This window comes from Lissotriton vulgaris, chromosome 5 (genome assembly GCF_964263255.1).
Source record: "Lissotriton vulgaris chromosome 5, aLisVul1.2, whole genome shotgun sequence".
Taxonomy (NCBI): Eukaryota; Metazoa; Chordata; class Amphibia; order Caudata; family Salamandridae; genus Lissotriton; species Lissotriton vulgaris.
In genome coordinates this window covers 1,471,633,989-1,471,706,077 of record NC_141693.1, presented here as the reverse complement: position 1 = coordinate 1,471,706,077, position 72,089 = coordinate 1,471,633,989, and the positions used below count along the sequence as shown (strand labels likewise).

At 43.7% G+C, this 72,089-nt stretch overlaps 1 protein-coding gene across 1 annotated transcript; it reads right to left on the bottom strand.

Annotated features, from left to right (window-relative positions):
- Positions 1-17,268: 17,268 nt before the first annotated feature.
- LOC147712781 (Krueppel-like factor 15) lies at positions 17,269-35,720 on the bottom strand. The gene is made up of 3 exons (XM_086923436.1): positions 35,590-35,720; positions 24,779-25,861; positions 17,269-22,082 (listed from the first exon to the last, which is right to left on the bottom strand). The coding sequence occupies exons 2-3, from the start codon at positions 25,756-25,758 to the stop codon at positions 21,920-21,922; spliced, it is 1,143 nt and encodes a 380-aa protein (XP_086779562.1). The 5' UTR covers positions 25,759-25,861; positions 35,590-35,720; the 3' UTR covers positions 17,269-21,919.
- Positions 35,721-72,089: the final 36,369 nt, after the last annotated feature.

The window sequence follows — 72,089 nt, the reverse complement described above, 5'->3', positions numbered from 1 at the left end:
TACATGTTAAAGTAGGGTATGCCTCCACTAGAATGGGGAAAGTGGAGTGGGAGGTGGTGGATGGAGGGGGTAAAAAAAAATCTGACCAGCGGAAATAAGGCAAAGGGGCACACAGTAAACACTCTCAAACACCATAGATACATACATCGGATTGATGAAGGCGAATCGACAGATGACTGACACATTGGAAAGGCGTAGACCACTGGCACTTCTAACCTGGAACATCAGAGGGCTGCACAACCCACAGAAAATAGTAAAGTGATAGCGTACTTAGACAGACACAAAATAGACGTGGCATGCCTGCAAGAGACACACCTGACCAAACTTAGAGAAAAATAGTTAGGGTCCAAGTGGGCCACATTTAAACTGATATCATCTTACTCTTCATACGCTAGGGGTGTATTGTTATGGGTGAAACGCAATACGCCCTTCCAGCTCATTAAGTCTGTGCGGGACGACCAAGGGCGATTTGTGATATTGAAATGCCGGGGGAACAGTATTAACAATTGTAAATGTGTATGGTCCGAATACTGATGACCCCTCTTTTTATGAACATCTGGATGCAACTACTCGACCTTCATCCTGGGACTATACTCTGGGGAGGGGACGTCAACACTTGTCTAGACCCTACATTGGATAGATCTACTGGGACCGATAGATATGGTAAACAATCGGCTAAAGTTTTAAGGGAGGGAATGGCAGACTGGGATATAGTGAACATATGGAGACACAGACACCCAGATAGGAGGGAAAGCACATGTTTCTCATCAACACACCTCACATGGCCCAGACTTGACTTCTGGCTGGTATCACAAGATGCGTGCACATGGACTACGGATGTCGTACACTTGCCTAAAACATTGTCTGACCATGCTCCGGTTCGTATTCAACTGGATATCCCGACGCACACTCCACGACAATTTACATGGAGACTGAGACAGACGGCGCTGCAGGACCAAGTATTTAGAGCGGATTTGCGCCAGGCTATCGTAGACTTCTTTTAACACAATGCCGGATCAGTACAGAGTACAAGGACACTCTGGGAGGCTTTTAAAGTCACAATAAGGGAACATTGCATTAGTAAACATGCAGGCATACTAAAAGACATACAGGGTCAACTGGAAAGAATTGAGGCTGACATCACTAGACTGGGATGCGAATTTGAAGAAACAAATGATGTCATACTACTGGCTGAAATTAGAACACAAATAGACAAATATAACAAATTCGCAGACAATGAGGTAAAATATAGATCGTGTAAATTCACCGCGAGGAACTACGAAGAGGGAGGGAGACCTGGCAGAGCGCTGTCATATAAACTCAGACCCACTCATACCACGGCATACATTACGCAGGTTCAGGATGAAAGGCACACAATGGTCTCCGACACCCCAACTATACTGGAATGCTTTACCAAGTATTACGCTCAGTTATATACTTCTCAGACGTCCTCCACATCAGACATAAGAGACTATCTTGATGACGTAGCTCTGGCATGGTTATCAGACACTCACTGACAATACTTTTGTCTACCTATATCTAAAGACGAAATAGACGCTTTTAACTCCCTTCCTAATAACAAAGCGCCAGGGCTAGATGGATTTGCCGGAGAATTCTACAAGGAATTCCATGATTTATTGATCCCACACTTCGCTGAAATGCTTCAATAGACCTTTGAGGACGGCGCACTTCAGCCCTCCCTAAGCGAGGTACTCCTGATAGCACTCCTAAAACTGGGCAAGGACCCCACGGAGTGGGAATCATACAGACCCCTATCCCTGATAAATATTGATGCTAAGATATTAGCCAAAATCATAGCGAACAGAATACAACCGCTCCTGTGTAACATGGTGCTACCGGACCAAGCAGGCTTTATGCCGACACAATCCACCACCCATAATATCCGTACCATCTTTGCACTCTACCACCAAATAGACCCAGATACACCAGCAGCTGCGGCCCTGTTAGATGCCGCCAAGGCTTTTGATTCGATAGAGTGGGACTTCATGTTCATCACTCTCCGCAAGATGTGATTTCCTGATCCCTTTTTGAAATGGATATCCGTACTATACACAGAGCCCAAAGCACGAGTCAGGATAAACGGTTTCACATCCAACCCCATAGAGGTTACACGGGGCACCAGACAGGGCTGTCCACTGTCACCAATGCTCTTTGCACTAATCCTGGAGCCACTTGCATGCAAAATTCACCAGAAACACTCTGAATCAGCCTTACAATTTGACCTTGGGCCCATTGGGGTAGCATTATATGCCTATGATATGGTCATCAACACCACACACCCGGATAGGACCCTAAATCCGCTCAGTAGAGAATATATTAGGTATGAACAAATTGCTGGTCTCCGAATAAATTGGGATAAATCTGTTGTGATACCTCTCACTGCAGATACACAGGAACCTGACCTGGAGTACCCTTTGAAATGGCACACAGACCCAGTTAAATACCTAGGGGTCTGGATCCACAGAGACCCAGAACTGTTCATCAGAGAAAACTATGGCAGGGCAATGGAGAGACTAGAAGAACAAATAGACAAATGGATAAAGATGCCCTTCTCAATGGCGGATAGAATACCCCTACAGAAAATGATAATCCTGTCTAGGTTCCTATATTTGTTCTGGAATATACCAATATGGCTAAACAAGGCTTTCTTTGTTAAACTACATGCCCTCCTACAGAAACTGACATGGGCAGGCAGACAAGCCAGGACCAGCTGGAAAGTTCTTTCTCAACCATACCATCTAGGTGATTTTGGGGCGCCGGATTTCCACTTATACTTTTTATGCACACTACTGGACGAAACCCCACATGTATATACCCCACGTTGCAGTAGAAAAAGATAGCCTTTCTACCACGCCACTGACTACACTCATAGCAGACCCAGTGAGATACACACCAAGAGACAAAATAAACTCAGCCAAATACACCTCACAAGTGTGGTCTAAGCTGGCACAAAGGGCACACAAGTTGCTTATATACCCACGCGCCCTGCCCACAGAGAGGCACCCCAGGCTCACCTTAACACAAGAAAAGAAAATGTACACACTACTGGTGGAGATGGGGCTAACTTCTATGGGACAAATATTTCCACATAACACATTCCTCAAATGGACGGATCCTTCACTATGTGCACATCAACACGCCCTAAATAAATTCGCATATTTCAGAATATGCACGGCAATCAGGTCACTTTACTCCACCTTCCCAGAAGAACCGACACAAATGAATACATTACAAATATTGCAAACGGCCCCCACCCAGAAAAACCTGGTTACGCGTTTATATAATGCAGCCCAAGACGAACAAGCTGAGAAACTAACCGCTGCCCAGGGCAGATGGGAAGTAGCACTGGGACAGCCTATAGACGAACCAGACTGGCACTACAGCTGCACACAACTCACGCTCCTCACGTCAAACTGCTACTTACGCATTATACACTTCAAATTCTTTCATCAAAAATAATACACGCCGGCAAAACTACACAAACTCGGCTAAGAGAGACGGATTTTTGCCAGCGATGCAATGCACAGGGGGGCGGACTTCCTACATGTATCGTGGTCCTGCCCACAATAACTCTGGTATGTATTTTAGGTATCAGATCATTCTAAGCGCCGGAAATTTCTAGCTGTAGCATTATTGCTTGCAAAACGGTGAATAGCGATGAGGTGGGGTAGCAAGAGACCTCCCAGATTCAAAGATTGGATCGTGCACATGACATATTGCAAGGAAACACTAGAGACCTATGCAGAAGACATTCCACAGGCCTCGCAACCCAGAGACTTCTGGGAACCACTTGTCCAATATTTACTTGCGGTCCCGGGACCAGACAACACAAACTGATTAATAATACCGTTGTAGCACCTACATCAATAAGTTAAAACGAAGTACACGTGAACTAGACGACAGGTGAAGTGTGCAGTGAGGGGGCTGGGAAGACTATAGAATTACGGGTGGAATCGACCATTGTCTGCTGGAGCTAGAAATATAAAAAAATGTATCGCAATGATTGTATCAACAACTGTCACATGCTGCTAAATGTTTGGAAATGTAATGTCTTATATGCCAAATGACTGCTTGTTGGAAATAATAATAAAAAAAAAAATCTAAGGGTTTGGGTAGAGTTAACTTTCCTAATATTCGAAGTTACCACTCTGCATTCACTCTAAAGCAAATCTTGACTTCTTTATCTGAGACCTCAGATCCACCTTTAACAGCATGGAGCTCGTTGGAGCAAGCTCAATATTCTCCTTTTTTCTTTATATCCACCGCCAGTATGTCCCAACCCCCGAAACGTTTCTCTTCTCCTATTTTTACTCATTTCAAAGCAATAACTACCTCTCTGCTTCACTCCCACTTACCTTCTGCTGGCCCTTTTTTACGCACTCCTGGTATCACAAATCTCTAAAGATTAACAATCAAGCTTTATTTTGGAAAGAATGGATTGACAAGGGTATTATTAAACCCAGCACTTAATGAAAGATGGGTCTTTTATTGATTTTTCTGATCTCCAAACATCTTATAATGATTCCTCTTCTCACACCCTTCATTACTCTTTGCTTAAGGAATCTCTCACCCGTCTTTCCCTTTAGGGATCTCCCACGACTGTCTCTGACCATTCTCTCTCTGCCATTGATTTCTCTACTCAATTTAAAGCTTCTACTATATATAAAATATTATCCCAATCTTCGAAAGACAGAACTAAATCTAATTTAGAACTTGTATGGGAAAAAGATATGGCCCTAGACCTCCCCCTGGACACATGGGATTCCATGTGAACATAAATCCATACTTCCTCACGCTCTGCTAGCACAACTCAGACCTTGTATTATTTTTATAATAAACTTTTTCTTACCTCTACTGACATGTACCGATTTAAGTTAATAAACTCCCCGAAGTGTTGGTCTTGTTCTAAAGACAACAGTGATTTTCTTCATATGTTTTTCCACTGCCCTGTAGTTAAATCTTTTTGGTCTCAAGTTTGGTTAAAATTGAATGATATTTTACTGACTAAAGTTCCTTTTGAGATTTCACAATGTTTTTTTGGGTAGTTACTCTTCTGTTTGGGATGCTCATAGCAATGTGGGTAAATTTATTGATTTATTTTGGGCTATTACATTTCAAATTATTACTACCCATTGGAAGGACACTTCAAAAATATATTTTCAAGCTTGGTGGAATTTACTGTGTCATCATCATAGACCTGATCACGCTTTGCTAACTTTACTGCTTTGTTGATCAAAAAAGATTTGTTATGGTTGCCTTTAAATTCCTTTCATTCTAGGTTGAATAATTGATTTTGTACATGCATTCATTACTGTGTTTTCGCTTCTGATATTATTCATTATTACCTAGACTGTTTTTTTTCTTGTATTGGACTCTACTCTTCTTCTTTTTCCTCTTCTCCCCCTCTCTCTTTAGGTCTCGTCCTATTAATCCCGCAAGGGATAATTGGACGAGAGTATAGTAGGCAATATAGGAAAGCTAAACCATCGGCTGATTTCCACGAGTGCATGTGCCCCTGCACGCGCATCCGCCTGCCTCGCATCATTGCAAGACCCGCCAGCAGCTTCACTTCAAAGGGATCCGCTCCGCCCCCTACTGCACGCGCTTTCCATCCGTCTGCCTCGTGTGTCCACATCAAAGCCATCTGTTGCTTCCCCAGGGGCTCGGCCTCACTTTTCCTCCCCCCTAATTAACATCCCTGTTCACGGCCGCAAGGCCGTGCTTCAAAGGGATCCGCTCCCCCACCCCTAAAAGCTTCTTTCGGCGATGTTCTTGTTGTAAACAGCGCTTATTTCACTTTTGACACCAGGCCCGGGAGCACGGGAGTGTTACCGTGGTGTGCATTTATACTAGATTAAGGGCAATTTTACATCAGTATAACGGCATGTTTGCACGGACAAATTGGCCCCAAAATGTTACTTCTCGATCAGTCTAAGTGTTGCAGCATTTACCTGACCTCAGTGTAACAGAGTGCAGTGCATCACTCCGCACGTGATCTGTTCAAGCTTTACTCAACAGGTAACAGCGTACGCGTGAATGCATCACTATGTTCCGACAGGTTGAGTGCGTGTGTGAATGCTGTACTTGGACACATAGCAGTGAACGGATGTGCGCTTCTCTGTGTTCAGACGGGTAAAGATACATGTCTGTGACCCCCCGCCCCCTCCCCTCATACAGATCATCAATTCCTAACGGCTGCCCTATTTGTACTTCTAACTGCACCTCGGGATTGGGAGTGGCCTGTAAACTCCGTGGTTGTCTGGTTGCAAACCCATCCACCACGGCCCTGAGGTCCTGGTCGCGGTCCAGAGATGCGGGGTAGTGGCTCTTAGTGACTGCGCAGCACTGTACGTCTGAAACCAGAGCAAGAAGTGCCACATATTTCCAGCTTGGAGGCTTCCATTATTCAATAAAACACGTGGGCTCTCGGAAGCAGAACTGGGCCTTCTTGAGAGAGTCAGTGTGCACGAGACAGACCTCTATGATCTGCAATGGGGGCCGCCACCAGGCACCCCAGGACCGCTACCAGGATCCTCGGGCCGCCACCAGGATCCTCGGTCCACCAACCTGCAGGGACCTTGGGGCCACTACCAGGCACATCGGGCCGCTAACCTGCAGCTCAGGCCACCACCGGGCACCTCGGGCCGCTAACCTGCAGCTCGGGCCGCCACCTTGGGGCTGCTAACCTGCAGCTTGGGCCGCCACTTTGGGGCCGCTGACCTGCAGCTCGGGCTGCCACCAGGCACCCGGGCAGCTAACCTGCCGCTCGGGCAGCCACCAGGCACCCCGGTCTGCTAACCTCCAGCTTGGGCCACCACCTCGGCCGCTAACCTACAGCTAAGGCCGCCACCAGGCACCTCGGGCAGCTACCCTGCAGCTCGGCCCGCCACCAGGCACCACCAGGCACCCCGGGGTAGCCAACCTGCAGGCACCCCAGGGCAGGCACCTCGGGTCGAAGTGCGCATGTGAATCACTGTACTCGGACAGATAGCAGTGCACGGATGTGCACATCGCCGTGTTCGGACGGGTTAAGATGGTTTGAGTTGTACTAGGGTGACTTGCTGGAAAACCAGCCTCACTCTTCAAAAATATTTTTTTCTCAATTTACTTCAGTGGGATCACCCTCCTAAACATCTGGTCTCGCTCTCGTTCCTGAGACACCTGGTTGACATGTATGTATTCACCCCATGCTCTCCTGTCTTGAGGCATCATAACGCCGCATTCACCTTACACTCCCCTGATTTGAGGTGTCACACCACCTCATTCACTTCGCACTCTCTTTCTGATGTGTTTTAAAGCCGTATTCACTTCACAATATACTGTCTTGTAGTGTAACCGGACCTTATTCACCCTAGCCCCACATATCCCGAGTTGTCAAAAAGCTTCATTCACCTCACTCTTCCCTGAAGTGACACCACGTCGCTCACTCCACCCTACGATGACTGGGAAAGGGACTCCCTTGCAGTCATAGATCGGTGATGTACTCTCTGACACTCCACCCCTCCACGGAGTCACGGGGTGGGGTTTGAGGACTTCTCCATTCTGAACACGCCCGGCCATAACAGACAATGTGCGCAAACCTACTGGTTGAAATAAACAGTGACTGCAAGGCCCACAGCCCACTGATGGACTGTACCAATGAGGACCACAATGAGGACAGCATAACGCGGGCGAAGTAGTGAGAAATTATAGACTGGGCTTTCTGCCTCAAGCGACCACAAGTGGCTAACATGTATACAAACGGTGTTTGTTGTAGGGGATATAGAGCGTCAATTGCGGGCACATGAGCGCCCCTTTTATGTTACTGATCTGAATAATTGGTGCTGGGTTTAAATCCCTGTGCAACTGAATTTCCTTTAACGTACTGGCGTTGATAAAATGAGTCCCGTTTCGATAGATCATGAAGGCACTTTTAAAACACGTAAATACATCCAATTCGTTGTGCTTGTTTTACAAATAGGATATCTATCTATGACATGTATCTATCTGTCTGTCTGCCTATCTATCCTGTTAATCTTTTTCTTTCCCTCCGTCTGTCCCTGCCCTTCAGCCTTCCTGCCCATTGCCCCATCCAGAGCACATCTATCTAATCTTCCATCAATTTACCACTCTGTGTGACAACCAGTCTATTCATCTACCTATCAGTCGGCCCCTGCATCTGCCCGTCTTAGTCCATGTCCACCCAACTAACCGATAAACCAACCACCCCTCCTTCCGAATACCTGTCTATCCATCCTTCCCCCTGTCTGTGTATCAATCCTTCCAGGCCTCTGACTCTATCTCTCTCTCTCTCTCCAGGGAGGGGTATGCCAGTGGAATGTCTTAACCTCTGTTCCAGTGTACTAGACTATCACCACATGCCAAGATAGCTGAATGCCTCGCATGCCCTTGTAAAGGCAGAGTTTCACGGCAAAGGCAGCGCTTTGGTGTTTACACTGTTGGTTGCATTTACTCATTGCCCCTCCGAACAAGGGCCCCGTGTATATCTCTGTCCACAGATCTCTAACAAGGTTTCAACTATTGGCACTCAAAGGCTTCCAGCTATCCTGGCTAGGTGAAGTTAATGTTCCTCACCGGAAATGACGGCCTGCAAGCGCAACATCCTAGACAGGCGGCAACATTCCGTGGACTGCATCTGCCTGGAGGCAAAAGCGTTACCTCTCCATCACTCGCGGAATGCACGTAAATCTGCATTCTTGAGTTGACTTTACTGTTTTGAGGCCGGGCACAAGGGCTGCCCTGATGCTATCAAGGCTGATATCCCACTGCTAAGGCTGTGCAGCGCTCCCTGCCTAGTACCTTAACTATTAGAGGTATTATCTGCTCTCCATGTCCCCTCACAGAGGGTGCTGCTGCGGATCATACCTCAGGAGCAGGGCCGGCATCTCTCTTGGCATTTGTTTGTATTGAAAAAAACTTACAACGTATTCCCAAACGTGCAGTTTTTTTCGGGCGCAAGGTCGTTTTTTCCCTTGTTTTTCTGCCCTTCTGCCCCTATTAGACTCGTTTCTTGTGCATTTCTGCCCCTATTAGACTCGTTTTTTTCCCTTGGTTTTTTGCCCCTATTAGACTCGTTTTTTGTGCCCTCTGCCCTCTGTTAGACCTGGGTTTTTTTGTACCCTTCTGCCCCTGTTAGACCCGTTTTTTGTGCCCTTCTGCCCCTATTAGAGTCGTTTTTTGTGCCTTTCTGCCCCTATTAGACTCGTTTTTCCCTTGTTTTTCTGCCCTTCTGCCCTGTTAGACTCGTTTTTCCCTTGTTTTTCAGCCCTTTGTTAGACTCGCTTTTTGTGCCCTTCTGCCCCATGTTAGACTCGTTTTTCCCTTGTTTTTTGCCCTTCTGCCCTCTGTTAGACTCGTTTTTTGTGCCCTTCTGCCCTCTGTTAGACTCGTGTTTTCCCCCTTGCAACCGCAGCATCACCTTTCTGCTCCTGTTAGACTCGTTTTTGTGCCTTTCTGCCCCTATTAGACTCGTTTTTACCCTTGTTTTTCTGCCCATCTGCCCCTATTAGATCGTTTTTTCCCTTATTTTTCTACCCTTCTGCCCCTATTAGACTCGTTTTTTGTGCACTTCTGCACTCTGTTAGACTCGTTTTTCCCTTGTTTTTCTGCCCTTCTGCCCTTTGTTAGACTCTTTTTTTGTGCCATTCTGCCCCTGTTATTTTTTTTTTTTTTTTAAACCTTTATTGAAAAAATAAGGAGATACATGCGCAAGCCCACAACCATCATGGCCGGCCGCAAAGACAGTCAATAGAAACAGGAGAACCATAGGTCAGTCTACAATCAGGATATTGCAAAGTACACCAGACGTGACCGTGGGGTGCGCAAAACAGGATGTGAGGTTTTCATTTTTCAGTTTAGAAGAAGAGAGGGGGCTGCAACAACAAGGACTGCACACCTTGCATGAAGGACACAAAAGAAACAAGGGGGACGCACCCCATTCATAATCAGAGGTAGGCCATGACTACAGCAACTATACAGTCTAAGCAGCCGCCGCGGCAAGACTGGAAAATAAGCAGCATTACAGAAAGTAACATTCCCAAGCATGACCCTAGAGAGCCCATCCCCGAGAACAGGAAACGGAGGCTAGTTGAGATGACGGAAAAAGAAAAAAGGTGCGAGACCCAGAGACAGCCAACCCTATTAAAGAGGAAAGAACCCTCCCAAAGCCGGAAAAGAGCGATAGGGACCATAGAACAAAACAAACTAAAATAACAAACCCCCCCCGCACCCGCCACCCTGCACCCCTGTAATGGCTACGGCCTAACCCACTAACAGCGTGCCTGTCGCCCCGGAACTGCCCCACAGTAGGGAGAAATATAAGAAGCGGAGGAGGAGAGAAACGGACCCGTTCCCGGACACCCAGTGCCCCCCGCCGGCAATCAAAACATACGAGCACAAGGGGTCATCATTGAGCAGGATATGCACATTCGGGACTACTGCGAGCAGAGCGTAGATGGTAGCACGTATTAAACAGGATTGACTATAAAACAGGACATCCCGCCCCCCAAAGCAGGAGTACCCGCTGTAATAACCACGTTATGAAAGCAGCACTCCTTGCAACATAAGCCATAGACAAAAATAAAGAGCCAACCTATAACAGTCCCTCGGCCTCTCCCTCACATAATCGTTATATCTGCGCATAATGTGAACCAAAGCAGCAGAGCCAGATCGAATTAAACAAGTAACAAGGGACAAAATCAACCCAATGCAGCATTGGATGAGGCAACGTATCGCGAACCCCTCACAGTCCCCAGCTCAAAAGACGATGACCCGGAGGAGAGTCATTTATCCTTGTCCAGTCTTGCTGATATCGCCAGATCCAGCAACATTACCAATCTCCAGCAAGTGCGACGGGCAAGACCTGGCACTGAAACAGACCTTCCAAACTCCATGCAACGGGTTAACACAGGAGAACGTTTCAATGTCCAAACACGGCAGGAACAGCACCGGGATCTCCAGCAGCAGATAGTAGGAAAAGGGTCCATCAGTCAGATCCAGTCTAGCGCCTCCAAACTGTCCAGCGCATCCGATAGTACAATCACGGGATGTCGCGAGGCACAGTGTTTCCGACCCTGCAGCTTCAGTAGTAGGCGCCATCTTGCAGCATCTGGGCGCCGAAGACGGCGTCTCGCTATGTATTGACGGGTCAGCCGAACACATTCGCTCCACCGCGAGGACCACCTTGTCCAACTTGTCCCCCAGTAATCGGGCGCCCTGCACCAAGGTGTCATGGAGAACAACTAGGGAGGCCATCAGATTGCCAAGGTGCAGATCTGTTCCGTGTCCCCCGTGTACCATGTTTCCCTTCTCAATATTTGCACAGGTCAGAGCAGGGCCGGAGTGGAGCCTAAGCACAAGCAGCAGGGCAGCGAGCAATGTAGCTCCACCGGCAGGGCCACCGAGATCAATTAAAAGGCACCGCTGGAGTAGGTTCAGCTTAAAGGCGGCTCGCATGAAATTCGGGAGCCTCCCGCCAGCAGCGGGACGAGTAGCAAAACACTTCTCCGTGGAAGACAAATGAAAATCGTGTCGCACTGACCGTCTACACGGGGGCACAACAATAGCCTCGGTCCTCACACGTGTTCACAGTCCGCCAATATGAGCCTGCCAGAAGAACCGCCGCTACTTGCCACCTCGTTACTGACCGGTCCCTCCAGGTCACCGGCGGCCGCTATTGTTCACTCGGGGACCGGCCTCACAGTCTGGCCGAGTCCCCGGTCTCAGGGCTGTTGTGGGCCGCAAACGTCGCCGACCATATCTCGCCTCCACAAGCAGGCACGAACCTCGGGACTTCAGCCTCGGTGATCGGATGCATTCATGTCCCCGTGCACTTCGTCTTGCCGCGTTAGTTCATGCAGGATGTGGTCCCGGGAGGAGATGGTGATCGGAGCCGAGGGACTAGGCGGCCATTGCGGTCGCCGGCGTGGCTCCTCCCCCCCATTCTGCCCCTGTTAGACTCGTTTTTGTGCCCTTCTGCCCTCTGTTACTCATTTTTCCCCCTTGCAACCACTGCATCACTCAGCGCAACCCCTGCATCACTCCGCGCAACCCCTGCATCACTCCGCGCAACCCCTGCATCACTCCGCGCCATCACTGCATCAATCTCTGCAACCATTCAACAACAACTGGTTCAAATATGTTCACTCAATGTTTCAAGCTTTATTACAAATGTCACAAAAAGATGTTAATATTTCACTTCTGTTCTTGTATTTTCATCACAATAAAATACACTGAACATAATCTTCACAAACGTTATTTACAAAAGTTTAAGCTATTGCCATTATAAATTAGAATCACTTTTATTTAAGTATAAATTATTTAAAAAAATTAAAAGCCATTGTTATTTCTAATATCAATAGATCTAAGTCACGTAAATACAAAACATGTTGCATTACAAATGCTATAGGTGTCACATTTGCGAAAGTTATAACTATTGGCATTTTAAATGACAAAGCTATTAATTTAGCTATTTGCAAAACCAACACATAAATAAAAAAAATGTCATTTACAAGACCAATAGCTCAAACTTTCATAATGCAAGACCTATTGCATTGCAAATGCTTGTTTTCTTTTCTGTTCTTCTACTTTCTGCTTTTAATCTTCAAATGCATTTGACTGTGTATAGATTTATCAACTGAGGTGTGATTCATTTTTTTATTTTTATTGTTATGCTTACTTTTTTATTTCCTCCCCTCATCATATAACTTGTACTGATGTTTTACTTTGTTTGTCATCTAAAAAAAACGTTCTAAACTTAAAAAAGAAACTTTGTGACCAAGGTGTGTTGTCCTTTTGGAGTGTTTGGGACGACGATTTTGTTGGATATGGATATATATATATATATATATATATATATATATATATAGATATATATATATATATATAGATATATATATATATACACATACACATACACCCCTACTACTTTAAGACTGATCGCACTGTATGACACTATCCTTGCTGATTCGTAGGTATTTGATCTCATTCTGTGGATGTTTCCCATTGGAGAGATATTACCAGCAGTCTTTCTTTATCAGCATTAAAAGATGAAACTACGTTGGGCCCTACCAGCTTAAAGAAAATCAAACTACCCACAGTCACATTAAGGCTTGTCACAAGGTTATGGTCTAGCCTTGCTGATTTCAGGGTGTTTGTCTCATACTGCAGAGCCTTCCCACAGTGAAGAAATGACCTGCAGTCTGCCTTTAATGACATAGAAAATGTAAGTATACCGAATCCTGCCAACCATTAAAAAAAAAAAAATGGAACTATCCTCCAGAACTTGCTAGAAAAGTACGACCCCAGGAGCATCCCACTACAAGAAAACCCACAACTTGCTGAATAGTGACACAAGGAATTGAGAGTCTTGTCTGCTCAAACAGTCTGTGTAGACAGCACTGCGTTGTATAAATAACACATAACATCACATATCACAATACCCAGTGTTCTCTCCTCAACACAGGCCGAGGGGAACTGGATCAACTGGCTAAGCAGTCCATGAGAGTGCATGTGTTTTCCAGCTCTCTCCCTTGTATATCTTTCTCCCTCCCCCGTGCGCCATGCTGCTCTCTCACACATGTGCTTCTCCCAAGCCCACTCAATGTTTTGCTTGCCCTTGTGACCCCCCCACCCCTCAATGTTGCATACTTGTCCTTGTGTTATCTGTTTTGCTTTGTATGCCATGCAACATCAATTCACTGATTTAGCTCAGTGGTAAATGGGCATTGCATAGAATGAAGCACCATGGTTCAATACACCACATTCCTGACTCAATGCCTCTGCTCCTCACCTATCGCTTTACTTTTGTGTTCTTCTCATGGAGCTATGGGCATCTAGACTTTGTGCTTATAAACATTAAAAAAAAATATGTTAATGTCCGTTGGAATACTTACCATGGTATCTCTTTATTCATATTATACTCGAATAGTAAAAATATCAATCACATAAGTAAAAGTCTACCTGATAAATACATAAACCAGAGGAAAACTAGATACTAGACAAACATGTTTCGGAGGAAGTGGAATCTGTACTCTCTAGCCGTAAAAAAATGACATAAGTATAAAAAGGGCAATACATATTCAAAATACATTAAGTGTCCAGAACCCACCAAAGGTCTTTTTTAAGAAATGTCCATCTACTTGTGCTTGAGGGAAGTGGGCGTTTTTGCAGCTCTATCATGAGTTGATAACTAATAAAACAATACACAGGACAGCGTTTCTGCTTTATTCCAAGAATATTTATTACAAAATAAAATGACCCGCTAAAACCAGATTTACTTTATTAACAGCACATCTTTCAGGGTTATTTTGATGAACAAGATAGTATTTGTACAAATAGGTGGCACATTAAGGAATACAAGGCTTTTAAGAAATGTCCATTTTAACCGCAGTCAAATTCAAGCAAATTCCCTAAACGTTGTTTGATAAAGATAATTGTACTATAACAGCAAAATATATATCATAAATACATCTCACCCCTTATCTAGGGAAGTAATTGTAACAGAGGTAACAGCTGGAGGAGAAACTGGAAGACAAACTGGAAGACAAACTGCAGCATCTCTACTTGCCCCTAAACTACAAATGAGATAAACAACATGATCACCAGAAGTGTGGAAGAATGTAAGTAACTAGGCACAATTCACCTTTTAGGGGAAACTTCAGTCCCACTTTGTGCCTCAGCTACACTTTCAGCCACCATAAATATGCACAGTGTAAGTGATGCCAATTGCCGGCTTTGTTAGACAGAATTAACCGGCTTTGCATGTTAGAGTACGAAGACTTTAGTTATTGTAGACCTTAGGGTTGACAAGAGCAATGCTGGGAAAGGCAAGCAAAATCCCTTTGCTCTCATGTACACACTGGATTCCTTCAGTTTGTCAAGTTCCATGAAAGGAGATGCAAATGTTTTCAGAACAACTGGAACTGGAAGTATTCTTAGGGGTCTTGTAGATCCTATACAGATCTTTCTGTTTTAACTAAAGGGTAAGCACATCAGAAGACTGGGTGAAATTGTAATTATGCTGGCAAATTTAGTGTGTTCACAAATTTTGTGTTACATGAAATTCGTGAAATTTCACATTACTCAATTGTGCAGAATTTTTGCATGTGAGACACACAAAAAGAGATTTTCTGCTCAAACCAGTCTATGTCGGTATGTGACAAAACTTTAAGCGAAGTGCTTGCTCATGTGAAAATTCACACAAGAAACTGGCAAACCACATTTCACAGTTAGGGTAATTTTGTGCAATTTCGTTAACGTTTAGCAAAGTTTTGCAAAAACTCATGAAAAAATGCTGTTATGTACACCTATTTGCAAAGGATGGGCCAAATCCTTACAGCATTATATTTATAAGGAGGGCAGGAGATTATCCCTCCATAATAAATACTAGGTCCTGGCTCTTCTGGCAAATGTATCTTATTTAAACAGAAAATTTCTTTTGCTTCAGTGAAGTTTTTGTAAAAACTTGCAACCCGTTCCATCACAGACAGTTTATTGGAAAGAAATGACCCTAGGTAGGATGACGGAAAAGGGGGGAAAGCTCTACTCACAAATAATTGAATTGCAGGCCCCTCCTTTATTTAAATTGTCTAGTACAAAAGGGCAGTGGCTCTTCTCGCCTGGATGTTTTGCCTGACATTCAGAAAAACTTTCAGCCACAATTCGAGTGCAATTTGAAGTTATGGCAGGGCTACGGCCACACCCTCGATACCAAACTAAAATAAGTGTGCCTCCCTTCAGTAAAGGTTGCATAGGAATTTATGGGTAAATGACTACTATAATTTAAAGATACCTTTATTGGTTTCAATTTAATATCACATTGATTATCAGGATTCAATAAAAGAAAGGTTTTATTTTAGCACAAACTGTAATATATATGCTTACCAGTGTTCATTCTAAAGACTGTACAACACCCAGCAAGATTGTTGTAAACATATTTCTCATCAGGCTATTTTCATTTAAATGGGAGAAAAACACCAGGATTCAACAACTGTATCTAGTAGGGAGCATCCCCTAAATATCTTATTTTTTTAAGAAAAACAAATTAATGATGCTGTGTAAAGGCGCTTACAGACGCATCCTTCACCAACTTTTCAATATCCTTATTTGATAACTCCAAAACAACACATATAACAAATTAGTGTTTTATCTTAGGATACTGTCAAGTCATAAGATTCACATAAACAAAGGGAGCACTTGACCTATTAGTAAACTTAAAGATATATGGGCTGTTGTAGCAAGACCTTTACAAGGCGCAAACCCTGCAAATCACAAAAACACAGGGCATGCAACCACAAAATGGCTTTTCGGTATGTACTAAACACTTTTTCCAATTCAGTAAAAGGTTTACCAAATTGTAAATTGGGTTTAGAAATAGATAAAGAATCACAATTTAAAAGGAGAGTGTTTAGAGCGTCTCTTGCAAATTGCACTTTGATATGCAAAGAATGCAGGGTGACCCCTAGCTCTGGTGGCAAAATATTGAAAACTTACCTGCTCCTCAAAGGAGTCCCTTGGGACCTCCTTCCACTTGGTGAATGTTGAAAAAAGTTTTGGGGGAAATAGGTAGGCAGCCCCATTTTCTTTCTGGAAACTGGGGTGCATTAAAAAGAAAGCTTACTTTATAGAAATGCAATCACAGACATGGTGATCTGTTGATCCTACCAGACTCGTGTATTGTATTGGGTTCTTATATAGCGTGAACTGCCACCCTACGGGTATCCTGGCGCTTGTCAAGAGGAGTCGGGAAAATGATATAAAAACTTGCTTCACAAATTGAGAAAGTGTGCATTAAACAGATGCTGTGATGAAAAGAGTCTGAGAATTCTAATGAATAAAACAATGCACCAAGAGGATTGTTAAAGATATTGGCTTGATCAAAGAGACTTTGCTCTGCAAGTAGAGAAGTCACTGAATTTTAGAAAAGTGCCTCTCAGAAGGCAGGGATCGAAAGAACGTGTCAGGCGTGCATATGTTGGGCAAAAGGAGGATCATGGAGTTCATATGCAGAAGGGCTTCTGTAGGTGACTTGTAACCATGGATACCCACCCTCTGGGGAAAGGCCTATTCCAGCAGCATATATTGTAAAGAACTTAACAATGGCAGGGCCTTAAGTCTCAACCAACTTCAGTGCAAATAAGTAGTTGAACAGACCTATTCTAACCAAAGCAATGATATCTACAAGGAGGCCCCCTATAAACAAAACCTGGTTTGTGGCCCTTTGTAACATCCACTGGAACAAAAGTTGCCTTGGGGATGGAAAACCGAATGGCCTCATAGTTTATTCAAACCAAATACCAATATACACAACTTATATTGTCTTTAGGGTCAGTGGGGTTAAAATGTCACTTCATAGATCAAAAAGTAAATTATCTAAGTGCTAGTTTGTACAAGGGGGTTGCACAAAACCCTGTGAAGTACTCTTACAGGCAGTGGGAGATCAGCAAAATAGAAACATATACAGTAACAACGTTAACATGAATTGATCAAGCTTTTGCTTGGGACGGAGACTGCAGGAAAGCCATTGCTTGTACTGTTCTTACCTAAGGACATATGCAATTTTTTAGGAAAAGAAGTCCATCAAATCGACTGCCATCTTGTGTCACAGATGTACGACTGGTGGCCCGGAGATTACTCCAAGACTGAACTCATTGTGAAAGGGACGGAAAACAAAACCACAATCAAGAACTTTAAAAAGATCCTGTATGAGAACATAAAACCACAATTACACATTTCATTTTCTATTAAAGTGTACTTATTTAAGGCATAACTCTTCTTTAACAAAAAATAACGAAAATTATAAACGTTCTTCAGAAAAACATGGAGATGTATTGGCACGCGATTTTTCATTTACAGGTACTATTTCTTCTATGATGCTGCAATAAGCGGGTCTTCCCAATCTGGGTTTCCAGAAGGCTCGCCTATCTCAAGACATCAAGCGCATCCTAAAGGTTTCTATTTACTTTTTAGCTAAACCGCACATTGCTAAAAAAAAATGATCTGAAATTGGGGTTGGAGGTGTATAGAACATTTAGGAAAAAAACATCTCATATTTAATTAAGTGCTTAAATGTGAGTGAGCCTGTAACCAAACTGTGGGTGTAACTCATGTTCATGGAACAAGCAAAGGGCTTGAGCATAGCAATCACCTGTGTGGAGTTTACAAAGAGCCCTCACACATGCATTCAGTTATGCCCTTTATCGGAGACTGGTAACATATGGAGGCCGGAAGGGAGATCAGTCCACATGCAGATGTAATTTCTAACCTGCCAAAAAGGACGCCGTTGTTCATGCCTATTCCGGGGTGGAAGGGCTCTTCCAATGGTTTAGGGAGAAATTAACTGTCTTGCAGATGCAAGACTTGACCTCTTGCTAGAGAGATTTCTCCCAAATGTTAACGGAAAAGTTAATTCTTCAGCCACATTCAACGCTTGGCCTGTCACTAAAGCTCGAAGGTTGGTTCAATCTTGTGGTTCCAAAAGGAGGAATGGTCTCAGTGAATTTAGGTCAGCTTAGCAAAGATGCATGATCAAAGTAAGACCTCTCTGGGAAAGAATATTTGAGCATTACAGAGACCAGCTCTTTACAGGGACTACTACATAAAGTATTGTGTGTTGGAAGAGTATGAAGTGAGCAAAAAATGACTGCTGTTTGTGATAATACGGGGCATAGGCTACGTACACCACACTTTGTAGCGAAATGGCTACTCTCACATTCAGGCTGACTGTCCAACTCCATGGTAAGTGCTGTTCATCACGATGCAGTGCACGGACCCAGTCTAAATGAAGTTGCCTGTCTGAAGCACTGGGGTAGGGGAGATTGGAGGGGGGGGGGGGGGCATTTTCTCCTAATACAACCAAAACCTGAGAATAACAGCCTGATCCACAGAGTGTTTTTGGAACTTTGCCATACCCTAGGTGTGACTCGCTCACTCTTAAATTTTCAGGCATAGTACACATAAAAAGATTGCTTAATTGATCCCAAATCTTCAAAAGACCTAATTCCATTTAAGCATCGATTGAGGGGAGGGCCGTCACCAGGGGAGGACAGTCGAGCTCTCTGCCCCAGTCCCAAGCAGTCTTTTCAATCACAAACCTTGAGAAGGCCCCCACAAACGTTGTTGGCTCATGGCACCACAAAAGCTTTTGACATGCTGCAGAGTGTGAAGCCTGGAAGTCTCATATTTAATTTCTGGTAGCCATTCACCTTACAGACTGTGCTGTAAGGAAGAACACTAAACGTGGTACTCATTATCGCTCTATTGTTGTAGTGTCAAAAGAGAAGTTAGGGGTGCTATAAGGGTGGCCCCTATTATTAGTCTAAGAAACCCGTCTCACTGCAGCAGTGATACAGAGGATGGAGATTTAGCTCCAAAGCACTGTTGGGTCAGAGGCACATATAATAACAAACCAGATTTATGTGGGGGACTTGCAGTTCGGTGGGAGACACCGTTTGTTTTTATTACAAATTACATTTTTTTTCTTTCACTTAAAACTTCCTCTATTTCAATGCAGGTCGAGCGGGGAATTAAATATCACCAAATATTTTTCTGCAAATTTCCCTCTTAGGAGATTCCAAATATTATCATTTAAGTAAGGAGTGCAGTGACAATGAGGTATCATTATGAAGATAGAAACTCCCTCTGCAGCAATCTCTACTGTACGCCTACTGACGTGGAGGCAACAGCGTAGCATAGAGCCTGGGCTGCTGCCAAGCAGGGACTGCTCTTCCGGCAGCAGATCTGAACTACCGCCACGAGAAGGTTTGTTGCTTCCTGGTGCACAGTCTTCGGTGGCACGTGGAATTAGATCCGAGAGCAGAGACTTCTGCTCACCACTGCCCATCTGCCCGGAGGTGGGTAGGAGACTGCCGCAGCCACATTGTATTGCCATTTTGTGAGCTAAAGTAACATACTGAAAACAGGATGAGTGCCAAATAAAAAGTTAGCTGACCATTCAAACTCATTCCATTCATTCACAGAGCTGCACAACTGCCCGGCGCTGCCCCACGAGGGCTAGGGTGACCCCCCTTCAACACATAACAACTGGACTCCTAGTTCAAGAGTCTCAGAGTTTAAGATTATTCTCAAAACATGGTATGGATCAACGCTGGGACCCCATTTCCCAATCGATACTCTGCATGCCGTTTTAATAAAATCTTGCATGGAGTTTTAGAATAGTAAGTCAATTTGTTGCTTGTGCTTTGTGGTGTGACGCCACACCCTGCTCTATCTTACCTGTGTAAAACACAGAAAGCAGGGCTTGAAATGGGAGATTATGGGACTGCTTCTGCCACAGAGCGAGACTAGGCTGTGGACTCCCTGAGGAAACGAGAGTGAAAGGGCAAGTCTGATGGCCAAGAACAAGGAGGACGGAAGGATTGTGGTTATTTTTTCCAGATAGAAGTATAGCTGGTGAGAAAAAAAGACCATACTGAAAGAAATAACTAGCTTGTTTCGCTCTCCCATTAAAGCTTAGTGTCTCTGCCCATGAGTTAGTCTCCTGCCTAGACCCTGTGATGCTGTCTAAAGTTGCCCGTGGTCAGACATTAGGTTAATCCCATTAACTAGAACTTAATTAAATAAAACACAGTATCCGTCATCTTCTGGGGTATGGCAAGGTACATACATCCGCACATCGATCAAGAGGCAAAGCACACAAAGACGTTTCCATATTGGGTGCCAAATCTTTGGAAGAATCTTGGCCAGCTGTTCCATACTTGGTTTCTGCATCTACTATCCCATATCGCCTGCAAACACAAATGGACCCTGTTCTCGGGCCTGGCCTGTGCGATTTTCAAGCCCCTACAGAGGGCAACAGCTGCGCATTCCAGTAGATGAGGCTGGAAAAGGATCATGGGACATTAAGCAGAGATTCGTGGCCAGCAAGATCAGGACAGCCAGTGGGGCAACCAACAACGTCCGTTTAGGAATGAAAATAGAACAGCTGTCATGAAATGGACTTTGCAAGGCATGGCAGGGAAAGCCCGAGAACTCTTAAGTGCTGAAGGCCCTGGAAAGAAATATGGAAATATAAAATCAAGTATTCTCATAAATTGGTTTGCGAGTACCGATGCATCAACTGGCTTTGCGGGCTCCATCTTTTAAATTAAGGTGGTCACATAGAGAATAACAGAGTAATCCAAGTAAACTGTACAACTATCAAATACACACAACTGCATTTGTTGGGTCCCGCCCTCCAGTCACATAAGACAGCTGATGGAGCACTATAGGTAACTTTTTACATATGATATGGCTAAATGTGCTCTATGTTATGGAAGACTGTCAGATTCCGTACATTATATAGTGCAGAAAAGTAGGATACTGTGCCGAGATATAACAGGATAAGGAAAAAGCCTCTTGGAGGCTGGAAGCATTTATATAAACCACAGATATAGGGAAGACCCTTAATAAGCAGCGATGTCAATTACCTAGTTATGTGTATGAGCTTAAGTGCAGGTTTCCAGGCATGAACACATCCTTCTGTATAGGGAGGATTGCAGCTTTTGAACTTTCAGTAAATACCAAGATATGCAGCATTAACTAGAAAGGCCTTCTAACACTGCCTGCAATCTCAAACCAGATGCAATCCAGTATTGCACAATTGGTTAATTTTTGTTTAAAGGCGTTCAGTAAGGAAAGAAGAGAAACATTACCCAGATAGGCTCAAGTGTATCACTCCCCCACAGCTGAGAAAAGCTTGTTGCTGGATAATTTTCCACATCCACACATTTTCCAGTCCTTAAATTGAACTAGACAAATGAAAAATGGTATCAGACGTTTGAGTCTTGAACAGGGACTGAGGTAAGAGCATAAGGCAAGGGGTACCAGAGCAAAGAAAGGCCCAGGACATAAAAAGTCCAACGAAAAGGAACGCCTCCTGCGTTCAGAGCAAATGCTGGGGTTAACTGTCATGTTTGCCACCTCCACGCTGCCCCCGGTGTATCTTCATGTGTTTGGCAAGATGGTCGCTGCGGGCAAACCTCTTCTCACACACCAAGCACGGGTAGGGTTTGATGCCGGAGTGGGACCTTTTGTGGCGCGAGAGCTCATCTGAGCGGGAAAACCTAGAGGAAAAGGAAACAGGATTATCAGTCCATACAATGGCCTAAATGCATTCCGTTATAGCCGATAAAACAAAGTACTACACCGAAGTGTTAGAAAATAATTTTTTGCCATATCGACCACTTTAGTTCAGTGAGAATGACAATGGACAAATCACGTTCCAATCTATGTCCCTCAACAATACCAAAGTCTGCTCATCCTGTGCTCAATGCCACATATCAAACATGGCAACGTGCACATCGTCTACTGCGCATTGCCCATCGTTTACATTCTAAAGCTCCCATCTGGAAGAATGAAAGCATTCAAATTAATGGACAAGCACTTTCTTGGCCTGAATGGAGCTCAAGAGGAATATTAATCTTAGATCAACTTATAGTAGGTGGTGAACTGAAATCTTTTGAGATTCTCTGTGAAGAATTTGATCTTCCTTTACATCAGGCTTCGAGATATTTACAACTTCAACATTCTCTGAAGAGATGTCTTGGCCTCACCACTTGGACACTGCAAACTTCGCCGATTTTGACTTTTCTTTGCACTTGGGGCCGACATAAAGGTGTAATGTCAGGTTTATATAGATCTCTGATTAACCATTTATATTCGCAGCCACTTCTTGCTACTCTCCGTGATAAATGGCAGGAACGGCTTCATATCACCATAGATGAAGATACCTGGCCAGACATATTGGAAGCCCTGGATAAGGGCACTCGTGAAGCACGAATGAAGTTCTGTGTTTTTAAAACTTTACATGATTGGCATTTGACTCCCTTAAAGTTGCAACGAGCTGGATTATCATCGCATTCTAGGTGTTGGAGATGCTCTGAAGCTAATTGGGACCTCCTACATATAATTTTTGAATGTCCTTTTATAAAACAATTTTGGCAGCAAATAGGATCTACACTACTAGAAACTATTCCTCTTTCACTCCCTTTCACACCTGCCACTATTTTGCTACATGACTTTAGAAGTTTTCCTTCTATTTCACGACCTCAAAGTCGACTCTTACACACTGCACTTACTGCTGCTAAACTTTGTGTTTTAAGGCTGTGGCAATCACCTAGCCCTCCCTCCAAAGAGGACTGGATGGTTGCGATGATACAGACAGCATCCTATGAAAAGGTAATTTATAGGATACAAGACCAAGAACAAATATTCCAGCAGGTGTGGACCCCCTTTCTTTGCGATTCCTGAAATTCGAATTCTCTTATCTTTCCCTCCCTATATATAGCTTTTTCCCTTCTTCTTTTTCCCCTTTCCCTCCTTTTTCCTCTTCCTTAATATATTACAGGTGTATATAATTTGTCACATACTGATTTATATTTATTATATTGTTTTGTAACCTATGAAATTGCCTATCTTTGAACTCCAATAAAAAATTATGACACAAAAAAAAAAAAAGGGAATGACAATGGACAAATCACGTTCCAATCTATGTCCCTCAACAATACCAAAGTCTGCTTGCTCAAATTAGAGTAGGTTTCGCACACTCCACCAAAACCACCGGACTCGCGCAGTGCCACTTTAATGATATCTAAATAACGTACCAGGGCATATTACAATGCTATATTAAAAGGTCATAGGATCCCAGAAGTGTCTCTATCTACTGCCGCCGTGCATCAGATTCATATATATTTTGATAAATAAGAAGTACAAAATGTTTACTTTTATAGAAAATAGGGAGACTATCAGAAAAATGTGGCAGGGCTATTCAGGGAACGCAAACATTATATACGTGATTTTGGAGCTAAGCCGATTTTCATGGGCAGTATCAAACGGGAGACTTATATTACATATTTACTAATACAAATTATATTTTATATCAGTTTTTATCTGCAGAAAATGATTTAAATTCGACCTACGTATTGTTCAACAGCTTTGCATGTTGGCACCCCATTGCACAAGATTTCTTTCTGCCACAATTTGGAAAGAAATTTGGGTAAATGGGTTAAACGTTTATAGGCTCTTTTGAAATGTGTTTTGGAGTTTCAAGACACATTAATTTTAAAGCGGTGTTCAAAGAACAGACAAACTCTTAAATACAGTGGCATAGAGTGAACACATTTCCTGGGATATATATGCTATTTAAATTAACAGCTATACCAAAAAGCTATTCAAATAGTCGTTGTTCCTACTTGGCCACATTATGCTGATCACTCTGAGAAACGTATTTCAAAATATGAGTTACATTGAAGAACTCTTGTTCACATACTTGGAAAATATGAAGCAAGCATAGATGTGTATGCCTTTCCCAAAAAAGTAGTTAGGTGGAGATTTCTGTGTGCATTTTCAAATAAATGTTCCATTTTCTTTTTTTTCTAAAATATAGCTCACAGCTGTACACAATTTTGCTTTTCCCTTTACAGCAGATTAATTAAGCGAAGCTCTACAAAGAATGTTTAAAAAATATTACTTTGGTAACACTGTGAGAAAAAAAAATCGATTCTGTGCGAGTTCTCAATAATTCTAAAAATCACTGGATTAAACTGCACACCATCAAACTTTTGTCCATCAGAAAAAAAGATCAAGTATTTAACATGGCAATGTTGCCTTTCTGTGCAATTGTTCAGAATCAGCAGAAGGTTAAAATATGCCAGTTATCTCAAGATTAAAATGTTTTATAATATCGAAAAAAGAAAATAAGTAGTAAGGTCTTTCAATATTTCTCCCCGCTTCCTCTTTACCACAGACTCCCAGCACTCACCTCCAGCCACAGTCCACCCAGGTGCAGATGTAGGGCTTCTCCCCAGTGTGACGTCGGAAGTGTGCCTTCAGGTGCGAACTCTTGGTGTACATTTTGCCGCAGCCAGGGTGGCTACACTTGTGAACCCGGATGACAGATGGTGAGACCTTCTGTAGTCTCTGAAATCCAGCAGCCGTACTTAGAACGCTCCCCAAAGAAAGCGGCCGGACCGCAATAGGTAGAGGTGCAATCCGGACATACTTTTGATCCCCAGTGAGGCTCTGGGATACGTTTGGCATAACAGTTACGCTCTGGCCCTGGATGCTAATGACCAGTTGAGCAAGACGGATACCACCAATGACGCTGGGCGACATGGGCCTCCCACTGGCTACCTGAAGAGGTTGGATTTGTAGGATGACTGGTATACTGCCTGTGGAAGGGGACACAACAGCAGAGTTCCCCGATGACGGCTTAGTCTGGGCTGCATCAAGCGTGTTTCCTACGGATGAAACTGATGGTCCCTGTTCACTGGGCTTGGGGCTTGGTCTTTCCAGGTGCACCTCTGATTTGATGTCCGTCTTCAGTTCAGATTTTATCTCCAGCTTGGATCCAATGGAGTGGTTCTCACTTAGCTCGCCTTTGATCATCTCCATCTTCTCTTTAAGAAACTCTTCAATTTCCTCCAGGGTTGGGACAAAGTCTCCTAAAGGGGTGGAGCAGAAATCGGGCAACTTGAGGTGTGCCTCATACACTGTTGGGTATGACACCTTGCTGGAATCCACCGACCCAGACAACACAAAATCCACCTCAGGTGACGGGCTTTCCGACCCTTTAGAGCTAGAGCAGCTGTGCACCATGGAAACCTCTCCATCATAGTGATCTGCCAGCATAGACGGCGGCATCTTGTCTTTCTTCAAGTTGACAGGAGGCTCACCGGGGCTTACGGAGGTAGCAGGCAAATATACAGAAGGCAGAAGCTGGCTCTGTAATACTGAGACCATTTGTTGACAACTCAATGCCTTCTGCAATTCCCACTCAACTAGGAAATTATGAAAATGAAGCAAAAGGAATCCACAGTGGTGATCCTGAAGTGATGACAATACCCTGTAGGAGAGCATCAAATGAAGCACATTTATCAGTCAATTCACAAAGAAAGCAACACATCTCTTAACATTGTTTAAGGAGAAAAACAGATATTGAAGGCATACATGTCTAAAACATATTGACAATCGTACACAAAGTACACTGTATCTTACATGACTACCCAGCCAACAAGCGGACCCTCTACCCATCCTTTAGGAATTTACAAAGCATCAACACAAACTTATATAGGGAATGACCACACAGCTTATAACCAATATTTTTAAAAGGTACATCAGTTTTTCCTTTATGACATGACGAAGACTGGACCCTTTTTGTCACTATGGCTACCAAAACCCTGTGTTGAATTTGTAGCCACTCTCCAAACCAATATTTGCTTGTGTCCCTCTGGGATACAGATGTTTGCTCACTCCTCAATCCTCACATCCTCTTTACCTCTTCTATCTCTTCTTCACTTCTTCTATGTCTGCCCTCCTTAATCTCCCAGTGAATCCCGTTCGCATTGCGCATTGAGACCCTACCTAAATCCTTCTCCTTCAGCATGATATCATCATCATCCTCCTTGGTCTCCGTCCTATCCTCTCTCTTATGGCCAGCTACCCATAGTCTCTCCTACTCCTTTCTTGTTGCACCTCCCATTAATCTTATTTTGACCTGTTTGGGGGGAGGGGGGAGGTTAGAAGGGATGTCCTCGTGTGAGAGGAATGGAATGACAGCTAAAGAAAAAAAGCTCATTCATCTTCTGGTTCATCATCAGCTGTTTTACAAACTAAATGTACATTTGTGGATTAGTAAGGCTGTGAGGAAAATGCTACATCGCTTCTTTTGGTAGGCTTTTTCACCTCAGAATGCATATGTGATTTAGCTAGTAAAACAAAACATGTAGCTTGGTAGCTGATTCAGGATGCTTGTTGTGGTCACTGTCAGCACCGGTTGTTAGGGAACCTTCATAACATTGCACTCCCAAAGAATTCATATGCGCCCAAATTATTTTGTGTCACAAAATTTGAATGAGGGTTGGTCTGAAGAATAATTGCCACCCACTCTTCTATTTGTCCAGCACATCAGTGAAGGATCACAACTGGATGGAGTTCTGGGATAGCATATTAAATGCAAAGTAATGTAATTCTAATGTGAAAGCATCAGTTCCATAGATGTTAACTATTGTCGAAGATCGCCTTTAATTTTGCTGGGTAAGGCAGCTGGTGTGCTTAGACAGAACACTGTGCTTAGCACAGGATCACACATTTCTGGGTAAGAAATTAGAACCCAAATGGTGAGGTTCCATGGTTGAAAGTTGAGGCACATTTCCTCCTTTCCTCAACAAACAAGAGCAAATGACCAAGCCACATCAAATATTAAACTCAATATAGCCTGGCTATAAAAAATAAACGGAATATATGGCCAGAACGCAGCACAAGACATGAAAATAAAATGCAGAACATGGTTGCTTTATATTTGCTCATGGTTTGTGTCTCTGGGATGTGTGAATTACTTTTTCAAATGTCATAACTGAAAATTCTTACTTTCAAGGTCACCCATTTTTTTTTACCTCAAATGGATGAAAGGTTGAACTAACCTTTCTAGTATTTTAATCACACAAGCTGCAAGTTGGACATGTATCATAGCAATAAATATTTAATTAGTTCAGTTATCTTGGTGGCAGTTAGTAGCCATCGGAGGGATAGTCAACCAAATGAGAAAGACTTAATATGTTTATATTACACATCATGATACATACTACTAATTAAAGAGAGAGGGTGTGATGTGATTGTAGCAGGAATAACAAAAGTGAGAGAATATGGTTCATAAGTTTTTCATTGTCTGTGAGCCCGACTGAATCCTGAAGTTAATAAAAGATTATCTAGGTGTTTGTGCATTCTATACATTATAACTAGGGGGTGTAGGCGATGATCCAGTGCCTCCATGAAACACAAAATATTTTAGACGGAGAATTAGCATTAAATGAGAAGTTTCAAAGTTTTTCTTCTGGCAACCAGCATTTTTGTGTTTTTAAAAGAAACCCTGTCAAATAACCGCTATGCTCCAGTAAGGCGACTTTAATGGACAGCACCCCACTTGGAAAATAGTTCCAGCCCCACTGACTGTATGTTAAATGTATAGGAGATATCACTTTGATTTCCAAAACAAAGATGCCTACAATAAATAGATTCATAATTGTCCGCGACTCATGTGCACTCTTACTTGCAGCCTAAGCAGAGGCACTGGAGCTGAATGGTCACGGACTCAAAATGTTCCATCTTTTATGGTAGAATATCCAATGGACCTAAATTTGACCGTCACACTGTAGGATGCTGGCTCTCTACATAACTCACTAAAATTAAGTACACTGTGCAGAGAGCCCAGTGAGACCCTTATTGGTGTACAGAGCCTAAAAGTAGATAATACTAACGCTCTATTTGTGGTAGTGTGGGCGAGCAGTTGGGTTTATCAAGGGTAGTGCTAAGCATTTGTTGCACTGACAGAGGAAATAAATAAGACATACACTCAAGAATAAATTGGAGACCAATTTATAAAAATAACATATTTTTATGTCATTTTTCAGACAAGAACTTTGTTCTACAGTAAGTACTTTTTAAGATATCAATTTTCAAAGTTCGTAAAATTAATTACTTTTGTGCGCAATTACGCACCAATGAAGTTAATGGGAAGAAACAAGAAAATGCATATTAAAAAAATCATACGTGTGGATTTCAAGGTTCACCTTTGGGATTTAAGTAGCAAGGCCAGTCCCAATGTTGCACCAGCGAATTCTCTGAAGCGTCTAAGATTCGACCAGGAGCAAGGTGCTAAGGTCGTTGGTAGCAGGTGCTCTACTGAGAAGGGGGCCACCTGAAAACACACTGTACAAGGGGACTTAATGATAGTCTGAGGGGTCCCACTCGAGGGAGCGGGTCACAATGGCCTCAGGACCACGGGAGCACAGCTGGTTCGTCAGTACTGTGGCCAGGCGGGCAGGGTGCGGAGTAGTTAGGTCAGTTGGGCGGTGCATGTCAAGATGTCCTCACAGTCAGGAGCAGAGAGCTTGGAGAGCGCTTTCTGAACAGCTGGGCCACTCACAACATGGGTCTCAGAGGTCTCAACATCCCTTGATAGGTGCTTGCTTCCTGGGCAGTTGAAGTCCAGATTGGGCTCTTGGTCTCAGTAAATGCCGCAGAGGGTCTGATAGCCCGGGTATTGGTGTTACGTTATACTGCATTTATAGCGCGCGCGGATACTCTAGAGTGTCCCGGCGCAAAGTACTAGTAGAAGGAAGCGGAGGAGGCTAAACATACTAGGAATTAGTTAAAGAGGAGGGTTTTAAGATGTTTCTTAATCAGTTTGATATCGTGGATGTTGCGCAGTTTAGTCGGAAGGGAATTCCAGGCTTCAGCCACCTTAAAAGATAAGGAGCTGCCGCCCCTGCAAGTGAGGCGGAAGCGGGGGATGTATGTAATGTAATGTATGTATACTTGTAAAGCGCACTGTTACCCCGTTACGTGGCGTCCTGGCGCTGTATACCGCTGGGGAACGCGTCCTGGCTTTCCCTGTGAGAGGGCACCCCCAAGGTGAAGCCAGGCATCCCCGGCGCTGCTAGGGCCGTTGTGGAGATTAGGCAAGCTATTGCCCAGAGTTGCAGAGCGGGACCCATGGTTAGCGTAGGCACCTAGGCGAGAAATATCGAGTCCGCGGACATTGACCCAAGACCCTGCCGCGTCGGGAATTGAACCCTGGTCCCGGGCCGACCTCTGCTTCAGGGTCTGCCGATTCTAACCAGTGAGCCACACTTCTCCACAGAATGACTGCCAGACGGGGAACAGCGGAGCGTAAATGTCTATGTGTAACATAGAAGGTGAAGCAGCTCCTAAGGTAAAGTGGCCCCTCATCGTGTAGAGCTCTATGCGCCAAAGTAAGAACTTTAACCCCATGCATGCTATCCAGATTCCCCTCCGGTGCGGAGCCCTTATGAAAACGGGGGTGGTCATGACAGAACGGTTCCGTCATGAGCACAGCTCAACCGATGCTCATGACGGAACCGTTCCGTCATTAGCAGCGAAGGGGTTAAACTGAACCCGGAGGGCCACGGGAAGCCAATGAACGTCGTGTATATGTTGCTTCATGCTTGACCTTCCTGAGATACCGAGCAGAACCCTATATGTTTGCAGTCTTCTTAAATGGTAACCGGGGAGGCCAATGTATAAAGCATTGGCATAGTCAATACGTGACAGGATAAGAGCACCAGCCACCATTTCCTTACCTGGCCGGGACAGCAGAGGGAAAAACTTTCTGAGGGATTTCAGCGTACCAAAGCACACTCCCACCAGTTTTTTGATCTGCGTAGAAAACCGGAGGTCTTCACTGAACCAAACCCCTATGTTCTTAACAGGGTTGCAGACAGAGTTGGGCGGGGATATTCTGAAGGCCAGATCGCCACCCTGAAATGAAGGGGAAAGGATCCGTACAGGAGAACCTCTGACTTGTCTTCATTGCACTTCAGCTGCGCCAGTGCAAGCCATTCAAAAAGTTCGGAGAGACAGTCTTTCACTTTGTCCGGGGTCAGATCATTTTTCTTCCAGGTGAAGAGGAGCTGGGTATCGTCGGCGTAAGCTATGATCTTCACTCCCAGCTCCTCTGCTAGATAGATCGGGGGTAACATATATGTTAAAAAGCAGGGGACTCAAAGTAGAACCCTGCGGTACTCGAGGCGAGCAAGTAGTTTGTGATGGGCACTGTGTCAAAGGCGACAGAGAGGTCCAATAAAATCAGAGTCGCTCAGCCGCCTGCATCCAAACATTCCCTTATTGCCTCAGATATTTCAGCTAAGGCCTTCTCCATGCTATAGTATGCCCTGAATCCAGATTGAGCTGGGTGGAGGACGCCAGAAGCCTCAACAAAGGGGGACAGCTGTTGAAAAACTACTTTCTTGCATACCTTTGCCATGGCCGGCAGGAGGGATATAAGTCTACAGCTAGCAAGTGTGTTAGGGGCAAGGGAGGGCTTCTTTAAAAGCAGTAGCAGTTTAGCCTGCTTCCAATCCAGAGGGACTGTGGCAGTAAGGAGGGATACATTTATGATGGTATTCACCTCAGGGTTAATCTTCTCCGCAACTCTCAGCAAGTAGCCTGGCCTGGCATGGGTCAGTCGGAGATCCTGATTTAAGAATGGACAGTGTATCAGGCGGGTGATAGGTGAAAACCCTGTCTGGAGAGAAACTGGCTGGGCGGAGGCAGAAGTGATCGAGCTAACAAAACTAGCTTGCCTGTGCGAATTAGTACCCAGACTGTCCTGTATGGCCTGAATCTTCTCAAACGTATTAACTTCTCACACCATTCGGTGGAGGTAGGAAGGGAGGTACGTTCAGCGTAGGGCATTAGATCACTCTGGACAATAGCAAAAATGTCCTTCGAGTTGCTTTTAGACCCGGCGATGCATTCCATATAGAAGCAACTTTTTTGCCTCCCTGATAGCAGCATAGTATACCCGCTGGGCCTTCCTTAGCGCTATTTTGGCCAGGGAGCAGTAGGCCAGTCTCCAGCTGCGTTCCAATGTTTTACAGGACTGTTTTAATTCCCTAAGCTTACTAGAATACCAAGGTTTCGAAGGGGTGATTCTTGCTCGTCTGTTCCGATGGGGCGGAGTTAGAAACACAATTGCCTGGTAGATCCAATTGGTGAAACTCTCCAACACACAAGACAGATTAGTACAGGGAGTGGGACGTGTGTCCGACAATACCTTGCAAAATGCAGCTGAATCAATTCTAGGTGATGGTCTGAATTGAGGAAGTCCCTGAGATAAGGGAGAAGGCGCAATAGTCCAGGAGAACTGTATCAAGAAATGATCAGACCAGGACACTTGCAAGGGTTCGGTAATAAATAGAGGAAAATTTGATCATACTGGATCTAAAATATGCCCTCCACTATGGGACAGAGAGTTAGTCCATTGAGTGAGTTGCGCCATATCAAGCGAGTCATAGAATACCCTGGTATCATTAGCCTCTAAACAGTCCAAATGAATATTAAAATCACAGAGAATCAGGAAGTTCAAAAAGCGGAGGGCCCTAGGGACACTCACCGCATCTAGGGTTTTCAAAAAGGCTTCGGGTGGACCGGGCGGTCAGTACACCAGTGTGCCGAAGAGTGTGAAGTGTGGGGATATAGTGATACTGAAGTCTAGAGCCTCTCCATCACTGATGCCCATAGTGTCTTCACGAGTAAACATCCAAGTGTAACTGAACACTACCGCAATTCCACCACCTATTCCCTCTTTACGATCGACCCTCACTATTTTATATCCCTTGGAAATTGCTAACTCAATCGCTAGTGAGGAGAATTCACACAGCCATGTCTCGGTCACAAATAATATGTCGAGCTGCTCATCTGAGAGGAGCTCAAATATATCTGGGGCATGTTTCACAAATGAGCGGGCGTTGATTATCGCTGCCCGTATGTGTTTGCTTTTTCCCCTTGATGCGTGAAGAGTGGGGGTAAGAGATCATTTCCAATTCAATTTTAAAAAAGTGTGTCAAGCAGTAGTCTGAATTAAAATAACAATAGCAGCAGAATGTATAATTTTAAAAAGCAAGTAGCAGCACAGTATCACAATTAAAATACTTTAGGCAACTGAGGTGCCGCATGGCTTCCGCAGGTCCTGAGGTTTCCAAACTTGGTGGGGAGACAGATCTGACACTCTCCGGAGCGGGTGTATCACGTTTGGTACAGGTACTGCATCGGAGTGGCCAGAGAGAAACAAGTAGTTAAAACTGGAATTTGCGCTTTGGTGCCTGCTGGCTGCAGGGGAGTGGTACCTCCACTCCATGGGAGTTCATTGGCGATTTGTCAAAGGCGGAGGAGCACTGGGGTTCTTGGAGGCCTCACAGTGGCAGGATGAGACAGCACACCATGATTGTCGAGTCCTTAAGGCAGCAGGCATGGTTTGCCCCAATTTTCTCAGCATGGCTTCAGTCAGAAGTTCTTCTTTGTCCTTTTCTTCTCAGTGTCTGTCGAATCTGAGTTCAGGGTCCACGGATGCCACCTAAATCCTACATTTTGGGACGTTAAAGGGGGCAACTGGTAGTAGCCAATTGGCTACCTACATTTAGGGTGTCTACACCCTCTAAGTGACCACTTCCTGTGGGAAGAGGCACTACACTGATCCTCATTGGCTAATTCCCCCCTCAAACCAAGATGGAAGGAAATGAAAAATAGGGTTCACATCACCTGCCCCACCTTTAGGGTGGTGCTGGCTGAATGGAAACCAACCTCTTAATTTACCTAAATGTTCCTGCCTGTCCTCCTGCCAAATGTGGATCAGGACAGGGGGAGCTGCCTGGGTTGCATTTCGAAGGCAGCATCACCTTTGAAGCTTCCTGCCTTGGAAGGCCAACCTGTCCTGGGGAGGTGTGAAGCACCTCCGCCAGAGAAGGCTTTGTTCCTGGCCTCTGACAGTGCTCGCCCTCACCCTATGAGGTCAGAAACATGCCTGGTGGTAACAGGCTGCCTAAGGCTAGTTAGAGACCACTCCAGTGCTTGGTGGGTTTTATGGGGACCCTCTGAAGGGTTTCCTGTGTGCATTTACTAACAAATCCAACACAGACTGCAGTGAGATTTTATTAAGATGAGATGTTTGATACCAAACATCTTACAGTACAGTGAAGCCACCATGGAACTAGGAAACTCGGAATGACAAGTATCCAGCCTATGTACTCTCTATGGCTTCCCGGTGCACTTACAATATATAAGAATGGACATGATATTGTAAGGTCATATCTGCTCATGCAGATGGTTGTATGATGTTACAACGCGATCTTTTAGATCGCGGTACATCACAACGCAGGTTTTACAACGCAAGTCTTTAACACGACTTGCGCTGTAGGGTGCTGGACTTAGGAATAGTTTAAATTGCTATTCCAACACCAGCCTACGTACAGTAGGGAAGGTGTTGGAATAGTAAATCTACTATTCCTTAGTCTAGAGCGCCCTCCAGCGCAAGTCGTGGTAACAACTTGCGTTGTAAAAGACGCGTGGTAATGGCAGCGCTGTGTTTTGACCGCGTTGTCATGGATGTTCCCCATGCAGATTAATCCACACGTGAGATATAGGGCGCCCTGCCTTAGGGCTGTAAGGCGTGCAGGTGGGGTGACTTACCTATACCTCATGCAGTGTATGGCACACAAGGCTGTGTGCCATGTTGGCTCTTCGGTTTTCTCTGCACAAAGACATGTAGCCTGCAATTACAGCTTGCATGGTATTGGTAAGGGGTCTCTGGGGTGGCACAATTGGTGCTGCAACCCCAGTGGGCCCTCTTCAGTACCAATGCCCTAGGTACCAGGGGTACCATTCACCAGGGACTTAAAGGGGTGGCTGAAGTTGTGCCAATCATGGTGCAGTTTTGAGAAAGAGACTGTGGAGGACACTCTTTCTCGCATCTGTCAGCCAAGGAATGGAACGACCTCCCCCTACACCTCACTACACCATCGCTCCATCAATTCAGGAAAGAACTAAAGACCTGGATGAGCCAATGATCAAACCACCACACAGCAGCCAACATCTCCAGCTCCACAAGAGACCCTCATGGGTGATTTGCTGTGCTTTATAAATGTTTGATTGGTTGCCTGTGAGTTAATGTTGCACTGATTTTGTTCATGTTGTTAGTGTGAGGGAAGCTTGCACTGCTTGTACCTGTATTATTCCTATTTATTATGTGAGTAACAGTTGTGTTGCTTATGCTCAAACTGCACCTGTTTGTGTGTGGAAGAAATGAAAGGCAAGACAAGATAATGTTTAAAAAAATGCACAAATCTTATATTTGTGCCCCGTATATAATGTGCTGACCAATTGCTGTAGTCCTTGTGAGATAATTTTAAAGAGTAACAGACTGACTTAAGTGACTCTTATGTAGCCTGCGGCTGCGGGTCACAAATTCTAAACAGCTTCAAAACCTCAGTGGGTAAAAGTACTTACTTTATGAATCTATAGGCAGGCGGGTTTCCAGATATTTTTATCCTATTCAGAAATATCAGTGGGTTAATGTAACTAATGCAGTTATTTCTGTGTGTCGTATTTGGTCACAGTATTTAATCATAGGGTGATACATCAGTGGGCTCATTCCCCTACTGCAAACATAAATATGGTTGCCATTAGTTCCAATCAGTTGAAGTTATCCTCCTCAAAACAATGCATTGACTGGGGGACACTGAACGGTGATCAAAAAATTGCATGCTTTTCAAATTTTGGGAATGCCACGTATCTCTTTATGGACTCAATAAAAATATGTTTAACTCTTAAGTGTGAGGTTGGGCCAAATAGTGTATACGCAGCTACAGCTAAGCGGCTAACCAAACAGCTACAAGATATACCCTAAGTCTAAGCTAAGCATATTACTTCGTCATCATATACTCATTATCAGTTCCCAAACTATTTTTTTTATATACGTAGACCACTTACCCCCTCCATCTCTCCCGCTCACTCCCTCTCCTTCCGTTTTAACCCTTTGAACTGTGTACTCCGCTGACATATCTCGCCGCTTACCCTCGATGCCCACGTCACGACTTTCATTTCATTCTCTCTTGTATTGCATCCTTGCCCCTCTCCCACTTCACCACGATTAACTCTTTTATATTCCCTCGGTACCCCAGTCACTCCGTGCGTCCCTGCTACTTCATACACCCCGCCCGCTCCACATCTCTGAGCCACACAGTTACTTCGCCCCAACAACCACCATTCACTTATTACCTCTGTCAGATGCCCGGCTCTCTCAGGCCATACCCAGGCCCGGCTCCGGGACATCTCTCGGCGATCCTTCCATGCTGGCACTTCTTCTGGCTCACATGACGGGCCCCACCTCCGCCCTCTCCCACGTAGGCGGGACTCAGTGGAAGCTATGGTTGGCTGCGTTCGTGTCGGCGTGCTACTATTGGACAACAGCAGGAGGCTCGACTGGATTCCTGTTGTTTAATTGGTCGAAGTGTTGAGGGGGCTCGTCTTCTCGTGACCGAAAAACGTAATAGCGTAATTGTTGGCGCGTGGGTACGTAATGACGTGACTGTAGGAATGCTCGTGTCACTGACGCTGTGCGGAAATTGAGAATACCAATTATCAATTGAGAATCAGGAAGCGAAATATTTTTCAATAACGAAGGTTCACGAAGAGAGGGAATAAACTGAATACCTAACATGGACAGGCCCAAAGGGTAGGAGGTAAAGTCAGTCGGTAGAGTAGGCAAGTAAGTGAACTCTGGGAAAAGTTTATTTATTTATTTATTTATGCATTTTTATATAGCGCGGACTTTACCCGAAGGCGTCAGAGCGCTTCACATTAGGAACAGAAATGAAACATAATGAGAAACATTACAAAAGAACAGATTAAAAAAGCATACGTTACTTACATAAGGTAATAGTGACAATTGTGAGCAAACAAAATACATGAAGTAGTAAAAATTGTGAGCAACCAAAAATACATGAGGTAGTAAAGGTAATAGTGACAATTGTGAGCAAACAAAATACTTGAGGTAGTAAAAATTGTGAGGAACCAAAAATACATGAGGTAGTAAAGGTAATAGTGACAATTGTGAGCAAACAAAATACTTGAGGTAGTAAAAATTGTGAGCAACCAAAAATACATCATGAGGTAGTCAAAAGTGCACAAGAGGAAAAGTGACAAGTGTGCAGTTATAAGAGAAAACAGAGTATAATTTGAGGTATAATACTGCAATAAGTGCTAGACACAAGAACAAGCGTTACGTAGGCAAGGTGGCACTTGTGCAAGTATCAAAGGTAAAAACATGTGAGAGGTAGCAACCGTGTGTTACAAGGGCAAAGTGATGTGTGCATGTTACAAAAGGGCACCAAACACAAGTATATGGAGAATACTGCAAAAAGGCAGACACTCCAACCACAGGAAAACACTGGGAAGGCACTTCCATGGTCATGGAAAGTAGAAAATATCAGTAGTGGGAAGTCTTCCTCCAAATAGCAAGAGGAAGTGAATTTCTTTTGGAGGTGTCTCTGGAGGAGGAGAACTTTGAGGTCCCTTTTGAAGGCCTGGGAGGAGGCGGTGGTCCGGAGCTGAGGCGGAAACGAGTTCCAGATTCTCACTGCGTTGCCTGAAAAGGATTGGGCCATTGTTCTTTCCTTCTTGAAAGTGGGAGGTTCAAGCAGTAGATTCTCCGCATTCCTTGAAGGTCTAGAGCCTCCAGAGAGTTTCAGTTTATTCGCCAGGTAGCGGGGAGAGGAGGAGTGCAAGGCTTTGTGGGTGATACAAGCGGACTTGTAGATAGCTCTGGCCTCGAAGGGAAGCCAGCGGAGGGTGGATAACATCGGTGTGATGTGATCGTTTCTTTTGGCCCCATAAATGAAACGAGCTGCTGAATGGAAGACAGACTTAAGTGGGGACAGGTGAGATTTGGGGAGGCCAGTAAGAAGAGAATTGCAGTAGTCTAGTCTCGAGAGGACCAGCGACTGCACCAGCGTTATAAGGTCCTGCTCCGGGAAGAAGCGACGGATTCCCCAAAGAAGGCGCAGTTGGTAGCGAGCAGATTTTGCAATAGAATTGATGTGGGGAGTTAGATTGAGTTTTTTGCCTAGAATGACACCAAGGGATTTTGCGATGTCGACAATGATGGGTTTATTGTTTAGTAGATTCATCTGATCCATCCATGATTGAACCGGGGGAGGAGAGAGTGAGGAGGAGAAGAGGAGGAATTCAGTTTTGGAGGGATTCAGAATCAATTGATGAGTTGACATCAGTTTTGAATGGAGTCAAGAGTAGATCTTAAGATGGAGAGATCATGAGTGGAGGCAACCTTGAGGTAGAGTTGAGTGTCATCTGCATAGAGATGATAGTGGATCCCGGATTTGCTTAGGAGGTTTCCCAGTGGTTCTAAGTAGAGATTGAACAATGTGGGTGCAAGTATAGAGCCTTGGGGAACACCTTGACCCACCGCCACAGGAGAAGAAAGACTGTTCGCTATTTTGATCATTTGAGATCTGTCAGAGAGGAAGGATGCAAACCATTTAAGCACAGTGCCCTCCATGCCCATTCTCTGTTGAAGAATATTGAGGAGGGTGTTGTGATTAACAGTGTCGAAGGCTGCGGAAAGGTCAAGGAGAATTAGCAGACAGGACCCCCCTGAGTCGAGTATCCTCAGCGCATCATCAACCACTTGCAGTAGGGCTGTTTCAGTGCTGCAGTTTTGGATGAAGCCGGACTGACAATTGTCAAGAAGATCATTGTCCTTGATATGACGAGAGAGTTGTTTTGCTACACATTTTTCTGTGATCTTCGCAAGAAAGGGAAGGTTAGTGATGGGGCGGAAGTTGTTGAGGTCATTCGCATCAGCAGTGGGCTTTTTAAGCAGAGGGGTGACCTGCCCAGTTTTGAAGGAGACAGGAAGGGAGCCTTGCCAGAGGGAGAGGTTGATCAGAGTGGTCCAATAGGAGAGGGAATGGGTATAGAAGTCAAAGGCAATGGCACTGGGGATAGGGTCAAGAGAATGGTTGGAGGGCTTTGTTTCGCGTATGCACCTGAGAAGGGCATCTTCAGATATGGGGTCAAAGCTCTGCCAAATGGCTAAGGATTTGCGCTCCTCTGGAGGTGTAGGATGAGCAACCTGATCCATAAGTGATTTCACCTTTACATCGAAGAAAATAGCGAAATCCGCTGCTCTCTTTGTAGAATCCTCCACCTTGGAGGTTGGGGGAGAGCAGCTCGGAGTCTTGATGAGATCGAATAATTTTTTGGGTCTATTTTTGGTGGAATCAAGGAGGGTTTTGAAGTGCGTCGCTTTCTCAAGGAAGATGTGCATGTGGTATTTGGATCTTGCCGTGCGAAGCAAGGCTAAATTGTCAGTGGAAGGCAATTGCCTCCATTGCTTCTCCAGGAATCTTAGCTGCTTCCTTTCCTCAAAAAGGGATTTGTTGAACCAAGGTGCTGAGGGAGTGGGCCTTATCCTTTTGCTTTTGAGTGGAGCGACGTTATTAATTTCAGCTGCAAGAACTGTGAGGCATTGAGAGGTGAGATCGTCAACAGCTATGTTCGGGTCTAGCCTTGGAAGTGAAAGCAAAGCTGATTCACAGAGGGGACCGACATCAATGTTTTTGGCATCACAGAACCAGGAGATGGCCCTCTTGGGTTGGCCAAGAGTTATAGAGTGTGAAAGTTGAAGAGAGAATGGGATGAGGTGGTGGTCAGACCAATCTACATGAATAGGGGTAGTAGTAGAAAGCATGCCTGCTTTAGAAATAACAAGGTCCAGTATTGCGCCTTTGGAGTGTGTTGATTCAGTGCAGTGTTGGATAAGATCATTTGCAGAGAGGAAGGTGGCCAGTGAGTTCGCAGAGGAGTCTTGCGGTGCGCCCCAGTGGAGATTGAAGTCACCCACGATGGTCTGATTGTCACTTTGAGAGTATTGGTCGCTGATGAAGTCTTTGAGATCTTCTATAAACAAAGAGCTACTACTACGAGGCGGGCGGTAAATTATATGGAATCTGAGCGGTGAACGGTGTTGCAATTGAAGCTCAAGAGAAAGGCATTCAAAGGTGTGGGAGGAGCTGATAGGAGACGCCTTAAGTTGGAGGGCATTTCTGAAGATGACTGCAACACCCCCCCCCCGTGCTTTCAGTTCTGTCATTCCTAAATATGGAATAACCTGTGGGTAATAGGAGATCAAACATAGAGTGAGAGGTATCTTTGAACCAGGTATCTGTGAGGAAGAGCATGTCAAGTTTGTGAAGGGTGATGGTGTCGGAGATTTCAAGTTTGTGTTTTACTGCAGATCTGCAGTTGTGAAGCATACAGCGCAGCTCTGTCAAGACTATTTTGGTGACTGGGGCACTTGGGCTCTGAAGGATGATCGGGATATTGTACATTTGCGGGGGTGCTCGGGAGGGTTTAGGTGGACGCTTTGTTCTGACAGAGGTGATGGTCGGAATAGTGTAGACAGTGGGGTTGCTAGGGTATGCCTTGAAGAAGGGTGGCGTTCAAGGGCTTGTGTGAGTTAACGACGTTTGTAGACGAAAGGTTGAGCTTGGCTGTATTGGGGTGAGGGGGCGAGGTTCATCTCTGGGGAAGTTGGGAGGGAGTAGAGGTGCATGGAGGGGTGGAGATCTTAGAGCATAAAAGTGAAATGGCAGCTGTAAGCTGAGAGATGGAGGTGATCAGAGAGCCTAGCGTATTTTCCAGTGAGAAAGAGGCAGAGCACGGAAGGTTGGGTGGCTCGATTGAAATAAGGGGGGGTGGAATTGGTGGTGGACGGCAGGGAGAGGTGGGGGGACAGGAGGTGTGTTGGGGGTGGGGTTCACAGGTGGGGAAAGGTGGAGGTTGGGAGCGGGAGTAAGTGAATTGGGGGTTAAGGGAGAGTTGTCATTGTTGGTGTTGCAAGAGGGAGAGGAATTAAGGACAAATTTAGAGGGAGAAAGGTGCGGAACACGTCGGAAGGGAAGTAGGAGGGGGGAGGCCAGTATGGTGTCATGGGAATGTAGGAGGTTTGGGAGGAAAAGAGGTGTATTGGTTGCGGAGGTCCTGTCAGTTAGGAGAGGTAGCAGTGAGGGAACAGTCATCTGGTAGAGTGAGGGGGGTTGAGAGAAAGGGAAGTTGAGGAGGGGAAGTGGTTCTGCTGGGCCCGAGGGAGGGGGATGGAAGGGGTTACTAGGAGGGGAAAGGGGGTAGTGCGGCAGTACTGGAGGAGTAGGAGGAAGGAAAGAGATGCAGTGGGAATGTGGCAAAAACGGGGTGAATGACGAGGGGATGAAGGGGTGGAGAGGAGGGATGGAAGGAGGGCTAAGGGGAGCATAGGGAAAGTTAATTGGGGGGGAGTGTTGGAGGAGAGGTGGACTAAAGAGGGGGGTGATGGGAAGAAGTATGGGGGAGGAGAGGAGATTGGAGTATCGTGATAGTGCAGATGGGACGAGGAGAGTGTTAGCTAGTGGTAAGGCTGAAGTAATGTGGGAGGGGACATACTGTGGGGGGGAGGAATAGGAGACGAGGTAAGTTGGGGTGGGAAGGGAAGAAGGCCGACCTGCGCTTCTCGAGAGTGCAGCCAATTGGAGTGAGGTGGGGTCGGCGGAGGAGAAAGGGAGTAATGGGTGGAGCTGGAAGGAGAGTCAAGGGGAAACCCGGTTGCAGAGACGGGGAGTAAGGAGGGGAAGAGGTAGTCAAAGAGCGAGAGGCAGGAGTCTTTGCCTTGGATCATGGCAGTACCATTGTTATAGAGTGAGATAGTGAGGTAGCCATTGAAGCACCCAGAGGGGGAAATTTTTAGTTGTTTCCCATAAGGGATAGAGGAGGAGGAGGTGACGTTAAGGGAATTGTAAAAACTGTTGGACCAAGAGGGGGTGTCGCGAGTGAAGAAGATGAAATCGTTTTTGAGCCTCCCAAGACGACCGTTGTAAAATTGATCCACAAAAAGGGAGTCCGGGAAACGTTCCATAGTGTTATGCTTCAGTCGTTTTATTGTAGCTTTAGTCTGGTCGGGAGGATAAATGATTTTGTAGCAATTGGCTCCGGACTTAACTCGAGAGGTGGCCATGTTGGGAAGCTGAGGCGAAGGAGGGTGGGGGAGAGATGAGAGGGGTGTTGCTGGGAGAGCGGAAGTGAGGAGAAAAAAGAGGGCAAAAAGGGGGCGCATAATCCAGACGTTTATGCTGGAAAAACCGGGTTAATGAGCCGTCAGGCTGTAAAAAGGCCTAAACGATGCAGCTGGCTCTACTTGCTGCGCAGCTGTAAAAAGGCCTAAACGGTGCAGCTGGCACTACTTGCTGCGCAGCTGTAAAAGGCCTAAACGGTGCAGCTGGCACTATTTGCTGCGCAGCTGTAAAAGAGTTCAAAATAAATACCACACAATTAAAGAGTTAAGCGGATGGCGATTTTGATGGAGGAATGCATTACTCGCAGACGCCCGCAGGGCTGTCCGATTGCTTGAAGGAAGCACTGGCCGTGAAGAAGAAACATCTGGAAGACAGGCTGTGGACTCACTTAATACAGCTCGGTAATTAGGCGTGCAGGTGCGCGCTGCGCGCGGCGTCGAGGTCTCAAATTCCGCCATTTTCAGGTCAGGCGGCATGAGCTGGTCGTGAAACAGCCGTACTGAGCCAATATGGGGACCGTTTGAGGCTGGGTTGAGCTAAAGCAGGCAGTTTCAGGCAGTTTCAGCAGTGCTGTGCTCGGAATCGGGCGGCGCCATTTTGGAGCACCTTTCTCATAAATGTCTGTAGGTGACGCTATTTTATGACCCACAGTGAATAATGGCCCTTTAATTTCGAAAGATTGTTTTCCTATATCTTTGTAGTTTTATATAGCGCAACTCTGGCTCGAGAGCACTTCAGCGCTTTACAAGAGAACCAGACACCTTCCAGGCACGGGGAAGAGTGGTTTTCTCAGGTGCTGCCTTGGACGCTCTTTAGATCTCCTCGAGGCGCCCTGGGCCTGAGTCAATGTAAGGCCCCCTACTGCCTGCAGTGGAGAACTTGTAGGGCCCTCAATAGACAAATTTGTGCCGATTTTCAAATGGCGCCTGCCCTGTCCCGGGCGCCGCCATCTTAAGGACAGGCAGCCATGGTAAATCAGATCAGATGCAATTGTAGGGCCCCCGCCCGCCGCTATGGAACACCTCCTCACCACAGTCACAAGCGGGAGCAGCAGCCTTCCCTTCGGTCTCAGCAGCAGTGTTCTAGCGTCTCCGGAGCGGCCACCAGACTCGTCAGTCCCCCTCACTGCCTGGTGCCGGTCTCGCCGATCGCGGGCGACATCTTGCCGCTTGAACACATGCTGAGCCGGGAGGGAGGTATGCAATCTCGGCGTTCGGCCCCTTCTTGCCTCCGCCGACCACAGCAGAAGCGCTCAATAGGGGCAACGGACCTTCATGGGCGGATTGTGGCGCCGGGTCACAGGATTGGTGTCCGTGATCGGTGTTTGTGGAGGGCAGCCGCGGAGGAGCTCCGGAGCTCTCCTCTGCCTACAGCGCCCCGCCCCCACTCTCTCAGTGAATCAAAGGATGTGGAACCACAGGGAAAGCCGTACCTAAACGAAATATAACACACACTGGAAATGCCAGTAGGTCTTTCCTATGAATGAAAGTTATTGAGACCCTAGCGGGTGAGTAGCGCACTCTATAAATGTCACTGATTGATTGATTGATTGAAATGACACTCAATTAATCATAGATGCACTTTGTCACTCATCTTTCCACTCATTCATCCACCCACTGACTCATTCTTGTATTCAGTCTCTGACAAGATAAATTAAAAGAATCACAAGTAGAAAAAAAAGAACATGCTTGCAATTATGAAACTAAACATAGCTGCGGGTTGCCATCATGCAGAGATATTGAATTTGTAGGGCGCAACATTCATCCCGTAGAACATCACGGTGCTAGGAGAGCATACAGTGTGGTGTAAGGAAAAAGGGTATTTGGTTGTTGCGTCGGGTATTCTTGAGTAATGACTAATCGACTTAGTGTCTTGAAAACAGGATTGTTTTTAGCTTCTTTCTGAAAGGCAGATATTCGTCTGTCAATCGTAGGTCAAGTGGGAGGTCATTCCACTGAACAGCAGCCAATTTAGAGAAGGAGCAGTCTCTCATCCTAACTCTAGTGGTGCGTTTAATACTTGCCAGGGTCTGATGGCATGACCTCAGTTTATGTGACAGAACATGGAATGCCATTTTGTCTTGCAAAATGTGTGGGCCTTTCTTATGCAAAGTTCTGTGAGCATGGCAGAGGAGCATGAATTTGGCTCTTTGGTGCACTGGCAGCCAGTGTAGTTCCTTCGTGCTGTCAGATGCTGATCTGTATCTGCTTTTATTACAGATCAGTCTAGCGGCTGCATTTTGGACTACCTGCCGGCGATAAAAAAGCTACTCGGGTATGCCCACATAAAGTGCATTCCCGTAGTCTAGTCTGCTCAGAAAAAGTGCTTTAGTGACCATTGTCCTGCAGTTCAGCAGAATCTAAGTGAAAAGTCTGTGGAATAGTTTCAGTGTGGTAAAACTTTTTCTGCATAATGTCCGCACTTGGTCCTGCATGAGTAGGGCATTGTCGAATAGGATGCCCAAATTTTTAGCAACTCGCTTGGGTTCAGGGGGCTGTTCCCAGAGCATGGGGCCACCAACTGCTGTCCCAGATTGAGTGTGCACCCCTGAAGAGCAAAATCTCGGCTTTTCCAGCATTTAGCTTTAGGCAGTCATGTGTCATCCAAGTTGCAATTTCGGTGAGGTTGCTCTTGGTATCAGTGTCCGCATGCTTGTCATCAAGAGGGATCAATAATTGTGTGACATCAGCGTATGAGCAGAATTCAAAGCCCCATTTCCTACTGATTGGTGCTAAGGATGAGACATACGCGTTACCAAGAGTGGCGCTTAAAGAGGCTCCCTGTGGGACTCCATGTTTGATACTTTTTGGTTTTGAGGAGCAAGGACCCATTTGAATTTTTTGGGTTCTGTTTTTCAGGAAGGATGCGCACCATGGGAGGGCTTTCGAATGCAATCCTTTTTCGTGGAGAATTCGTAGTAATTTCTTATGGGATAAGGTATCAAAAGCCGCAGTAAGATCCAAAAGGATCAGTGCTACGGCTCTGCCTTGATCCACTAATGATCTGATGTTGTCGGATACAGTAAGTAATGTGGCTTCGGTGCTGTTGTTGGCTCTAAAACCAGTCTGGGAGGGATCCAGGAGGTTATTGGTTTCAAGAAAGGTGGTGAGTTGTTTATTGACCAATTTCTTCAAGACCTTCGATAGATATGGTAGCTGCGAGATAGGTCTGTAATTTGCTAGGTCGTAAATTTCTAGGCCTGTTTTTTTTAGTTGGGGTAAGACCACAGTTTCCTTCCATATGATTGGAAAGGGCGGTAGATCCAAAGATTGATTAAAGATTTTGGTGATATGGGGGCATAAGAGTGATACTAATCGAGAGAAGATGAAGTGTGGGGTTAGGATCAAGTGGCGATCCTGCCTTAACCTCAATCATAGCTTTTGCTGTCTGCTCTTCTGAGGGGTGTGCAGAGTGGCTAGATGAGCCTGAGTCAGAGTATGTGGTGTCATAGTTTCCCTGTCTATATTATCTCCCTCTGGCTGTTAAAGGATGTGTAGATTTTGGTCACTTTATCAGTGAATAAGTTGTTAAGTAGCTCACAGTTGTCTATTTTAGGTGCCATCATTTGAGACAACCTATTGGGTTTGCAGATTTGTTGAATTGCTCTGTATAGTTCTTTGGATGAACTACTGTTGTCTTCGATTCTTTTTGTATAGTAGTTTTTCTTTGCACTTTTTAGGGAACTGTGGTAGCTTTTTAGCTCAACTAGGTAGCTATGTCTGTCTTTGCTGTACTTTGACAGTCTCCATTTGTTTTCCCGGGTTCTACACTTTCTTTTCATTAGTTCGGGCTGGACTGTTCCCATGAGGCACAGGGTCAAGGCTGATTTGCATATAGCTGGTGTCTGACCTAGGGTGGTGTGGAGTGCAAAAAAACGATGGATTTAGGCCCAGATCCTTGTACTGGGGTGAATGTATGACATTGTTCTGCATTCTGTCCATCAACTGTGCTTTTTGCAATTTTCACCCCGAGTTGGCTGGGTATGCTCAGATGTGAGTCCCAGGCTCTCCACATCACTGGAGTCAAGCTATCCAGGCTGAAGAAAGCTGATAGGCAGAAACCGGTCCTTGGATGCTTGATTCCGGTCTAGGAAAGACATGGCTTGGTAGTTCGGGCTGGACTGTTCCCATGAGGCACAGGGTCAAGGCAAAAAAACGATGGATTTAGGCCCAGATCCTTGTACTGGGGTGAATGTATGACATTGTTCTGCATTCTGTCCATCAACTGTGTTTTTTGCAATTTTCACACGAGTGGGCTGGATATGCTCAGACTTGAGTCCCAGGCTCTCCACATCACTGGAGTCAAGCTATCCAGGCTGAAGAAGGCTGATAGCCAGAAACCGGTCCTTGGATGCTTGATTCCGGTCCTTGGATGCTTGATTCCAGTCTAGGAAAGACATGGCTTGGTAGTTCGGGCTGGACTGCTCCCATGAGGCACAGGGTCAAGGCTGATTTGCATATAGCCAGTGTCTGACCTTGGGTGGTGTGGAGTGCAAAAAAAACAATGGATTTAGGCCCAGATCCTTGTACTGGGGTGAATGTATGACATTGTTCTGCATTCTGTCCATCAACTGTGTTTTTTGCGAGAGAAAAACAAACACCATAAATTATGTAGTTATCTATGGCACTGTAGCGGCATTATAATGTTGTGTGCCCCTGATAGTTCACACTCAGCCACTAACCTGTTTACACATTAAAATGTTTCTACTCTTCCTTTCTGTAGGTATGCCTGTCATGCTGTCCACTGCCACAGACAAGCTTCATGCCACTGATGGGCCCGTGGTGCAAAACATACAATACTTATTGCACTTGCTAAAAGGAGGGTGTTTCACACCGGTGTTGCAGGTGTGGCTTTTTGTATGACTCTTTGTTTCTGGGTAGAGTTAATGCTTGCACATTAATGGTGGAATCCCTGTATCTGCACTGGAAATTTAACGCAACCCCATTTTCTCCATATTAAAAAACCCTCTGGGGAAAACAAACCATGAAGCTAAATCCTGTTCTATCCCAATAGAGAAAATGGTTAGAAATGAGGTAAACGACCACCGGATTAAGGCATCTCTTCATCGCTTAAAGGACCATTGACAAAACCTACCGCAAGACCACGCTCAAGAAAATCCTAGGGTATTGTCTATACTCATGGAAGCTATGCTCATGGAATATTCATGGGATCTCTGGTCAGTGGAAGGAAGCTAAAATCCAAAGTTTTTCAACTCAAAACCATATAATTTTATTGCAGGAAACATGGGCTATAGACCCATTTATGTTCAAACATCATACGGGATACTTTGAACCAGCCGTAAAACATCATAAATTTGGACGGCCCTGTGGAGGTTTAGCAACCTTTGTATCGAATGATCTAGATGCGAAACATGAGCTAATTCAAACGAACAATTCTAACCTTCTTGTATTAAAAATTCATTATAAACCCTGTAAAAATATACTTCCAAAATTTTGACTCTAGTAAACGTCTATATACCACCGAATAGGTCCACAAAGAAAGTTCTGATTAATGCCTTAAAAAACCTATTACTTGAGCAAATATTGGACGAGCCACTGGCTGATTATATTATTACAGGGGACTTCAACACCAATCTGTTAATGCCCTTGGTACGGAGTGAATTTGTCCAATCACAAAATCAGCAATGGGCAATCCCAGACCCAATAATGGCACCAAAAAACACCAGTCAACAAAATAAAATAGGGATAAAACTGGTGAACGACATGGAAGCGTTAGGCCTTAGAATACTGAACGGCAGATTCTCAACTGACTCTCCACCGGCTTGTTCATTTCACTCAAGAAACAGCTCTTCACGAATTGACTACACCTTGACGTCTCTTTCAATATTCCACCAGGTGATATCTTATTCCTTGAATAAAGTGACGGAAAGTGACCACAGCCAGCAAATCATCTATATAAACATATTATGTCCAAAATCGGATACCTTTAAGACAATCCCTGGAGAGATCTGTACTATTAATTACACAAAACTTGTATGGAAACCCGAAAATAAGGATGAGATCTTCGCAAGGGCAAAAAAGCTGGTGACAGAATCTATGGTCGAAAACAGTACAAATCCCATTGAACGATGGGAAAATTTTACACACAAAGTAGTTACTGATAATACTTTAACAACAAGTTCTCATGGAAGGAAAGGTCCATATAGGGAAAAAGGGGAAGGCGCAGTAAACTACATCTTCCTTCCATATGCTGTAAGGAAGCTCAGATGCCTTCGAAACAGGCTGAGGAGACAGCTAATGAGGTCTCCGCTTAACAAAGTTACAGCAGCTTCACTAAAGAATACCAACCGTAAATTAAAGAAAGTGATATGGAACGAAAAGAATAAAGCCAGGCAAGACCTATGGACAAAAATATTCCATGCCAGTACATTGGCAAATTCAAGGGAGTTCTGGAGAATAATTAATGGCTTATCTAGACCAAAGTATTTTGGAATTGGAACAAGCCTATCTGAAGAAAAATGGGTGACGTTTCTTAAAACTCATCTTAACCCAAATCAACTGACTCTGATGCAATCCAATGTCGACGTTTCTGTAACACAGATCTGCAAAGAAGGAGATAGTGAGATAATTATAACAAACAGTCAAGTGGCAAGCTTGATAAAAAAACAAAAGGATGGTGCCCCTGGTCCGAACGGCATTCCTTTTGCACTCTTTAAAGAAGCGCCCGACTTTTGGTCAGTACACCTTACAGATGTTTTTAAACGATGTGGTTGAGAGAGGAGACATCCCGAACTCATGGAAAGGATCACTTATAATACCCATATTTAAGAAAGGCCACTGGCAACAGTCAGAAAACTACCGTTTAATCACTCTACAGGAAACAGATGCAAAGTTGTTCGCCGGTATTCTCCTGATTAACCTAGCAGACTGGGCAGATGAAGAGCAGGTAATTCCCCCAAACCAAACAGGCTTTGTCAAAGCCCTCGGTACGACCAAACATCTTTTAATCTTAGCAATACTAATAGAGAAAGCAATACTAGCTAAATTACCCTTATATTTGTGTTTCGTGGATTTTAAATCTGCCTTTGACTGTGTGGATCGAGAATTTCTGTGGGTCAAGCTTGCAAAACAAGGAATTTCAACAAAGCTGTTAATGATGATTAAGCTCTTGCACTCTAAAACTTGGGTCAGGATGAGGACGGGTAACGGCTCAACGCTAACCAAAATAATTCCAACATCACAGTGGCTCAAACAGGGCTGTGTGTTGGCTCCCTTACTTTTTAATTTATTTTTAGCTGATCTTACTTCCGAACTAAACGCCATTAACGCCCACCCACCAAGGTTAGCTCAAACTCAGATATCCAGCTTACTATATGTGGATGATGTTATACTTATGAGTCATACAAAGGTGGGGATGCAACAACTGATTGACGGCATCTCTAAGTACTCTGAGGAAAATGGTATGCATATAAACTATGCCAAGACCAAAGTGATGCTAATTACAAAAAACGTGCGACTAAAGCACGCACATACATGGTTCCTGCAAGGAAAAAAACTGGAACAAGTAAATGACTATAAGTACCTGGGAGTAACTTACAGTGATAATGGCAAGTTCGTGACGCACAAGCAAGATATTACAAGGAAAGCGAACTCCCTTATCGGCGCATTTAGATCAATTCCGAAATCTATTGGGGATTTATCTTATCATCCCTTATTAAAATCTATTGCAGCAAAATTACTACCTACTCTGTCATATGGTAGTGAGTTGCTCAACGGGAAAGATGCAGAGATTATCAACACCTCGGTTGCAAAAACTTATAGACTTTTATTTTCTCTCCCAAAGAATGCCTCACAAACCCAAGTGAGATTGGAATTCGGTCTAAACGACCAATCTTATGCAAGAAAAGGAAACGTAATTAAAGTATGGGAATAAAAAACGATTACGACAATGATATGTCTCGTCTACTTTGGCAAGAAATAAGTCATAACTGCTCCTCAACTACCAGCCTCCTATTTAAATCAAGCAATTAATGAGTATGGTATAGCTCCTATCTGGAACTCCATGGTTAAGCAGGAGAGTTTTAAAAAGGCAGTAAATAAAATTACGGACTATCTCTCCTTGATAAAGGACAAAGATAACTTTGTTAAAAGACAGCATGCGTGGCCAATCGTAAACGGTTTTAAGAAAAAGAAGATACAAACCTATCTGGAAACATCTTAGTCGAAAAAACAAACACATTTTTCTAAATTAAAGGTTTGGTATCTTTCCAGGCTTATGCCATCTGGCACCATGGAAAAGAAAGGATGATATCTGTTTGTGTAGGCTATGTAAATCTGGTCAAGAAAACATCTTACACTTAATGTGCCTTTGCCCGAATCGGGAAGCGGAAAGAAAAAGTATTCTTAGGAAACTGTTTAATGAACGAGGAGTAAGGACTTGTAGACAGGCACTAATGGCAACCTTAGATCCAGAAGACTTATCAATTAATTCAACTTTCGTGAAATTTCTTACATTGGTTCAAAAAAAGTTGGAAGCCTGTCTTTGAATAGACTATATTCAGTGTCTAGATGATTTTACTAAATTAATAATTTTAAAGCTCAGAATATTTTATTGTCTTACGAGTAATATTTGAATATATGCATTGTGTTAGCATTTTATATTTGTATTAGTTTTAGCTGTTTTGTAAGATTTTAATTAATCAAACAAATATAAAACAAATTGAAAATTGAATTGTATCTCTGACCGCATCCCTGCTAAACTGTTTAAACCTTGGTGACCTCCAAAAAAAACTATATATTTATGCTCCACGGTGTTAGGATTAGCTGTGTCATTGCTGCATTAGAACTAAAAGAGAACAACACATTTGTGGCAATGGCCATGTTATCTGCGTCCTCCTCTCTAATCCTTCTGTCTTCAGGGATCCTTTCCTCCTGTGTGTTACTTTACTTTATTGTGCGTTACTTTTTATTGTGTGCTTCTTTCCTCTCTTTTCGGGGCTATTTTCATCCTTGATTTCCTCTTTCATTCACTGTTCTTCCAACTAACCAAGTCACAGCCATATCAATTTTGGAAGAATTCCATGGTGCTGGAGGAACCCCTCTGTGAGCAGCAGCAGATGAGCTGACCAACTCATATGTTTTTTTTCTGTTGATTATACCCGGTATCAAAATGTAAAAAGCCCACAAGCGCTGCATGGGGCAAACTGGTTGCATAAATGCAGGATAGCCCACCCTTCATAACTCTGCAGCCGTTTTAATGAAAATGTCTGAAGTAATGCCCCTGACAGTTTCTTGGCATTGGTGAAATGTTACCCACATTCAAAATCAGAGATGTTTCCTGTCAGAAACTGGAATGGGATGAAACATGTATGAGGTAATCCATCTGACAAGGTGTTGGAGGTGTTTTCTTACTTAGGGGTCCTCTTTGACGATAAGCTAAAATGGGGCCCTCTATTACAGAAAAAAAGGGGACTTGGTTAGGGTGAATTCAGCAATCTTCAATGTTGCTTCCAAACTAAGGAAGAAACCCACAGGAGCTATGCTACAAGTATATCTGGCCAAAAGCCTGCCAATAACTTCGTATGGCAGTGAAATATGGGGATATAATGTTGGAGAAACCCTTCAAGTAGCGGAAAACGACTTTTTGAAACGTTTACTATGTGTTTCACGGGGTACATCCAATTTAGCAGTCCACGTGGAGCTGGGGGTCCCTTAAGTAAACGATGCACTCTCTCTGCGACCCCTGTTTTTTTGGTTAAAATGTTGGCTGAATTTAGACCTCTCTCTTACCCACTTGATTATAAGAAATTGTATGTCTCCTGACAACTCGGCTCGTATTCCGTGGCTGAGCTATGTTGAGAAAAGCTTTGGAAGGTTAGAACGGGGGGACCTATTCACCAATCCTGAATGCATCACTAAGAGGGATGTGGAGGCAATTAAAGTAGCCTTCCTGTCAGTAAGGTATATGGAAAGGGAAGCCAAGGAGGTACAGAAACCTAGCGTGCAGACGTACATAATGCTTAAAACAACCCCAAGGGTAGAACCATACCTCATGGGGTCTTTGTCCACAAATGAGAAATTTTTATTAACTAGGTTTCGGCTGAACCTTTTTCACCTTTTGCTCGCCAGACCCAAATGTTTTACTAGAGGCAAAGAGGCAGCTCCCTGTGGCTGCAACGGGCAGTCTCTGCAGTATATGTTGCATTTTATGTTTTATGTAAACTATATGAATTTCCTTGTAAACACTATTCGGTTCCTATTTTAAAAAGAATGAATTTTAGACAGGCTCGTCCAGCACTGGTGTATCTGCAACTACTGAAGGAGGACTGCTTATTTTTTTATAGTGGGGTTTTTAAAAGCTACTGTTAATTCTAGGACCTATATGGATTTGTAAAGAGTGTTTTCCTCAGGCTTTTTTATTTATTCATTAACTTTTATTGCTGTTGTGGTTGTCATCTTAACCTATGCACTGTCACTTATATTGTTTCTATGATGTGTAACCTTTATGGTTTGAATTATAAACCGAATCAAGTTGTTTTTTTTTTGGGGTGTTGTAGCAGTTTCATGTCAGAAAAATAGCTGTTTATAAAAAGTACTGTGTAACACCTCAGATAAGAAAGGGTGAGGGCACAAGAAAATGCAGGGAGCTAGGGCTCCTTATTTAGGTGAGATTCAACTCCTTTTGGATGATGTAAGAATGTATCCTGGTAGTAAATTGCATATGTTTCAGTGGCACTTAGGATTTACAGACTGTGTTTGATCTCTTGCCAATGTAATTGTCCATGCCATTTTCCATGAAAGAGTGAGCCGTAGCACTCCTTGGAATTACCTGTGCCTTGGTTTAACAACACGGCTAGACTTTTTCAGATCCTACTTCTTTGAACTGAGGCATCCACCCCACTCCTTCCTTTCATTTCAGGTTTGTTTTCTGCGCTTACCTCTGTTTCTTGGTATTTTGTCATTACTTTCATTGCTCATTTGCTTGTTTTCACTCCGCTCATTGTGCTTGCTTTGACTGTTTTGCTTGTTTTTTACTGTTAGAAATGGTCGTCTCTAGTTGGTAATGGTTTGCACCTTTGTCCAAGTAGGGACCCGTCTTCCTAGTCAGGGTAGAGGGGATACACTTCTAAAATAACCCCTGCTCACCCCTTGGTAGTTTGGCACGAGCAGACAGGCTTATCGCAGTGGCAATGAACAGAGCATTTGTGCACACATACAGTCATACAGTGAAAACCCACACCAGTTTAGAAAAATAAGTAATCTTTATCTAAAACAAACAAGACCAAAACAACAAAAATCCACAATACAGTTATCAAGATATGACGTTTAAAATGTAAAAACAGTTCTGTCCATAGCAAACTATAGATATGACACTTTCAACACTAAGTACCTTGGATGGTTCAAAATCATAAACAAAGACAGCTGCAGGGAAGGTGATACATCGGTTCCTTATACCCAGGGAAGGTGATGCATCGCTTCATTACTCCAGAGGAGGTGGTGCGTCGGTTCCTTACTGCCACGCAGGGGAGGTGATGCATCGAATCCTTACTGAAGAGGAGGTGATGCGACGGTTTCTTACTTTGCGGGGAGGTAATGCGCCGGTTTTTTTCTGCAGCTCGTGTTCTTGTAGTCTTGGCGCCCGGTGCGATTTTGGGGATAGGGAATGTGTTGGTTCTCAATGCTGGGGCAATGGTGTTGCCTTGGTCTCTCCAGCTGCAGAAGTCCCACGATGCACTGGTTCTTGCAGTCGTACAGCGGGGCCTGCGTCGGAATCGGTCCGTGATCTCGGACTTCGGAGATTGGTGCACGTGCAGCGATTTCTCCAATCACAGGTTGGAGCTGTTTCGGTTTCTTCAGTGGCACAGTAGCGATGTATCGGAAACAAGTGCGGCTGCATCGCGCTTCTCTTAGTTGCGCCTCTTTTCTGGCTCCCAACAGCAGGAACAACCTCCAGAGGCCCAACACTGCAACATGCACCTCTTGGCAGGTCGAAAGTATGAGCAAGTACGTTTAGGAGAGCTGGTGGTGAAGTCTTTGTGTCTCTGAGACTTCAGAACAGGAGGCAAGTTCTACTTCAAGCCCTTGGACATCTTCTTCAAGCAGGATACACAGCACATAGAAAAGTATTTGTCCTCTCCTTAGCAAAACAGCCACTGCAGGCCAACCCTAGACAGCACACAGCAAAGGGGCAGCACTTTTTACTTCAGTTTTCCAAGATCTTCTCTTTGGCAGAGGTTCCTGTTAAGTCCAGAAGTATCCTAAAGTTCTGGGGTCTGGGCCGCAATATTTTTACAGCATTTTCCTTTATTCTATTGTGACAGAGATGCTCTGTGCTCAGTCTAAACCTGATCTGTCCTTTCTAGCCCAGTTTCCCGGCAGGAGGTGGAGATAGCAGTGTGTAAGGCAGACCAGGCCCATCCAGATGAAAGGAAATTGCTTCTCCCTACTCTAAATGCAGCCTAGGTCTATTCAGCCCAGTCTTGATTTATCCAGGAAGACCGGACACACCTCAAACAACCCTCCCCCCCCCAGTGCCTGTCTATAGTGAATGCACATCCCCAGCTCCTGTCACTCCAAAGCCAGACAGTCAATCCACAAACCAGCAGAGGCACACAGGACGGCTAAGAAATAAAATACCTACTTTCTAAAAGTGGTATTTTCAAACACACAATATAAAAATCATCTTTACTAAAATATAAATTTTTGTATTCTGAGTTCAGGCATACTAAACTCCATCTTTCCATCTTGATCCAATGGGAATTTATACTTATAAGTTGTTATAAATGTACTCTCATTTTATCCTCTGGGACATTTAGTTTTTAATAGTAAAAAACTAAATTCACCGTAGTGCATCAGGACATGTTACACACATCAGTACATGTCCTACCTTTCACATATACTGCACCCTGCCCACAGGGGTACATTGTGCCTACCTTAGTGGTGACTCACACGTAAGAAAAGGGAAGGTTAGGGCGTGGCAAGTGGGTGCACTTGCCAGGTCGACATGGCAGTACCAAACTGCATTCAGACACTGCAGTAGCAGGTCTGAGAACGTTTTGCAAGGCTTCACTTGTATGGGTGGCACAATCAATGCTGCAGGCCCACTTGCAGCATTTGATTTACAGGCCCTTGGCACACACAGTTCACTGTACTAGGGGATTATCAGAAAATCAAATAGTCAATCATGGAAACACCAATCCATAGTCACAATTTACATAGGGAGCACTTGCACGTTGGCACTGATCAGCAGTGACAAAGTGCCCAGAGCATCTAGACCAGCAAAAACGAAGTTCAGCACACAGCAAAAACATAGGAGGCAGAGGCAAAAATACAGAGGAAAACCATGCCAAGGACGCTAGGTCTAACACTTACTCACTTATTTTGTGCTTGATTCCAATCTTTTCACTCGCTTTGTGCCTGGTTCCTCTCTTTCACTCTCACTCACATGTGCTTTGGTTCTTCTCTTTCACTAGCTTTGTGCTTGGTTCCTCTCTTTCACTCTCGGTACATGTGCTTTCCTCCACACACACACATTTGTGCTCCTTTTCAACTCTTTTTCTGTTTTTTTTTGCTCATTATGCTTGTTTTCTCTTTCTTCACCTCTGCCCCTTTGGGTCTTTATTCCCACTTTTTCCCTTCCTATGCTTCATTATGCTCTCTTTATCTAGTTTCCACTTCTCCCATGTTTCCTGTGCATCCTCTCCCCTACCTGTCCCGCCCACCACTCTTTGATCTTCTCCCCCATTCCTGGACATAAATAATGATGGCTGGAGTAGATACAAACGCAAACAGCATACTGCTCATGTGCAAAGACAAGCCCGTCTGCGCCTGCCCAGGCCCAGTCTGTGCTCAGCACCAGGAAATCCTACTCCTCACATCAACCCCGTGATACTCTGCCATATCCCTCCATGCTCTCAACCCCAGTCGCCTCTTAGGGAGCTGCTGCGGCACAGCACCACTAAGGGGGCATTTGCATTAATCTCATGCAAGTCGCTTGCATTCTCCCACACGCACTACTCACAACTTCCAGTTTGACAGCACGTAACACCCTATTCTCTCTCATTTACCCTCACCAGCCATTAACCATGCATCACTCCACACTGTCTATCAGTCTCCTCAATACCCACTGACTAGCCAAATATGCCATGGAAATATGGGACTTCCTGCATGAACATGCTCCAGACCTGCTGTTCCTCAATGAAACATACTGAACCCTACATCAGCCCATAACATCCCCTCAGCCATCCCCCTGGCTACAAGATTGCCATGCCGACGCACAAGCCCAGGAACAGAACCACCATAATCTTCAGGTCACCATCAGCTGCACTCAAGGCAGCCTAGTCAACTAGTGATTACAGTCATATCCACCAGCAACATGGAATACCTGTCATTCAAACCTCAAAACACAGCCAACTTCACCCTGAGTGACACACTTGTCTACAGACCACCAGGACCATGTGCAAACTTCACCAACACCATTAGAAACTTTGATGCACTGCTCATCCTGGACTCCAGCACCAACAACCTCCTTGGAGACCTCAACCACCATATGGAAGACCACAATGACCCAAACTCACCTGCACGAGTCAAAGATCTCAGAAACCTAGGCCTACCCAATGTGTGAACAGACCAACACAGTCCGCTGTCCACCTCTTAGACCCAAACGTTCCCTCCTTCGACAACATCTCTGCCAAAAAGAAACCAACTATCACCTGAACAGACCACATTTTATCAAGATCAGCCTTCTCATCCCACACAAACTCAAACTCAGATCAACCACCACCAGACCAGATTGCCAAAACTGGATTAAAATCCCAGAGGAAAACCGGACCTCCACACTCATGTCACACTGGCTGGAACACAGCAACAACCTACCCAAATCCATCAACAACCTCAGTAACTGGGCCAACAGCTAAGCCAACACCCTTGCCCCTTAAGAAAGGCACAACAGTCTGACCAAAAGCCAGTTGGTAGATGATGGAACTCAGGATGACAAAACACCACTGCAGATAACTGGACCACAGATGTAGACTGAGACAAGGCATCATGGACAGGACATTCTTTAAATCTGCCCTGGAATCCTACCACCAACAGATCTAGAACAACAAAAGCACAATGTAGGATGACCTCATCATCATTAACTCCAATGGCAGCAAAGAGAACGTAAACAAAAGGAATCCACAAATGGGTAAGTGTGATCTCTACAGTGGTGGGGAGCACGAGGTGTTCTTAACCATAAAACTTGCAGACAAGGGGGGAGCCATTGTGGTTCAAACCACTACCGCCTATAACCAAGAGTGCCTGAGACTGTTATCAGACAGGAGAAACTATACAGTCCTACACGAAGACCCCACTGAATCACTCTGTATCACCGTAGGTGGGATGGTTGAAGAGGCTCTAGCCCACGATTGGCTGTCAAAAAAGGAGGCGGATTTCTTGATCCAAAAAAACCAGAGAACCCCTTACTTCTATAGTATCCCAAAGATACATAAGAACTTGGAACAACCACCGGGCAGACCAATTGTCTCAGGCATTGGCTCCATTCTGGAGCCTCTGTCCAAGTTCGCAGATGCCTTCTTACGACCCCTGGTACAAGCCACAGATACATATTTAAGAGACACTAAAGCTGTCCTTGACTAAACGAAGTACATTTCGACCCTAACACCCACGTACTGCTAAGCCTCGACGTGGAAAGCCTATATACAAGTCTCCCTCATAATGAAACACTAACAATAATTGAGGAAGTACTTTTTGGTACCTCTTGGAAGTATCAGACACCAAGGACAGTGGTTTTGGAGTGCATTACGCTAGCACTCACTAAAAACATTTTTGAGAACAATACCACCCTGTTCCTGCAAAGCCATGGGACCAGCATGGGAAGCACATTCACTCCCAGTCTGGATAGATTATATGTACACCATCTGGAAAACAACAAAATCCTACACACAAGCAACCTTTTCAGAAACAACATCCTCACATGGAAAAGGTATATAGACGATGTGTTGGTCATATGGCAGGGAGACCAAAGCTCAGTGACTGACTTCATGACATGGCTCAACACCCAAAATGCCTTCTTAAAATTCACCAGTTCGGTCTCAAATGAGTCTCTGGTTTTTCTGGACCTTAACATTTATGCAGAGGGTGGGACACTCAAAACCTCAACCCATTTAAGCCCACCTCCAGGAACTGTCTCTTGAGATTTGACAGCTTCCACCCGCGACACCTACTGGAGAATCTCCTGTACGGCCAAATCCTCCGCCTTCGGAAAAATTGCAGGGACATAACCATATACAAAGCTCAGGCAGGGGACCTAAAAGCAAAGTTGAAGCAGAGACATTACCCAGAACGGGTAATTGCAACGGCCATGAAACGGGCCCGCAGCAATAACAGGAAAGCCCTCCTAGAAGACAAGATCCCTAGAGAAACAGACCAGTTTAGACCAGTCTGCGTGACTACGTACAGTACCGACTCAAATGAGGTCTCGAAGATTATCAACAAACACTGGCGAACACTTAACTGTGGTGAATTGAATCTAGAGAAACCATTATTTGCACACAGGTGGGGAAGGAATTAGAAGGACAAGTTAGTTCACACCCGCCCACAGAATAAGCAGCCGGTACAACCAAATCTACATGGCATTCAAGGGCATTATCCCTGTGGAAACTGTAGCAGCTGCAACTTGACAGAAAAAAGCAAACAATTATCTTTCCTCAATGGTGCCAAATGGGACCAGAGAAAACTAACGAATTGTAACAGTAAGCATGTGGTCTATTTGATCACTTGTCCCTGCGGTCTCGAGTACGTCGGAATGATGACGAGAGCAGTAAAGATCAGGATAAATAAGCACAAAGGTAATGTGAGAACTAAAAAAAGTACCACCAAAATGTCAACCCACTTTCTCACTGAACAACACTGTGTAAATGATCTGAAATGGAAGTAATAGAACATCTACAATCAGAGAATGGACTGTTCGAAAAGGAACAACGCTGGGTGTTCCGTCTAGGCACACATACCAATGGTCTAAATGATGATATTCCATGGGGTCAATTACAATGAATGAATATCCTAACATCCATTGAACCTTCCACGAATACTGACACCCGGCTGGCGGTGTCTAATCAGTGATTCGCAGGACATCATAATCCACACGAATAACACAGATCCTATGGATTTGTATACAAAGTATAATATACCACTATACAGTATTGGAGGATCTCTGGTCGATCCTTATTTCATTGTTGCACTGAACCTTGTATGAATCTTACCATGTATATCAAAAACATACAGCATTTCATAGCGATCGGCTCAAAAATTGACTCCCCATTTATTGATTGTGGTTAATCGACAGGTTTCAAAACGCTATGACATCTACCAAAAACTATATGTGAGTGTTATATAATTATCCATAGATCGCAAACTGAAATTGTGTACAAACCATTGTCGTTTTAAAAACCGGACTTCTCAGGATGTGAGGTAGCGCATTCGTTATCTAAACAGCAACATTTGCGCATGCACGGGGCTACAGACACTGCCGGGTCCGCGCATGCGCACAATCGCATACACTATCGGCACCGCACTGCCCCACCCGAGATGGCGGTGGTCAAGGGTGCTATAAAATGAGAACCGGACAGACCATATAAGGGCCTCATTTCAGGCTGAGGCACTAATTAACACTTCATTGACGCCCCGGTTAACTATATAACATTGTTCCACCGGCGATAACCCGCACACACACAGCGGAGCCGCGTGGGGGTTAGCAAGGTGGAGATTCTCACCTGGCAATCGTGAGTAAAAAATAAAAAAAAAAACCTTTGAACACAAGGAGCAGAAACAACAAAACCTGTAAGTAACTAAACCTGAGTAAACTTTACCTCCCAGGATGCAAACTGGCTCGAAAAAACCTCCCAGGTTCTGAGGCTCACAAGGCTTAACAGATTGTAATACTATGTAAGCATTTACATTATACCTCAGATTTTCACAGTTTTTTCCTTTCCAATCCACCTGGACTACAGAGGACTATAAAAATAGAGCGTGTGATTTATGTTGTGTGTTGTCTGTCATGTCCTTGTCTCCCCAACCCCACCCACTCCGGTTTTTTACAGGGCACACCACCACCAATAGAATGACAATAATATGTCTAGTGACAGCTGCCCAGCACTTTTTCTTTAGGTCACTGCACCTGGAATAAGAGATCAAGACCACAGGAGTTATAAATGTATTGCTTTATTTCTATCTCTGTTTCTCTGTCCCTCTGTCCCAACAGGTTTGCGAATACACAGGAACCTTCATGGAATTAATTTAGGTACACAATACCCTTTAATTTCATTCACTTTTCTGTAGAATTACAGTTTTTTGTTAAAAATACGTGAGTATGGTGGGGATTTGTGCCCCCAGTCCTGAAGAAGGAGTTCTGATTCCGATACATGTTGACGCACACAAGAGGTAATGTACATCGTAATACATACAAACCTCGCTAACACACCTTTTTAATAGTGCCAGCTAGGAGGATCATCAAACATTTTTTGTACCTCACTAGCCAGGCACTTTTTAACAATCACTTTATTTCACTACAAACCTCACTACTCAACTACACTTTACGCACCCCTACACACACCATGCATAGTCTGATAAAAAGTGCTCCCGCCTAGAAGTAGGTCGTAGCACGCCGCATCCCCTTGAGGGGTGCGAAGACCCTGATGATGAAGCATGACACCAAGGGGTCTGTTGGTGTGTAAGGGGTATTTTAAGAACACCTCGTGCTCCCCACCACTGTAGGGATCACACTTACCCATTAGTGGATTCCTTTTGTTTATGAAGACTTGACTAGGGAGAACAAATCCACGGTTTTTCTTTCTCTCCCCTTTTTGTTATTGTTTCAGCAAAGAGATTGTAGCCATCATGAAATTTCACCTTACCAATAGCCACCTTCAAAAGCATCACCCCCGCACAGAAACTCCGTAGCAAGCTCCCTCATTTATTGTGCAGTAAGATAACCTCCATATGCAAAAACTACGACCTGAAACCGGCCCTGAGAGGACTTGCAACTCCACTCCCTGTCCCACTCAAGGAAACACCCATGACCTTGAGGGCCACCGTCAACATGGACAAAACTGGCAACACCAAATTGTTCATCAACTTGGGCCCTTCAGATCCTTGCCTCCACCACGTCTGCACCAGATGATTTCAACCCATCAGCAAAACACTCACCCCTATCCATCTCATCTTTCACCTTCCTGGACACTTGGAACACACCTCAGTCCTTCTTCTGCTCAAGAAACCCTCTGTGGATACTTTGATTCTCAGCAACTACAGACCAATGTTTCTGCTCTCGCACCTGGCAAAAGTCCTCAAGAAATTTATCACAGATGCCTCACCAACCATTTAAATTACCACTAACTTTTCCTTGTTGCAGAATCCAGCATGAGACTCAACCACAGCAGGAACACAGCCTTTATCACTACCACAGACAACATCTGTATGATCCTGGACAGAGAAGACAGGGCTGCCCTCATACTCCGGTACTTCTTTGATGCATTTGACACTGCCTTCCACCCTGTTCTCCATTACTTGCACAAGACTGGAATCCAAAGTCCCACGCTCCATTGGATCTGCTCCTTCATAACTGGTTGAACACAGAAATCAGCCTTGGCATCTACACCTCGGACAGCCGCAACTTCCTCTATTGAGTTCTGCAAAGATCATCCCTTAGCCCAACCCTTTTCAACGTACACATGATCTCATTGGCAAGCATCATCTCCACCCATGACATCAACGTCCTCCTTTACGCTGGCAACATGCAGCTCATACTCTCCATATCAGCCAAGACGTCCAACACCTGGAACAAGTTCAATGCCTGCATGACCACAGTTGTCGACTGGATGAAGATCACCTATCTCAAACTTAATACAGACCAGACAAAAGTTGTGATCTTCTGGAATAACTCCTCACTGTGGAACACCATCCTGTGACTGAGGCTGATCATCAATAGCAAATTGGTCATGACCGCCTAAGTCAACTCTGTCACAGCTTCATGCTTCTACACCCTGAAGATGCAGAGAAAAATCTTGAAATGGCTCCTCACCAGTACCCGCAAAACTCCTTCACATGCCCACATCACCAGCAGGCTGGACTGTGGAAATACCCTCAATGCCTGAATCAGTCAACAACTCACTAGATGCCTTCAAACCATTAAGAACCAACAGACAGAATCCCAGTCAATATCACACATCAAAAACACATCACACCGTATCTCAAGGAGTTCCTCTGGCTCTCCATACAGAAAACCTGTACAGTTCAGACTCCTAATTTTTACCTTTAAGGCCCTACACAAAACTGGACTAGCCTACCTCAAAAGCTGCATATCCTTTCACAGACCATCCAGAGGCCTCTACTTTGCTAGACTCCTTCTTGCACATATCCCACGCATATATAGCGCCAGATCTGGCATTTGAGCCTTCTGTTACATCTCTCTGAAAGCATGGAACTACTAGCCACTACACATCAAAGTCTCCTCCTCACTTCTTGAGTTCTACAAGAAACTGAAGTCCTGGCTTTTTGACTAAGCCTCCCCTTCACACCTGTTCCTACAAATACTCGAAATATAAAAAAACATAACACAGCAATGTAAGATGCAATTGGTTCAAACAGACTGTACGCCAGTTGAGACAGCTCAAAGATGAGGTCGCACCTGGCAATACCTCTTCTCAATGAAGAGAACACATGTATGCAACACTCTAATTAAGGTGGAAATCATTCTCAGGTCAATTTCAGTAGGCTGTGATGGCTAATGATTAGTTCATACAAGTATTCACTTGTTTTGCTCTCACACCCATGTATCCGGTGAATGACATCACTTCACTCACATCTTAGGAATAGTGGTGTCACCCTAGGGAAGGGCAGGGGCCTTGTGGAGCTGGTGCCTGTAAATGTCCTGCCGCTGTCCTGCTCCTTGAGCCCCACCACCTACAAGAGCTCGCTCAGACTGGAAACAACAATGTTATTCCTGTTTAACATTTCACATTTTACTCAGTCTTGCGTTCCCTAAGAGTATCCGCTTTTTCTGGTATGGTCTGTTGATGTAGTTTTTTCAAGCAGCATTTTACTCATGTATAGAGCGTTGTGTGAAAAGAGTCACTCCCATGTAGCTGTGTGAGTTCAGGTTGTGGGTGGGCAAGAATTGAAAGCTGTGGAATTCCGGCATAACGTGGTGCAAATTTCTTACAGTGACTGTCAATGGGTCATAAAGGGATTAGGAATACATGCCCATCCAATCCTTGTACTCTCTGCAGAGTGAACAAAGCCAGGATCAGGTGTACCATATGTTATTGTGATTATACATGAAAGTGTGTGCAGGAGGTTCACAGCTCTGAAAAAATTTACTGCAAAATTTTGAAAAATGCAGCGCTTACATTTGAGTGGGTGCAATGTGTGGGGGGATTAGTGACATGAAGGAAATACGTGCACAACAGAGCAAAAAGACGTTGCTGAATAGGAAAGAGATGAGGTGTTTGGAAAGATATTAGGAGAAAAAGAGCATTGATGACTAACAAAGAGATTACAGTTGTGTGAAGAGGAGAATGGGAGTGATTCAGGCTCTGAAGACCTTCCCCCTTCCACAGACCATAGTAATGTTTAATACAGTCTGCCTAAAAAAATTGTGTATATATATATATATATATATATATATATATATATATATATATGCAACAGCAGAATTCCGGTAGGAAAAAAGAATTCAGATGAGCCCGTAGTCCTTTTTGATGATTTATTATGGCACAGCAAACGATCGAGGACAACGCGTTTCGAACAACCCTGGCTGTTCTTGGTCACATGACCCACGTTCCTCTCACACCACCTTTTAAAGGTGTATCCACATTTTTTTCATCGTTATTAACTTTATTGTTCACAAACATAAAACAATCACGTACTTGAAGTCAGTACTTATAAATTTCATATTAAAAACTCATAAATTATTCCAATCAATTAACCGTCATTGATTGTTATGTGCACGTGTTATATATATATTGTGTGAAAAAGTGCAAAAAAACAGCTTATTTTGGGCATTCATTGGTTTAAATATCTTGGACCATCAGTGATCTCTGATTAAGGTTTAGTACCAATCTACATTTGTTTCTGTTGTCAAAATTAACCAGAGAAATAAATGAATCATAAAACAGTATCCGCAATTTTGTTTATAGGTATAGTACATCTTTTACATTCTTAGTTCATCATTGTATGTATATCTGTTTGTAGGCAATAATTTTCTGAGTCATCAAGAGTTCATGGTTTGTAAATACATAGTCCATAGGATTTCTTCTGAGGTTTCTACCCGCTCCCACCTACAACAAACAGGAGAAGAGAAGGCGTTGGTTTGCTACGGTATTGATAATCATACATTTCTGTTTCAGGGGAAAGTACATCATTGAATCTTTAAACAGAAATTCGAGATCACCTGGCCCATTTGTATAATGTTAATTGGCTGGTGTAAGGTGTACGGGTGTGAGGTTGTACGGGGTGGGGAATTAAAAACAAAGCAATAAAAAATGGATAATCAGCCCAGCATCATTCAATCATCTAGCCCTGTACCTAAATCAATTCTTGTTCTGCTTATAGGTGAGAGTGTAACTCTTCATCCATATTGAGGCCCCCCGGGAATCGAGTTCCTGCCAACAAAATCAATCTTGACTCCAATTTCCGCAATGCAGCTATCCTAACTCCACCTCTGATATCACTTTTGACTGTGGCTATCCCCATGTATTTTGCCTCCGACGTCTTGCTCTGATGGAACCGGCTAAAGTGTCTTGTGGTACTATAAGAAAAATCTTTGTTAGTAATCGCACGCCAGTGCTCCAAAATGCGTTTCTTTACCGGTGAAGTTGTTGACCCTATGTACCATAGGTCACACGGACAACGTGTAAGGTATACCACAAATTCGGTGGAACATGTTATAAGGGACTTAATTTCCCATTTCTTTTTCGTTTTGGGGAGAAGGATATCATTACAGTTTTGACTATTCCTACAGGCCTTACAATTGCCACACTTCTTGAATCCTTTACTTGTTCTTAACCAGTCTGTTTCTTTTGGTGCTGAATGGCTCTGTACTAGACAATCTTTTAAAGATTTTCCACGTCTATATGCTATGCCTGGGGTAGTACCAATGGAGTTTCTTAGAAAGATTTTCCGTATTTGGTAGGATTGGCCACAGTACTTGGTAATGATTCGGATTTCAGGCATTTTGGCATTTGTTTTGGGGATACTTTTTCTAGGTGTTAATGCTTCTTCTTTACTTACATTATCCACTCTGTTTTCTGCTTCTTTTAGTGATTTCTGTGAGTATCCTCTAGCTGAGAATTGCTCTTTCATCTCTTGTTTTATTTTTTGGAACTGGGGTTCTTCCGAACCGTTCCGTTTTGCCCTCAAGAACTCGCTAAATGGGATTCCCCATCTGAAGCTGGGTGAGTGGGCGCTAGAAGAGTGGAGTAACGAATTTCCAGCTGTATCTTTCCTGAATAGTGTTGTGGTTAGATGGTTGCCCACTTTTGAAACTTTGACATCTGGAAAGTCTACTGTTGTTTAGCTGTAATGTCTAGTGAATTTCAAATTCACCTCATTCATATTTAAACAGTCAATAAAACAGTTCAGGTTTTCTTCAGACCCCCTCCAAATAAAAATGACGTCATCTATATATCATGTCCATTTTATCACATTTAGTGCCCACTTTTCCTTGATATCATTCCAGAGCACCTGCTTCTCCCACCAGCCAACCAACAAGTTGGCGTAGCTAGGGGCGAAGCAGGTGCCCATGGCAGTACCCTGTTGTTGCTTGTAGTAGATTCTGTCAAATAAAAAAATATTTCATTCAGACACAGGTGGATCATTTCTAGTAACATACATGTATGTTCCCAATATTCCATCCTCCTTTGCTTTAGAAAGAACTGGCATGCCTTGATGCCGTCCTGATGTCTAATACTAGTGTAAAGGGACTTGACATCAAGGCATACCAACCAACATTGAACAAACCAGTAGAAAGAATCACCCTGCCAGGTATGATGAGGGGTGGTCCCATATGGGATCCGCTTTTGATAGGGGGGGAGAAAAGTCAGGAGAATACCTGAGACCAAAGGGACGAATGGACCACAAAGAGGATCATAGAAAATATATATTTTTTATTTTTAACTTTGTTCTTTTGGTGCATTTAATCATATTGACAATGTGTTCAAGGATTATACATATAAAAATTCATGGGTTATCAGTGCTGTTCATCATTTTTAAAGATCAATTTACAAAAAATAAACATAGGGGAAACATAGACAAGATAAACGGTGTTCCACTCACTCCAGGAGATAAAACAGGGGGCTCAATAGGCACTCTTAGTCTAAAAATTCACTCATACTCTAACACATTCAGTCACTTCATACAGATAATAAACATAAAGCCTGCAACAAACAAACAATATCAATATGATTAAATGCACCAAATGAACAAAGTTAAAAATAAAAAATATATATTTTCTATGATCCTCTTTGTGGTCCATTCGTCCCTTTGGTCTCAGGTATTCTTCTGACTTTTCTCCCCCCCTATCAAAAGCGGATCCCATATGGGACCACCCCTCATCATACCTGGCAGGGTGATTCTTTCTACTGGATTTTTTAATTCCCCCCCTCGTTCCTGCCTACATCATTTATTAGTCTCGGGGAACCCCTTCTATTCCAGATACCAACCAACATTGATCATTGACTTTCAAATTGGATATTTTGTGTATAAAATCGGTGGTATCTCTTATGTAAGATGATAACTCTTGTACATAAGGAAAGAGAAAGTAGTCAATGTAGATACTAGTGTGCTCAAGAAGACTGTTTATGGATGAGACTATTGGTCTCCCTGGTGGTCTCGTCATGCTTTTGTGCACTTTCGGCAATAGATAAAATGTTGCTGTTGTGGGATTATCCTTGTGCAGATATCGTTCTTCATCCCACGTTAATAGTCCTTTATCTCGCCAGTGCTCTAGTCTCTTGTAGTATCTCTCTTGCAAATTGGTTTGATATTTTTTGTCTACTTTGCAATAGCATGTTGTGTTCGATAGTTGTCTTTTTGCCTCATCCATCTACATCCCCCTAGGCATGAGCACAATGTTTCCACCCTTATCTGAGGTTTTGATTATCGTGTTTGTGTCTTGTTTCAGATTCCGGATCACATTCCACTGCTCCTTGCTAAAGTTCTTACTTGGGGAACGTGTCGCAAGGAGTTTGTCCAAATCCCCTTTTACTAGGTCACTGAATACAACCACATTGTCCCTGGGTGTAATAGGCACAAATTTCCTCCGAAAGGTAGTACCGGCCGGGGCATTAATGACTCTACCTGTGAGGTTAGTCACCTGTGTCCCAATTGCTGTATCAAAGGGATCTACTATGATTGAACCACTGGTCTGACTGTGTTGAGTTCCTAATGTTGTCAGTGCGGTGAGGATCGGAATGTCTCCTATTGTGGGACCTCCTGTGCATAAATCCATTTCCTCTCTGTTCTGTTCTGATATGTATGTATATATATATATATATATATATATATATATATATATATATATATATATATATATATATATATATATATATATATATATATATATATCACACAGCAACTCCTCTCGAACTGCAGATTCCCACAGATGCCCGGACCACGATTTGGTGCAGAACACTGAGTTATTTATTGCAGCTCAATCAAACCTCAGCCATGACGCGTTTCGGGTCCATAGACCCTTGATCACATGACTCGTCATGAATGATGTAATGATGTAATATGTGACATCATCAGCAGTGCATTGCGGGGGCGCAAGTTATAGTTAGCTCAACTAACTATAACGGCCACATTTCTCTGGTTTTGTACGAGTGAAGTGAAATGTCCAACTAACTATGACCTCCCTGAAACCTGTGGTTTTCTCAGTGAATTAATGTTTTTTTAGTCCCTGAGGGTCCTTGTGGGACCCCCTGAGCAGGCCTAGGGGTCAGGGTGTTTCTTCCTTGCCCCCTTTTCTTGTTTTATTATCTTTTGTTTTTACTGACTAGTGCCTCGTTTTACAGAGTCACAAAATGGCAGCCAACACTTCCTGGTTTGGAGTGTTGACAGCCAATCAGAATGAAGCTCGTGCTCGGGAGGGTTTGCAAATCCTCCTCGGTGCTCAGATACCAATATTTTTATCAGTAACTACTGAACGGATTTACACCATTTTAAAAAAAGGGCGCCTACTGAACCAAGAGCTACCTTTTAACCAAATTAGGTGTAATTCTCTTCAATAGTTTGGGCTGTAGCCTGTTCCAAAATTCCTATGGAAATTAACATTGCAAAAACGTGTTTTGGGACATATACATATATATATATACAGAAATTCTAAAGTGCACTGAGTGGCTGACGAAAGGCATGTCACACCAATAGCTTCACAAAACAACAGCATCTGGAGAGACTAACAGTGGCCCAAAATATCGGACATTTGTATAAGGCATGAACATTTAACCCATCAAGAGGGAGGAAATGTATTCTCAAAGTCAACAACAAAATGAGACAGCAGTATACATGGGACTGAAATGCATTCATTAACACTCAATGATGGCGCAGAAAAAACAACAAATAGGACCACGATGTAAATGCAGTCCTCTCTTGCTTGCCACGGCAAAGAAGGTGAAGCTATTTAAATCTTGGAACATTAACAATCGGTTTTCATCACATAGCATTTGATAAAGGCCTGGCGGCTGAAACGCGTCATGCGAGATGAAATAAATGTTTAAAAATCAAGCCTGCGTGTGCTCCTGTAATGTTCCTGGGTGAAGGGACAATTGTGGAGAATAATCACGTGCAAGCCAAATGCACGAAGGAGGCACCCGTCACGTAAGGCGTTCAGCAGTTTGTTTGGCATTTGTATGAATATATATATATATATATATATATATATATATATATATATATATATATATATATATATATATTCACTGAAAAAACCTTAGGTTTCACACCAGTTATAGTTAGGTGGAAATTTTACTCGCATAAAACCATTGAAATTCCAACGTTATAGTTAGTTGGACTCACTATAACTTGAGCGTGCACATATTACATCACTCATGACATGGTCAGTGACATCACTCATGACATCACTGATGACATCTCCAATGACATCACTGATGACAACATCCTTGTGACAAAGTGGCAGACCTCCTATCAGCATAAAATAACCTTTGACACACACATTCAAAAATAGAAACTAACATTTTCTTAAAAAAGGAGAAACCAATACCAATTACAACAACTTATTAGGTAATTCCAACATCTACATACACATCCACTCATTCACCAACAGTTCTATATAGTCACTCATGCATGTACCTTCTCATCACATGTACTCATACACCTATACATCCTGTTACACACTAATACTCATCCATATAGTTACTCACACACAAATTCACACATGCAAATAAACTATCAAAAAACCATATACTTGATTATACTGCTATATACATACCACTACACATACTTCTACAGAAACGGAAACATATTTACTCTCTTAAACAATCAATTATAAAAACACATACTCACTAACCCACCCATACACACAATCATCCACCCATACAGTCTTGCACACATGCTGTCTTCAAAATACATACAAATAGTGAGTCACTCATTCATGCATCTGTGCTCTAAGTAATATCCCCCACCGAACCATACAGACACTGATACTGATACTCAAAAAAACAACTAATAACCCATATACACACTCATGTAGCTACTCACCAACCCATGCAGCCACTTATACACAAAGTGAGATACAGATACAGATATTTAAATATGTAAACATTACTCGCTAATATATGTATTCACTAAGATACATTTAATAAGTCAGTTAACCAATCAATTTTACACAAAAAATACATCCATTTAGAAATGTATTTACCCATTTATTCTTCCATCAACCTTTAGATATACATTTATAAAAAATATTTATTTTTCAGAAAGACACACATTCACTGGATGATATCATCAGGGATGTCATTTGAGATGTCATGAGTGATGTCATGAGTGATGTCACTGACCATGTCATGAGTGATGTAATATGTGACGTCATCAGCAGTGCATTGCACGCGCAAGTTATAGTGAGTCCAACTAACTATAACGTGGGAATTTCAATGGTTTTATGCGAGTAAAATTTCCACCTAACTATAACTGGTGTGAAACCTATGGTTTTTTCAGTGAATTTAATAGGTTTTTTTAAATGCTAATTCCTAACTATAACTGGTGTGAAACCTTTGGTTTTTTCAGTGAATATATATATATATATATATATATATATATATATATATATATATATATATATATATATATATATATATATATATATATAACATTTCTATGGCAAAATGAAACCCCTTATTTTGTTCCTTTTCAAATTAAATGTATTAAGTGTTACCACTTTATTCCAATCAATATGACTTCAGGTGTGCCATACTTTTGTCATAAGTAAGACTGTTAGCGTTCTAGTTGTTCTTTAGAACACTCTGGGACATTCAGTCATTGGGCTATAGTTAGGCTACATCTGGCTGATATTTGGGCTACATTTGGGCTATTTTGTCTCTGGTGGCCATCTTGGGAGACTGCATATCAGAATTTTTTTAATGAAATATAAGAGGATTTGAGAAGTCACTCAAAATGTGCCCTCATTTTTCTTTCTTCAGCACTAATCATAATTTCTATGGCAAAATGAACCCCTCATTTTGTTCCTTTGCAAATTAAATGTTTTAAGTGTTAACACTTTATTCCAATCAAGATGACTTCAGGTGTGCCATACCTTTGTCATAAGTAAGACTGTTAGCGCTCTAGTTGTTCTTTAGAACACTCTGGGACATTCTGTCATTGGGCTATAGTTGGGCTACATCTGGCTGATGTTTGGGCTACATTTGTTTTTTTTTGTCTCTGGTGGCCATCTTTGGGCTACATTGGGCTACATTGGGCTACATTTGGGCTCTAACATATATATATCCCAATGTAACCCAATATATATTTTTTCAAAGTTAATTTTCGTAAAAACCACTGGAGCACATATCTTGAGACATAGCAAACGCACATCGGGCTACCAGTCCCTACAATTTTGCCAAGTTTGGTGGAAATCCATTCAGCCGTTCGGGCTAAAAGTGAGTTCGACCGCCCTATGGAAAATAACATAGAGAAAACATGTTTTGGGACCCCCCTTTTATCTCGGCCCCCGCTTGACGAATCCCCCCCACATTTTCAGGGAAGGAGCGGAACAGAGCGGGACACCTACTTTGAGAAATTCGCGAAGATTCGTCCACGGCGCCAAAGTTATTCCCAATAGAATGTTGCCGATTTCCTATGGAAAGTAGATCCTAACTATAACTACCTACTGGCTACTGCCAGTAGGTTATATATATATATATATATATATATATATATATATATATATATATATATATATATATATATATATATATATATATTACCTACTGGCGGTAGCCAGTAGGTAGTTATAGTTAGGATTTTTTTCAATGTTAAATCTCAAAATTCTATTTGGAATAACTTTGGCGCCGGTTGACGAATCTGCCTGAAAATGGCCTCAAATTGGCCTCGTCGAGCTACGATCCGTCCCTGAAAGTTTGGGGGGAATGCGTCAAGCGGGGGACGAGATAAAAGGGGGGTCCCAAAACGCGTTTTCCCCATGTTAATTTTCATAGGGCGGTCGACCTCACTTTTAGCCCGAACGGCTGAATGGATTTACACCAAATTTGGCAAAATTGTAGGGACTGGTAGCCCGATGTGCCTTTGCTATGTCTCAAGATATGTGCTCCAGTGGATTTTGAGTAATTTAGGTTAAAAAAAATATATATATCTGTAAGCGCGCCCGGTACGCGCACCGGGGAGCGCACCGGGCGCGCCACGCGACTTGCGCACGGAAAGCTGATTGGCTCTCGGGTGTCTGTAAACATTCTAAACAGTCCGGAGCGGCCGCCATCTTGTGTCTCGGTAGGATCGAGACATGAGAGGTGGCCAAAACAAAGGGGGAAATGACTATAAGGGGGCAGAGTAGACCCTCCCTGACCCCCTAGGTTTGATGTGGGGGCTTTAAAAGGGCCCCGCGGGGCCAAAAAAAAGTATTTTTTTTTCTCGATTTTTTGCTGGGGGAGCGCCCGGTACGCGCACCGGGAAGCGGACCGGGGAGCGTACTATGGGGAAAAAAGAATGATAGACTTTACATATATTGTATGTTTATTAATTGTTCTTTTTGTTGTTTTTTGTTGTTGTTTTTTTTATTTAAGTAGCAACATGTAGGTACCAATGCAGAGTCTAAAATGTAATATATACTGTCTCCTTTGTAGATATCTTGCATGTTGTTACAGAAGTTATTGTGGTATATGGAATTCATACCATAGTCTGTCAGGAAAGCAGAAACAATATGGAGGCAGGTGATGATAAAGAGATGTTAAATACACATTGGAGATAATATAGTGGGAGAAAGGAAGTAACTATGAGCAAACTTACTATGTAACAGAAAAAAGTTGCACAGTATATTTTAAGTCTGACTTTACATTATAATCAATTTGGTACTAGTTTAAGAAATACATATAAAAATGAATAATGTCTCAAACAACTTTTGAATTATTAAATATAAATTTATTTTTCAGATTCCTTTTCCAAATTT

Excerpts from the sequence above, each read along its gene's own strand:
- LOC147712781 (XM_086923436.1), bottom strand. The coding sequence starts at position 25,758 with ATGGTCTCAGTATTACAGAGCCAGCTTCTGCCTTCTGTATATTTGCCT. Across the intron at positions 22,083-24,778 it reads TGGGTGGACTGTGGCTGGAG|GTTTTCCCGCTCAGATGAGC; the intron begins GTGAGTGCTGGG and ends CTTTTCCTCTAG.